Here is a 72089-nt window from a genome sequence, read left to right as displayed (position 1 = left end):
GTCTTTGCAACGTCTCTGTCAGGGCCGAGTCCAGAGGCTCATCATCGGACTCGGATCCAGCAGGAACCTGGCCTCCAGCAGTCTGCTGAGTGCCGGTGACCCTGTCTCCATTTGCTGCGGACCGAAATCTAAGCTGTGTTCACCAGATGGTGATCCCGAGCCTACTCTACAACTTGGTCCCACACTCACAGTTTTGGTGGGTGTCTGATGAGCTGTTAATGGGGCCTCACTGGCTTGGGAGATGCCAATCTCAACTCTCGGCACAGGCACGGTCCTGGTCCTTGCCAGCCAGATCTGCTGCATGCTTCTCAAACTGGGGTCCATGTGGTGTAAGTACAACCACAGTGCCTTTAGGGAGGGAGTTCCAGGATTTTGACCCAGTGACAATGAAGGAACGGCAATATATTTCCAAGTCAGGATGGTGAATGACTTGGAGGGGAACTTGGATGGTGTTCCCATCTATCTGCTGCCCTTGTGCTTCGAGATGGTAACGGTCATGGGTTTGGAAGGTGCTGTTGAAGGAGCCTTGGTGAATTCCTACAGTGCATCTTGTAGATGGTACACACTGTTGCTACTGTGTGTCGGTGGTGGAGGGAGTGAATGTTTGTGCATGTGGTGCCAATCAAGTGGGCTGCATTGTCACTGCACTGGTGGAGGGTGCGGGCGAGTGCTGTGATGGCTTTGCATCAAGTGTGACCTCAGGATCCTCATCCAAGGTGGTCTGGGGGCTGGAGCTGATGGGCTGGCTGCTGGTGGGCTTCTTCCTTTTGCTACTGGTACCTGTCAAAGAGGGAAGAGATAATGTGTGATTGGCTGCATAGTCACCAACATTACAAAGCACTCACAGTTTTGGTGGGTGTCTGATGAGCTGTTAATGGGGCCTCACTGGCTTGGGAGATGCCAATCTCAACTCTCAGCACAGGCACGGTCCTGGTCCTTGCCAGCCAGCTCTGCTGCATGCTTCTCAAACTGGGGTCCATGTGGTGTAAGTACAACCACAGTGCCTTTAGGGAGGGAGTTCCAGGATTTTGACCCAGTGACAATGAAGGAACGGCAATATATTTCCAAGTCAGGATGGTGAATGACTTGGAGGGGAACTTGGATGGTGTTCCCATCTATCTGCTGCCCTTGTGCTTCTAGATGGTAACGGTCATGGGTTTGGAAGGTGCTGTTGAAGGAGCCTTGGTGAATTCCTACAGTGCATCTTGTAGATGGTACACACTGTTGCTACTGTGTGTCGGTGGTGGAGGGAGTGAATGTTTGTGCATGTGGTGCCAATCAAGTGGGCTGCATTGTCCTGGACGGTGTCAAGCTTCTTGAGTGTTGTGGGAGCTGCACTCAGCCAGGCAAGTGTGGAGTATTCCATCACACTCCTGACTTGTGCCTTGTGGATGATGGAGCTCTGGGGAGTCAGGAGGTGAGTTATTCATCGCAGGATTCTTAGCCTCTGACCTGCTCCTGTAGCCACAGTATTTATATGGCCAGTTTCTGGTCAATGGTAACCCCCCAGGATGTTGTCAGTGGGGAATTCAGCAATGGTAATGTCATTGAACATCAAGGGGCGATGGTTAGATTCTCTCTTGTTGGGCACTTGTGGGGCGTGAATGTTACTTGCCACTTGTCAGCCCAAGCTTGGATATTGTCCAAGTCTTGCTGCATTTGGACATGAACTGCTTCAGTATCTGAGGAGTTGCGAATGGTGCTGAACAGTGTGCAATCATCAGTGAACATCCCCACTTCTGACCTTATGATGGAAGGAAGGTCATTGATGAAGTAGCTGAAGATGGTTGGGCCTAGGGCACTACCCTGAGGAACTCCTGCAGTGATGCCCTGGAACTGAGATGATCGACGTCCAACAACCACAACCATCTTCCTTTGTGCAAGGTATGGCTCCAACCAGTGGAGAGTTCCCCCCCTGATTCCCATTGATTCCACTTTTTCTATGGTTCCTTGATGCCACACTCGGTCAAATGCTGCTATGATGTCAAGGGCAGTCACTCTCACCTCACCTCTGGAGTTCAGCTCTTTTGTCCATGTTTGAACCAAGGCTGTGATGAGGTCAGGGGTTGAGTGACCCTGGAGGAACTCAAACTGGGCATCAGTGAGCAGGTTATTGCTAAGCAAGTATCACTTGATAGCACTGTTGATGACCCCTTCCATCATTCTACTGATGATGGAGTGTAGATTGATGAGGCAGTAATTGGCCAGGTTGGACTTGTCCTGCTTTTTGTGCACAGGGCATACCTGGGTAATTTTCCACATTGCCAGTTAGATGCCAGTGTTGTAGCTGTACTGGAACAGCTTGGCTAGGGGCACGGCAAGTTCTGGAGCACAAGTCTTCAGTACTATTGCCAGAATGTTGTCAGGGCCCATAACCTTTGCAGTATCCAGTGCCTTCAGCCGTATCTTGATATGATGTGGAGTGAATCGAATTGGCTGAAGACTGGCATCTGTGATGCTGGGGACCTCTGGAGGAGGCCAAGATGGATCATCCACTTGGCACTTCTGGATGAAGATTGGAGCAAATGCTTCAGCCTTACCTGGGCTCCTCCATCATTGAGGATGGTGATATTTGGGGATACTTGTGGTGCCTCCTCCTCCAGTGGGTTGTTTAATAGTCCACCACCATTCACAACTGGATGTGGCAGGACTGCAGAGCTTAGATCTGATCTGTTGATTCTGGGACCGCTTAGCTCTGTCCATTACTTGCTGCTTGTGTTGGTTAGCATGTAAGTAGTCCTGCGTTGTAGCTTCACCAGTTTGACACCACATGTTACGTATGCCTGGTGCTGCTCCTGGCATGCCCTCCCACACACTTCATTGAACCAGGGTGGATGGTAATGGTAGAGTGGGGGATATGCCAGGCCATGAAGTTACAGATTGTGTTTGAGTACAATTCTGCTGCTGCTAATGGCCCACAGAGCCTCATGGATGCCCAGTCTTGAGTTACTAGATCTGTTCAAAATCTATCCCATTTAGCACGGTGGTAGTGCCACACAACACGATGGAGAGTATCCTCAATGTTGAGACGGGATTTCATCTCCACAAGGACTGTGCAGTGGTCACTCCTACCAATAATATCATGGACAGATGCATCTGCAGTAGGCAGGTTGGTGAGGATGAGGTCAAGTATGTCTTTCTCTCTTGTTGGTTCCACATTGCTGTGAGTCTGGAGTCACATATAGGCCAGCAGATTTCCTTCCCCAGCATTAGTAAACCACATAGATTTTTACAACAATGGTTTCATGGTCACAATTTGACTTTTAATTTCATTTTTATTGAACTCAAATCCCACTATCTGCTGTGGTTGAATTTCCAGTCCAGTGACAATACCACTATGCCACTGCCTCCCTTGTATGAGTTGGCATGTATGGGCATGCAGGTGGGTGGGGATTGAGGAGGGGTGAGCGTTGAGAGTTAAAACAAGACTGAGGCAGGCCTTTAAACAGCCCACCTTGTCCTCAGCAGCCTCCCTGGCCGCCTCTAATCTGCATCTGCGGCATTGGGACCAGCTCCATCCCACACCCAACCCCAGAACAAAGATCCAACCATTGTGATTAGTTCCTCCCAAGCCAAGCAAGATGAGCCATGTGATTTCACCAACTCCTACTACCCAATTTGGGAATGAAAATAAGCCCAAAGAGTTTTTCTTTAGAGGGGTACTGCTGTGGAAATGTAAACTGCAGGCAATTAAATTAACTGTCATTTAAAGTGGCTAGTATTGTAATAATGGAGTCAGTCAGAGACAATGGGAAAACTGTTTTATTGCTGAAGTTATACATGATACAAATTAGACTGTTGTAGTTGTTGGACAGCAGTCATTTTAGTCCTGGGGCAAAGCTGTAGGATTTCCTCATGAGTAATGCCTTAGGTCCAATTATCTTCAAACCTGAGTCAATAATCCAGGCTGACATTTCAGTGAAATACTTTTTGCAGTCTCCTGGATGACACGTTAAACAAAAGCCCCCTCATGTGGGTGTAAAACATCACGTGGCACTATTACCAAGAAGAGCAGGGGAGTTATCTCCAGTGTCCTGGCTAATATTCATAATTCAATCAACATCACAAAAGAAACAGATTACTGGTCATGATCACATTACTGTTTGTGGGAGTTTTCTGTGTGCAAATTGGCTGCCTTGTTTCCTACATTACAGAGGTGACCACACTTCAAAAAGTACTCCATTGGCTGTAAAGCATTTTGGGACATCGTGAGGTTGTGAAAGGAGATATATAAATGCAAGTCTTTTTTTTTCCATCAAAAAGTCATGTTTAGGGCTATTGGTTCCTTCACTGGCGCTGGGTCAAAAACCTAGAACTCCCTCCCTAACAGCACTGTGGGTATACCTACACCACATGGACTGCAGCTGTTCAAAAAGGCAGCTCACCACCATCTTCTCAATTAGAGACAGGAAACAAATAACAACATTGCCAGTGTCCCTTAACAACAAATAAGAGGAAATGATAGGGTTATATATAAGAATGAAGACCAAGTGTCTCTAGGTGGTACCTGCCTGGTTATCCTGCTGATCCTGCTATCTGGATGACTTCGTCAGGACTTGGAAAAATTTATTAATTTTGCTTCCAATCTCCACCCCTCCATCATTTTCACATGGTCCATCTCTGACACTTCCCTTCCCTTCCTTGACCTCTCTGTCTCAATTTCTGGTGATAGACTGTCTACCAATATCCATTACAAGCCTACCGACTCCCACAGCTACCTCGACTACACCTCCTCACAACCCACTTCCTGTAAGGACTCCATCCCATTCTCTCAGTTCCTTCGCCTCCGTCGCATCTGTTCTGATGATGCTATCTTCAAAAACAGTTCCTCCGACATGTCCTCCTTCTTCCTTAACCGAGGTTTTCCACCCACGGTCATTGACAGGGCCCTCAACCGTGTCCGGCCCATTTCCCGCGCATTCGCCCTCACGCCTTCTCCTCCCTCCCAGAAACATGATAGGGTCCCCCTTGTCCTCACTTATCACCCCACCAGCCTCCGCATTCAAAGGATCATCCTCCATCATTTCCGCCAACTCCAGCATGGTGCCACCACCAAACATATCTTCCCTTCACTGTAGGGATCGTTCCCTCTGGGACACCCTGATCCACTCCTCCATCACCCCCTACTCCTCAACCCCCATCTATGGCACCTCCCCATGCCTACGCAAAAGATGCAACACCTGCCCCTTCACTTCCTCTCTCCTCACCGTCTAAGGGCCCAAACACTCCTTTCAAGTGAAGCAGCATTTCACTTGCATATCCCCCAACTTAGTCTACTGCATTCGTTGCTCCCAATGCGATCTCCTCTACATTGGAGAGACCAAACGTAAACTGGGCGACCGCTTTGCAGAACACCTGCGGTCTGTCCGCTAGAATGACCCAAACCTCCCAGTCGCTCGCCATTTTAACACTCCACCCTGCTTTCTTGCCCACATGTCTGTCCTTGGCTTGCTGCATTGTTCCAGTGAAGCCCAACGCAAACTGGAGGAACAGCACCTCGCCTTCCGACTAGGCACTTTACAGCCTTCCGGACTGAATATTGAATTCAACAACTTTAGGTCTTGAACTCCCTCCTCCATCCCCACCTCCTTTCCGTTTCTTCCCCATTCCTTTTGTTTTTTCCAATAAATTAAAAAGATTTTTCTTTTCCCACCTATTTCCATTATTTTTAAATCTTGTATGCCCTGCTATTCTTTCCACCCCAACCCCACTAGAGCTGTACCTTGAGTGCCCTGCCATTCATTCTTAATCAGCACATTCGTTTGTTCCTTTGTCTGTGACATCTTTTGATTATCTGCTCCTATCACTGCTTGCTTGTCCCTACAACCACACCCCCCCAAATTCTCTCCCCCCACCGCGCCCCCCCCCCACCTTAAACCAGCTTATATTTCACCCCTTTCCTAATATTCAATCGGTTCTGTTGAAGGGTCATGAGGACTTGAAACGTCAACTCTTTTCTTCTCCGCCGATGCTGCCAGACCCCGCTGAGTTTTTCCAGGTAATTGTGTTTTTGGTTTGCTCTCCAAATGATTGTCCAGCAGGAGGTGCTGCTGCTCCATTCCCATCTCCAGTGAACAGCCACAGTGGGATTACAGGGAGGGGAAGAGGGAGAGCCAGGAAGAGAGGCGGGATCAGGGGAGGGGGAGGGGTCAGGAAGAGGCGGTGTTGTCAGGGGTGGGGGCCAGCGTTGGGGGGAGCTAATGTTGGGGGTGGGGTTAGTATAGGGGGAGGGGCCAGGGACAGGAGAAGTGAGTTCAGGTATTGAGGAAGGGGCGGGGCCAAGATTTGGGGATGAGCCGGTCTTGCGGATGGGCTGGGGCCAATGTTGGGGTGGGGCCAGTGTTGGGGCGGGGCCAATGTTGGGGGTGGGCCGTTGATGGGGAAGGGGTGTGGTCAGTGTTGGGGTGAGGCCCGTGTTGGGGGTAGGGCCAGTGTTGGGGTGGGGACAATGTTGGGGGAGGGCCGCTGATGGGGAGGATGTGTATGTCCGGACGGAGCCCGGGCCGCGGTCGGTCCTCGCTAATTGTGCCAACTCTAGGGATGGAAAGAGACAGCAAACAGTGGCCTCAGTGCCGCAGCTTTAAGCAGATTCCCGGAATTCGTTCTTTAGACCTCGTGGCGCAACGGTAGCGCGTCTGACTCCAGATCAGAAGGCTGCGTGTTCGAATCACGTCGGGGTCATAACTTTTTGTATAATGAATGCCATCTTTATAAATAATTACCTAACTATTGTGTATGTTGCATACACTATATACAATTATGACGATCTATAATTCATTCATTAATTACTTAATGTATATTTTGAGGTACTATATTTTATTTTGCTCTTATTCAATCTCCTGCGGCTTCATGTTCGCCTCCTGCAGGAATCTTTCCCTCATGACAAGAACTGAAGTCCCTGCACACTGACCCTGGATATTAACCCCGCACACCGACCCTGGACACTGACCCTGGACATTAACCCGGCACACTGACCCTGGATACTAACCTTGGACACTGACCCTGGATATTAACCCTCTACACTGACACTGGGTATTAACCCTGCACACTGACCCTGGATATTAACCCTGGACACTGACCCTGCACACTGACCCTGGATATTCACCCTGCGCACTGAGCTTGGATATTAACCCTGGACACTGACCCTGGATATTAACCCAGCACACTGACCCTGCACACTGACCCTGGATGTTAACCCCACACACTGACCCTGGATATTAACCCTGCACACTGACCTTGGACACTGACCCTGGAAAAAACCATGCACACTGACCCTGCTCCCTAACCCTGGATTTTAACCCTGCACACTGACCCTGGATATTAACCCTGGACACTGACCCTGCACACGGACCCAGGATATTAACCCTGGACACTGACCCTGGATATTAACCCTGCGCATTGAGCTTGGATATTAACCCTGGACACTGACCCTGGATATTAACCCTGCACACTGACCTTGGATATTAACTCTGGACACTGACCCTGGATTTTAACCCTGCACACTGACCCTGGATATTAACCCTGGACACTGACCCTGCACACTGACCCTGGACACTGATCCTGGATATTAACCCTGCACACTGACCCTGGTTATTAACCCTGGACACTGACCCTGCGCACTGACCCTGGACACTGACCCTGCACACTGATCTTGGATATTAACTCTGGACACTGACCCTGGATATTAACCCTGCACACTGACCTTGGATATTAACTCTGGACACTGACCCTGGATTTTAACCCTGCACACTGACTCTGGATATTAACCCTGGACACTGACCCTGCACACTGACCCTGGACACTGATCCTGGATATTAACCCTGCACACTGACCCTGGTTATTAACCCTGGACACTGACCCTGCGCACTGACCCTGGACACTGACCCTGCACACTGACCCTGCACACTAACCCTGCACACTGACCCTGGACATTAACCCTGGACACTGACCCTGAACATTAATCATGGACACTAAACCTGGACACTGACCCTGGATATTAACCCCATACATTGACCTTGGACACTGACCCTACTTATTGCTGGTGCTACGTCGAATGCAAAGCTCACAAGCACAGTGTCTCAGTAGCAATTGCATGAAATTAGCATGGCTGCAGAAGGCAGTACTGAGGACTGAAATGTTACATGGCCCAGCTGACACATTGCCTGGCTTGTTGGTAAGAGGAAGGGGAGAAGCTGCTGAGCATATGGTATCAATTCTATTGACAGAGAAGCGAATGAGTTCCTTGCATGTGTTGGAGGTGGTGGTGGAGGAAACAGGGGAGAGGGGTTTAAAGAGAGGGCTGCAATAATTCAGTTAAAAGTGTTTGTAAAGGCTATAAGACTGACATCCTTATCAGCCGTTAATTTACAATCTGTACACCAGATATGGCGTATTGAACACTGAATTTATAAGTCTTACATTTTATGCCATAGTATATGAAGTTCAGTGATTTTTAATTAAATTGGATTACGCATAATGTTATACCTGGTCTCATCCCAGCTATAGACCCAGGATCATTGAGGGTTCTTCCCCTCTTCAGCCTCAGTAGAAATCCACCTGCCCTCCTGGCTCCACAGTCATCATGATTTGTATCTCTGATGTCTTCTAGTTTGGCATAAACCAAACTCAACAAGAAGCCTTCCATGAATGAAAAACTAGAGTGGGGGATATGCCGGGCCATGAGGCTACAGATTGTGTTCGAGTACAATTCTGTTGCTGCTGATGGCCCACAGCACCTCATGAATGCCCACTCTTGAGTTGCTAGATCTGTTCGAAATCTATCCCCTTTAGCACGATGGTAGTGCCACACAACATGGTGAAGAGTTCCTTAATGTAAAGGCGGGACTTTGTCTCCACAATGACTGTGCAGTGGTCATTCCTACCGATACCATCATGGACAGATGCATCTTCAGCAGGCAGGTTGGTGAGGATGAGGTCAAGTAGATTTTTCCCTCTTATTGGTTTCTGAGCCACTTGCCACAAACCCAGTCTAGCAGCTATGTCCTTTAGGACTGGCCCAGCTCAGTCTGTGGTGGTGTTATCAAGCATCTTGGTGATGGACATTGAAGTCCCCCCACCCAGAGTACATTCTTGCCACCCTCAGTGCTTCTTTCAATTGGTGATCAACATGGAGGAGCACTAATTCATCATCTGAGGGGGGTTGGTAGGTGTTAAGCAGCAGGGGGTCTCCTTGCCCATGTTTGACCTGATACCATGAAACTTCATGGGGTCTGGAGTCAATATTGAGGACTCCCAAGGCAACTCACACCCGACTGTCCCCAAACATTAGGAAGGAGGACTTGGCAGGGCTGGGTTTGCCGTTGTCATTTCTTTTGCCTAGGCTGATGCTGGGTGGTCATTTGGGTTTCATTCCTTTTTTTAGACTTCATAGCAGTTTGATTTGACTGACTTGCTAGGCCATTTCAGGAAGCATTTAAGAGTCAACCACATGAACACCGTGTAATGACTGTGCAATGTGTAACTCTCCCCCACATCCTGCACTCAGTCCAGAAGGAAACAGTGCAAAAATGGTGTTGCAAGTTCCTACCTGCTGGAGGAATCTGAACACAGCAACAACAGTTATTTAATCAAACTGTAATCTCCTGTTTTTTATAAGCCAATTTGACCTGCAAAGTATTCAAACTCAACGTAGAAAAAGGTGAGAACGTTGCTCCATGAGTTGAGGCATTCATTTTCAGAAGCAACTGTCACTGCCCTATAGTTAAGGATTTATACAGGGCTATGGGGAGAGAGTGGGGCAGTGAGATTAGTTTGGGATTGATACAGGTCTATGGGGAGAGAGGAGGATAGTGGGATTAGTTTGTGATTGATGCAGGGCTATGGGGAGAAAGTGGGACAGTGGGATTAGTTTGGGATTGATACAGGCCTCTGGGGAGACAGCGGGGCAGTGGGATTATTTTGGGATTGATACAGGGCTACGGGGAGAGAGCGGGACAGTGGCATTTGTTTGTGATTGATACAGGGTTATGGGGAGAGAGGAAGATAGTGGGATTAGTTTGCCATTGATGCAGGGCTATGGGGAGAAAGTGGGACAGTGGGATTAGTTTGGGATTGATACAGGCCTCTGGGGAGTCAGCGGGGCAGTGGGATTATTTTGGGATTGATATAGGGCTATGGGGAGTGAGTGGGACAATGGGATTAGTTTTACTTGGCTCCAGTAAAGAGTTGGCATGACACAATGGGCTGAATGGTCTTGTTCTGTGCTGGATACTTCTACTGTTCCCTAGCCTCAATGGTAATAATTGCTGACTGAACATTCGTGTTTCCATAACTGTAACCTCCTCTTTGTCCCTACAGTTGTAACATAGAAACTAGGAGCAGGAGTAGGCCCTTTGGCCCTTCGAGCCTGCTCCGCCATTCAATATGATCATGGCTGATCCTCTATCTCAACGCCATGTTCCCACTTTCTCTCCTTACCCCTTGATGCCCCTAATATCCAAAAAATTATCAATTTCTTTCTTGAATATACTCAGTGACCCGGCCTCCACAGTCTTCTGTGGTAAAGAATTCCACAGGTTGACCACCCTTTGAGTGAAGAAATTTTTCCTCATCTCAGTCCTAAATGGCCTGCCTCCCTGCATCTAGCCTGTCTAGCCCTGTTAGAGTTTATATATTTCAATTAGATCCCCTCTCATTCTTCTAAACTCTGGTGAAGACAGACCCAATCAAACCAATTTCTCCTCATAGGACAGCCCTGCAATCCCCAGTATCAGCCTAGTGAACCTTCGCTGCACTCCACCTATGGCAAGTATATCCTTTCTTAGGTAGGGAGACCAAAACTGCACGTAATACTCCAGGTGTGGCCTCACCAAGGCCCTGTATAACTGCAGTAAGACATCCCTTCTTCTGAACTCAAATCCTCTTGCAATGAAGGCCAGCATACTATTTGCCTTCCTAATTGCTTGCTGCATCTGCCTGTTTACTTTCATTGATTGGTGTACAAGGACTCCCTGCCTTTCTGTTTTTCATACTGAAGTGTATAAGTTCACATTTATCCACATTATACTGCATCTGCCATGTGTTTACCCACACACACAACTTGTCTAAATTGCCCTGAAGCCTTGTAGCCCAAGCTTCCTACTTCTGTGCTCTGTTATTAGCAGGAGATTAAGATGTGAATGGTAGACTCTTGGGCGGATTAAATATCTTTCGTCTCAGATCAGCTGTGGCTCCATGTTCTGGCCTGACTATTTACTCTCACACGTGAGGGAGTGGTTGCAGAGCACAGCATTAGTATTGGGCGGTGAGACAGTCTCATTGTGTAAGGCCACAACCTGCCATCCATTAGTACTGAGCAATAGATCTATTTGGTACTGATTGGTGGAAAAGCAGACTGAATGGTTGCAGTCAACTTCTGGTAATCTTGGGAGAGATCAGTCAACTCTCGAGTGCAAAGCTTCTACAGCAGCAATAGTAGTTCCCATGTGGCATTTTGGATTGTTCCCTGATCCTCTGTTCAGGAGTCTCTGCTACAGATTGTGAGAGTGGCCATATTCAAATACACAAGAATCTGGGTTGAGAGCTCAACTATTCACCAAATTTATAAACAACCTGGGTGATGCAATGCAAATTTACAAATCTAAATTTGCCAATGACACAAAGAAAGGTGGTTTTATAAGAATTGTAGATGGAAGCTTAAAATTAATGTGAGAGGTTGGGAAGTTGTGTGGAATACAGTGTCTGTGTCTGTGTGTGTGTGTGTGTTGTGTGTGTGTATGTGAGTGAGAGAGACAAAGGGGAATTAACCATAAGACCATAAGATGTAGGAGCAGAAGTAGGCCATTCAGCTCAATGAGTCTGCTCCACTAGTCAATGAGATCATGGCTGATCTGATAATCCTCAACTCCACTTTCCTGCCTTTTCCCCATAACCCTTGATTCCCTTACTGATTAAAAATCTGTCTATCTCAGCCTTGAATATATTAAACGACTGAGCCTCTACAGCCCCTGTGGTAAAGAATTCCACAGATTCACTACCCTCTGAGAGAAGAAATTCCTCTTCATCTCTGTTTTAAATGGGCAACCCCTTACTCTGAGATTATGCCCTCTGGTCTTAGACTCTCCCACAAGGGGAAACAACCTCTTAGTATCTACCCTGTCAGGCCCCCTAAGAATCTTACATATTTCAATAAGGCCCCCTCTCATTCTTCTACACTCCAATGACTACAGGCCCAACCTACTCAACCTCTCCTCATAAGAAAATCTCTCCATACCCGGGATCAACCAAGTGAACCTTCTCTGGACTGCCTCCAATACCAGTATATCTTTCCTTAGATAAGGGGACCAAAACTGTTCATAGTATTCTAGGTGTGGTCTAACTAGTGCCTTATATAATTTTAGCAAGACTTCCCTATTTTTATACTCCATTCCCTTTGAAATAAAAGCCAACATTCCATTTGCCTTCTCTATTACCTGTTGAACTTGTATGCTAGCTTTTTGGGATTCATGTACAAGGACTCCAAATCTTTCTGTGCTGTAGCTTTCTGCAGCCTTTCTCAATTTAAATAATGCTCAACTCCTCCATTCTTCCTGCCAAAATGCATATTCTCGCATTTTCCCACATTATATTCCATCTGCCAAATTTTTGCCCTCTGTAGACTCTTTGTTCATCCTCACCACTTGCCATCCCACCTATTTTTGGCATTTGCAAACTTGGCGATAGTACATTCACTTCCCTCGTCTAAGTCGTTAATATATATTGTAAATTATTGTGACACCAGCACTGACCCCTGTGGCACTCCACTGTGTTGAACAACACCTCATCTTCCGACTAGGGACTTTACAGCCTTCCGGACTGAATATTGAATTCAACAACTTTAGGTCGTGAGCTTCCTCCCCCATCCCCACCCCCTTTCTGTTTCCCCCTTCCTTTTTTTTCCAATAAATTATACCTTGAGTGCCCTACCATCCATTCTTAATTAGCACATTCGTTTAGATAATATCACCAACTTTAACTTTAACACCTATGTGTTCTATTGTACTATTGTCATTGACATCTTTTGATGATCTGCTTCTATCACTGCTTGTTTGTCCCTACAACCACACCCCCCCCACCACCTCTCTCTCTCTCTCTATCTCTCCGGCCCCCACACACACACCTTAAACCAGCTTATATTTCAACTCTTTCTTGGACTCGAACTCAAGTTCTGTCGAAGGGTCATGAGGACTCGAAACGTCAACTCTTTTCTTCTCCGCTGATGCTGCCAGACCTGCTGAGTTTTTCCAGGTAATTCTGAATTCCTGTGAGCATTTGCCCTGATTAACACTGTAACTGCTGACGCCAACTGGAAAAGCATCAGAGACAGTTGCACATGCACATTTGACCCACACTCAGCCACTGGCACATACCCAGCTGTTCCTGACACCTTCCCAGTTGCAGAAGGAGCTTGGACCAGCATTGATTTGACTGTAGTACACAGTAAAACATGATTTGCCAGCAACAGTTCATCCCAGATCCCAATCTGTTGATGGACCCACAATCTCAATGAGATTTTGTAGGTATCATCTCCTTAATACAGATCCAGTGAGTTAAGATTTGTGCAGAATGTTTCTATACAGCCCGATAGCTCGTCCGGTAGATAATAGGACTTTCGGTCCCAGCGTCATTGCTTTGAAGGAGGTGTTAATATCAAAAAAATCCAAGCTTGTTATGAGGAAAAACTCATAAGATGGCACATTCCATCCACTTTACTGTCTGCTTCAGAAAGCTGGACAATAAATAAAGATCTGTGGAAGAAAATAGAGGCCTTTGAAATGTGGCTGCTAAGATGTATACTAAAAACTCCACATACAGACTGTAAGACAAATAAAGAAGTGTTTGAAATTGTAAGAGCTAAAAGAACACTCAAAAGTGACATCCAGAAAAGAAAATGTCAATATTTTGACCATTTGATCAGAACTGAAAAGCTACAGAGATCTCTACTAGAAAGCAAAGTGGAGGGCAGCAAGACAGTGTTTGACCTAGGTGTAGTTGGATGATGGATGTCACAGAGTGGTTGCAGACGAGCCACGGTGGATGTGTGAGGATGGTGCAAGACAGACAAGCATGACATACCATGATAGCAGATCTCCTGACAGGAGTAGCTACAAGTAGCATCAGCAGCAATGATTTGAGTCCCCATTAGGTGATGATTTGTCTTTAAATATTTTAGTGAAAAATACTTCTTTTTCGTTGATTTTTACTTAAAAGTATCTTTAAAGTAAATATTACAATCAATTCTCCACGTGGAAGTTGAGAATCTCATTCACTGAAATTTCCTGATTATATATCCTTATCATATACTGAATCACCAGAAGCAAGTTTTGAAGAGAGAACAGTTGTTAAGTGAAAGGAGGACTAGATACAAGAACTTGCAATTGGCTAAGGACTGCACAGACCTCAAAATGGGTAACTTGAACTTTATTTTTAGTCTGTGTCAAGCTGACTTGTTTGTTTTAATACATGCAACTGGAACTCTGACACTGACAGAGGCTGCAACAGCATATGTGTATGAAGTGCTCCACCTAGTGTTACAGCACAAATGACACAGCTCCCAACTAATGTACCAAATCTTTGAATTAGAAGGTCATGGGTCCAACGCCCTGTCCAGACCTTCAGCACTCATTTTAGGCTGATACTTCAGAGCAGTATTGAGAATGAGCCTCACTGTCTGTGGTTGGTCTTTATATCGGATCAGGACAAATACTCTAGCTCCCCTCCTTTTTTAATTAACAGTTTTGACATTGCATGAGATAGTGAAATATCTGATGTTTATTAATTCAAGAGAACACACTGTACAGTACATGCAAGCATATTGTTAATGCAAAAGATCCCATGTTCAATCCTGGATTTCGACAATTCTCTCCTATTTTGTTGAATGGCAATGGTAGCATGGTGGATTATATTGATAGACCAATTATCAAGAGTCCCAGCCTCATGCTCCAGTGACATGAGCTCAAATTCCATCACAGCAATTGGGGTTATTTCAATTCAGTTAGTCTCAGCAAGCATTACTGAATGATGATGATGAAACTGTTGTTTCCGGCATGGATTGGTTGGGCTGAATGGCCTATTTCTGTGCTGTACATATCCTTTGTAAAGCCCACTCATATATGAAGGGATTGGGGGGAATGTCCCTTCTCAAGAACGCAAGAATTAGGAGCAGGAGAAGACCATATGTCCCATCATGCCTGCTCTGTCATTCAATACGATCATGGCTGATCTTGGGCTCAAAATTCCATTTTCCTATCCACTGCCCATATCCCTTAATTCCCCGAGAGACCAAAAATCTGTCTATCCCAGCCGTAAATCTACTCAACGATAAAGTATCCACAACCCTCTGGGGCAGTGAATTCCAAAGATTCACAACCCCTTGAGTGAAGTAATTTCTCTTAAACTCAATCCTAAATTATTGGGTCCTTATGCTGAGACTGTGCCCCTGTGTTTTAGATTCCCTGGCCAATGGAAACAATCTCTCAGTATCTACCCTGTCAAGGCCATTCAGAATATGAAAATTTCAATGAGATTGCCTCTCGTTCTTCTGCTCTCCAGAGAACATAGACCCAATTTACTCAGCCTCTCATCATAGGTCAATCGTTTCATCCCAGGGACCAAGTTAATGAACCTTCACAGTACTGGCTCCAAATCATGTATATCCTTCCCTAAATATGGAGACCAAAACTGCACTCAGTATTCTCACCTTCACCTCCTGGATATATGGTAAAGGTATTGAAGACAATTTTCAGTAGTGCATTCAGTTGCTAATGATCCACTTATGCGACATTAAATCGGCGATAGCATGGAGTGGGCAAATTCCCTCTATTCACTTCACCCATTTCCCCTAACATCACCCCCCCCCCCACCCCCGCAACCCACCAACCCCTCTGTGCCTAGTCTGGCCACCTTCTCTTTCTCCTTTTGTTCTCTCCCTCTCTATGGTTCAAAATGTGTTCTCTCCATCCACCCCTCAATTCAAGCAGGGTCATTTAACCTCATGAGTATCTTAAGTTCCAAATGCTGCACCCCACTCGAGAAGTGAAAGATCAGTTTTATGAGGATGTTGATACTGTTATCAGCAGAATCCTTAAGTTACAACATCTTTATCTATTGGGGGATTTCAACACAAGAGTGGGCACAGACTATGAGGCATGGTTCTCCAGCCTCGGACATCATGGCCTGGGAAAGATAAATAAGAACAGAGTTGACCTGAGTCTTTCTGCTGCCTTGCGCTTGGTGTAACGAACACCTTCTTTAAGGACAAAACATATGCCACAAGGTGTTGTGGAGACATCCAAGATCTCCAGCTGGAAAGCACCAGCTGGATCCGATCATCACCAGATGTGACTCTCTGAACAGCATTCTCAACACACACAGATACCACCGCGCTGACTGATATAGATTGCTGCCAGGTACTCCCTGGGATGTAATCCTTGAATTCTCCCTCTCTATTCTCTCTTGCCCACTTTTTATTCTCTGCCTCCTTCTTTATTCTTTCATCGGATTGTGGGCACCGCTGACAAGGCAGCATTTGTTACCCATCCGTAATTACTCTTGAACTGAGTAACTTGCTAGACAACTTGAGTCAACCACATTTTTTAAAAAATTCATTCTCGGGATGTGGGCTTCACTGGCTGGGCCAGCATTTGTTGCCCATCCCTAGTTGCCCTTGAGAAGGCAATAGTGAGCTGTCTTCTTGAACTGCTGCAGCCTATGTGGTGTAGGTACACCCACAGTGCTGTTGAGAAGAGAGTTCCAGGATTTTGACCCAGCGACAGCGAAGGAACGGCGATATATTTCCAAGCCAGAATGGTGAGTGACTTGGAGGGGAACTTCCAGGTGGTGGTGTTCCCATCTATTTGCTGCCCTTATCCTTCCAGACGGTAGTGGTTGTGGGTTTGGAAGGTGCTGTCAAAGTAGTCTTGGTGAATTTCTGCAGTGCTTCTTGTAGATAGTACACACTGGTACTACTGTGTGTCAATGGTTGAGCAAGTGAATGTTTGTGGATGTGGTGCCAATCAAGTGGGCTGCTTTGTCCTGGACGGTGTCAACCTTCTTGAGTTTTGCGGAAGTTGCACTCATCCAGGCAAATGGGGAATATTCCATTACACTCCTGATTTGTGCCTTGTAATGGTGGACAGGCTTTGGGGAGTCAGGAGGTGAGTTACTTGTGGCACGATTCATGACTCTGACCTGCTCTTGTAGCCACAGTATTTATACGGCGAGTCCAGTTCAGTTTCTGGTCAATGGTAACCCCCAGGATGTTAATAGTGGGGGATTCAGTGATGGTAATGCCATTGAACATCAAGGGGTGGTTGGATTCTCTTTTGTTGGAGATGATCATTGCTTGACACTTATGTGGCGTGAATGTTACTCGCCACTTGTCAGCCCAAGCCTGGATATTGTCCAAGCTACATGGACTGAGGAGTCGCGAATGGTGCTGAACATTGTGCAATCATCGGCGAACATCCCCATTCCTGACCTTATGATGGAAGGAAGGTTATTGATGAAGCAGCTGAAGATGGTTGGGCCAAAGATACTACTCTGAGGAACTCCTGCAGTGATGTCCTGGAGTTGAGATGACTGGCTTCCAACAACCTCAACCATTTTCCTTTGTGCTAGGTATGACTCCAACCAGTGTAGAGTTTTCCCCCTGATTCCCATTGACTCCAGTTTTGCTAGGGCTCCTTGATGCTACACTCAGTTAAACGCTGCTTGATGTCAAGGGCAGTCACTCTCACCTATGGGTCTGGAGTCACATGTAGGCAGACCTGGGAAGGACAGCAGATTTCCTTCCCTAAATGACATTAGTGAACCAGATGAGTTTATACAACAATTGACTATAGTTTCACGGTCACTATTACTGGGACTAGTTTTGATTCCAGATTTTATTAACTGAATTTAAATTTCACCAACTGCCATGGTGGGATTTAAACCCATGCCCCCATAACATTAGCCTGGGCCTCTGGATTACTTGTCCAGGGATATTACCACTATGCCACCATCTCAACCCACCTCTCTCCTCCCTCTATTCTCCCTCTTCTCTATTCTCCCTCTCTCTTTCCCTCTCCCTATTCTCTCTCTCTTCTTGGGGCTGGATTCCTTGGAGAAAAGAAGGCTGGGAGGAAACTTGATAGAGGTATTCAAGATCCTGAAGGGTATGGACAAGGTAAATAGTGAGAAACATTTCCCACTCAAGAGAACATCAAGAACTAGAGGGCACCGATTCAAAACAATTGGCAAAAGAATTAAAAATCAGGTGAGGAAAACTTGTTCACCCTGAGGGTGGTTGGAGTCTGGAATGGACTTCCTGAGAGGGTGGTGGAGGCAAGTTCGATTCAGATATTCAAAATGGAATTGGATTGCTATCTAAAAAGAGAGAATGTGCAAGGTTCCGGGGATAAGGCAGGAGTGGAACGAGGCAAAATGCTCTTTCAGAGAGCCAGTGTAGACTCGATGGGCCAAATGGTCTCCTTCTACTCTGTAAGGATTCTATGACTCTCTCTAATCTCCCTCTAGTTTCTCTCTCCTTTCATTTTCTCTCTCCTTTTATTCTCTTTCTCTATTCTCCCTCCATTTATTTTCTATTTCCCTCCTTTTATTCTCCCTCTCTTATTTTCTGTCTGTATTCTATCTATTCTCCCTCTCCTTTTATTCTCCCGCTCCTCTTATTCTTTGTCTGTATTCTCTCTCTCTATTCTCCCTCTACTTTTATTCTCCCGCTCCTCTTATTTTCTGTCTGTATTCTCTCTCTATTCTCCCTCTCTTTTTATTCTCTCTATTCTCCCCCTGTTCTCTCCCTCTCAGAGTCCTTGGTTACGGTCCCGCCCATTTTCCCACGCTGTCCAATGAGGGTATTGTAACTGGGTGGCTGAACCAATGGCGGCGGTTGTTGTTACTGGGTGTGAGAGCGGGAGCCTGCGGCCTCTGGGCCTGTCGGATTTGATGCTTGCTGTTTGAACTCCGGCGCCATGCCCGAGTACCTGGAAGACCCGTCGGTGCTGACCAAGGAGCGGCTGAAGAGTGAGCTGATCGCCCACAGTGTGAAACTGCCGCTGGGGGAGCAGCGCAAAGATGTTTATGTTCAACTTTACCTCAAACACCTGACAGCGCGAAACAGCGGCCGGAGCCCCGACTTCTCCAGTGATGAGGAAGAGAGCGGCCTGGGGGCGGCCCGGGGCCGTGGACGAGGCCGAGCGGGAAAGGTGAGGACCTGGCGCTCCAGCCCTCCTCCCACCTCCCCCGTTTCAGATGGTGAAGTGAAGGGATCAGCAAGTAACCCAGCAGTGGATATTTGGGCAAAGAAATACTGCTTGGGGCCAATACGCCAGGGCTGTGCACCTTAACACCACAGTTGGGCATTTAAAGAATATATGATTTAAATGTTTATATTTATATCAGTTTCTTAGCTTTAATATTGTGTTTGTTATACAGAAAGCCACAAGGAAGACGGATAAAACTAACGTGGGAGAAAAAAATGTAATAGATGTGACTGAGTTGTCAGATGAAGATTTAAAAGGACAGCTTGTACAATACGGGTTTTCTGCAGGTCCTATTGTGGGTAAGTATTAATAACGAATTACACAGTTTTTTTGCAATGTAGGGCTTCCAAGTGTTGAGAGCCTTGACGCAGTTGGCAGGAAATACCCCTAATTCCTTCTACTCTGTAAGGATTCTATGACTCTCTCTAATCTCCTTCTCCCTCTATTTTCTCTCTCCTTTTATTTTCTCTCCTTTTATTCTTTTTCTCTATTCTCCCTGTCCATTTATTTTCTCTCACTATTTTCCCTCCTTTTATTCTCTCTCTATTCTCCCTCTCCTTTTATTCTTCCCCTCCTCTTATTGTCTGTCTGTATTCTCTCTCTCTCTATTCTCCCTCTCCTTTTATTCTCCCTCTCCTCTTATTCTCTGTCTGTATTCTCTCTCTCTCTATTCTCCCTCTCCTTTTATTCCCCCGCTCCTCTTATTCTTTGTCTGTATTCTGTCTCTCTATTCTCCCTCTCCTTTTATTCTCCCGCTCCTCTTATTTTCTGTCAGTATTCTCTCTCTATTCTCCCTCTCCTTTTATTCTCTCTCTTCATTCAAATGATACCTGTGACATTCTTCGTGATTCTTGTAAATGACCTTTAATATGACTTTCCATTGTCACCAGGCACAGCAGTTATAGTCACAGAGGTCTCACAACTAAATCGTCTTGTTTCACCCATTATATAGTTCTTTATTTAGCAGTCTCAATCTCTGTACACCACTCCTGTTACTATATATATATATATGTATACACATACATATGACATGTATTCCTCCTTTCTCAGCCAGGATTTTCCACTGTTCATACTTTGTGTGCCCATGCCACCATTCTGTTCTGGTCCTTTGCAGAGAATGGTTGTCACTGGCAGCAAAGAAATTGTAGGGTTAACTCCTTGTGCACTTAATTCAGTGCTGCTCATGAGTAGGATTCATTCCTTCATATGCCCATTGGGTAACTGCTAGCAGAAACCTGCAAAACATTTGCGGTGAAATTATTGCAACAGTATTTCTTTAAATCCTCATCCAATGCCATTCCATATAATGTCATCCATCTCATGCCATATCCATCCCAAGCCATATCTATCCAATTTTTTTCATCCATCTCGTATCATTCACATCCCATCGATCATCCCAGCCCTTGCTATATCAATAATATAAAAACAAAAAAACTGCGGATGCTGGAAATCCAAAACAAAAACAGAATTACCTGGAAAAACTCAGCAGGTCTGGCAGCATTGGCGAAGAAGAAAAGAGTTGACGTTTCGAGTCCTCATGACCCTTCGACAGAACTAGTTCTGTCGAAGGGTCATGAGGACTCGAAACGTCAACTCTTTTCTTCTTCGCCAATGCTGCCAGACCTGCTGAGTTTTTCCAGGTAATTCTGTTTTTGCCTTGCTATATCAACCCCATCCCATGCATTCCACACTGCCCTCCCCCCACCCCCAGTAAAGATTTCTGTTTTGTGGAAACGCTTCCCTCCTGGTATCTTCAGTAGATTGTTTTGCTGTTCAATTATTGTGTTTGGTATCCATTTCCAAACTTTTGTGGGGAAAATTGCAAAGTGCTGAACACTTTGCATATCACATCTCAAGTGTTATACTTCAGCCTGAGAGAGCAAGTCTTGCCTTTTGGAATGCATGTCACAATGCTGGGATTGTACTGAATTTGAATGCTGAGATTTGATTATGAATCAGGAAAGCTGAAAATGGATTTTTGTTAGGGCACAAGCAAAATGTTTCATATCCCACAAAGCAAGACCCCAGGCCATGTCACTCTTGGCAGCAAGCTTATGGAGACAGTTCGTGCCTTTGTGGGACTGTCACTTTGTGCTGTGTGATTGGAAACTCAGTTTTTCATCGTGCACTGGATGAAAAATCACCTAATGTGGAGATACTGAAGTCGACTACCCTGGACTAAGTAAAGGGGAAAAACAACCAGAGTCACCATTCCTGATTGTGCAGTTACTCTTTCCACTTAACTCGCTGTTACCTAGCTGAAAAAGCGTTACTTATGCTGATCAGTGCTGTCTCTTCCAATAATGTAAGGTGCAGATCACTGTTGTACAAAGCAGTACCCTCTTGTTAAGGGGCTATTTTACTTTTCTCTTATTTTCGCATTTTCTTTTTCTCGCTCTTTGGGGGTATTGAGATTGATAAGTTGCAGGTGAAATGAGTAACATGTCCTAATTCTCTCCTTCATTGTTGTGTAGCCACCACCAGGAAGGTTTATGAGAAGAAGCTGGAGCAGCTGATGGACCAGGGCTCAGTAACTGAGGAAAACCAGCCGAATGGGAGTACAGATTCTGATCAATACAGTGACACAGAAGAAGGTGAATAGACCCTTGTAACTGCCAGTTTATAGGACGAAAATAAGAGGTGCTCTATGGCACTACTATAATACAACTAACACTGAATTTAAAGCCTCAGATTGATGGATTTTCATTCAGAAGGAAAATGTTTATCATGAGCTTTAGTTCTTGTATTATATATTTTGAAATATGAATTCCAGATACTTAACAAAAGTTCTTGAGAATACAAAAATCATTGAGTCCAACTGTTTCTAATTGATATCCACCACAAAAAGAAACAGCTTCCACCCCAATATTCTTCAAATATTTCTCCCTGATTCTCTCTCCTCCTGTTAATCTGAGTTTGTAATTATCTGAGTGAGACCAGAAGGGACTCTGTTCTAGTGTAATGTGATAGTCAGCTGTAGGGTGGCACTCTGGGATGGCTGATTCTATATGAATTGGAAGAGCTTTCCATTACATGAATAAAAATTGCTAGAATATTTCTGAAGCTTAATTTTAACACAGCGTGACTTCTAATGGAGCTCAGCTGAATCTGTGGATTGGCAGTGGAACAGCAGGCTGATGTTTACCTCAGCTGCTGGTTCAAGTGTAAATTAACCATTTATCATACCTCCATAGAATTTCGAGCCCTTGACTAAAAACAGAAAATGCTGGAAATATTCAGCTCACATGACATCTGTGAAGAGAGAAACAGAGTTAACGTTTTAAGTTGATGAAACCAACCGAGTTTTAACTGTATATAGTACAGTACAAGCTTTCCCATTGCCCCAGTTTGCTTTAGCACTACCAAATTTGTGTTCAACGTCAATTAAATGTTTTTGTAAATTCTCCCTGTTAGTCACCCCACGTTCCAATTTGGACTGGTTTAGTGCTGTTTAAAATTCTGCTTGTTTTTTCTCCTCTGTGATAGTGAGATCAGGTGTGTTGAAACCCCAGAAAATTGTAGATTGGATTGTTGGTGATCAGACAGCAATTCCAGAACTTAGTGAATTACCTACCTATCTTTTGATTATTCAGAGATCATAAGTGAAAATAAGGAGCTGTTTACAAGCAAGACCAAGACTCCTGTAATAACCAGGCACAGAAAAACTGAGTACAGTTGGGTAAGTGATTTAGACAGATTATTCCATAACATTTTCAGTCTTGATCCTTCCTCTGTCAAAAATCCAAATATATATTTAAACAATTATATACTATGAGTAAAAATGATTAATAATTTGAATTAAGCAATGCAAATAACAATGGGATTTAGTGCTGAAAAGATTGGTCTTTCAGGTAATTTAAATTGAGAGGAATGCTTTCTGATTTGTATAGTGGTTTTCAAAAATTTTGCACATATCCTATGCTATCAAAGTGAGTGTAAAGTAGCTTGCAGCAATTTGTGAAACACAAAAGTTGCCTACTAAAGTGAAGAAGAATGTTTTATTTCCGGACTTAATATTGAGTTCAACAATTTCAGATCATGATCTCTCTCCTCCATCCTCACCCCCTTTCCGATCCCCCTTTTTCCAATAATTTATAATTTTTTACAAATATATTTTTCTTTTCCCTCTTATTTTTAAATTTATTTCGACCTATTGTTTCATCTCCACCTTTTAGCCCATTTCGATCCCTTCCCCACCCCCACCCCCCCCACCCCACCCCCACTAGGGCCATCTGTCGCTAGCTTGTCTTGCTTGCTACCCTTAATGTCCCCATTAGCACATCCTTTAGATAATATCACCACCGTCAACATCCCTTTGTCCTTTTGTCTACGACATCTTTGGCGGTCTCTTCTTGGCCTCCACCTATCACTGGCCCCCTATCGAGCTCTACCTGTCCTACCCCCCTCTACCAGCTTATATTTCATCTCATTTCTATATGTCTTAGTTCTGATGATTTGAAACATCAACTGTATCCCTCTCTGCAGATGCTGTCAGACCTGCTGTGTTTTTCCAGGTGTTTTTGTTCTAGATTTCCAGCATCTGCAGTATTTTGCTTTTACATAAGAATGTTTTATTGCTGTCGTAATGAGGCACTACATTCTTTATGGCTGTAATTAGACTGTTTGCTGGAGTAACTCACAACTGGTCAATGTTGGTGTTTATGCTCAACATAAGCCTCCTACCACCCTACTTCTCACTCTATTAGTGTGCCCTTCTATTCCTTTCTCCTTCAATGCACTTACCTGACTTGCACCTAACATGCACAGCACATTACACAGTTACTGGTAGATTAATTACACATGGAACATAGTTTGCTGATGGATATGTTAAAGTGTGGAGCGGTGGTGCGCACACATGGGAGAGGGCAGTTCTCTACCAGTAATATGTGTGTGTGTATTTTATATATAGGCTTTCACAACCTGCAGACATCTCAAAGCGCTTTACAGTAAATGAAGTACTTTTTCAATTGTAGTAATTGCTGTAAATGTAGGAAATGTGGCAGGCAATTTGCATGCAGCAAGGTTGCACAAACAGTAGTGGAATATATGACCAGATCAACTAGTTTTTGTTTTAGGGTGTTGCTTATGGATAACTATTGATCAGAACCACTGCTGGGTTTGCAAATTGTTAAAAGGCTACTCGTTCTTTCTGAAATAAAAACAGAAAATGCTAGCAATGCACAAGTCAGTCAGCGTCTGTAAAGCAGCAATGCAGGTCATTGAATACTATTTCAAAGTATAGGCACCATTAACTTATCTTGATAAATACTGACTTACCTGGCCATTTACGGCATTTGCGATTTTTAAAGTTCTCTACTACAGTCAAACCTTAAGAAAATTGATAAAAGGCTAAAGCATTTAAAAGTGTAAAATATCCATGCTCAGATCCCTTTTCTAATGATAGATATCCCTGTTGAATGAATGTGTCAACGCATTGCAAAAGCCTGGATTTATTGATGTAGTGCACTCAAGTGTGTGAGCTCTTTTTAAGCAGTGGGTTGTGAAAATTGCTCACTAACCAGTTCAGTGGTATTTGAATCTTTTTCACCTCATAGGTGCTAGGGCCCAAACAATTGGAACTCAATGTGACAGGCACTTTTACTTAGGTAGGAAAACCATTTCAGCCAATGCTCAAGCTTTGTTATGCTTCAGATTTATCCGTGGTACAGTACAGTGCCATATTTGATATAAAAAAAAATCAAAACAAAGAATAGAAGGTTATAGGAATAAAATTACTTGGCAGAAGCATTTATAAATTGGTTTCCATTGTAATACTTCCAGATTCTTTCTATATTAAAAACAAAAACAGAATTACCTGGAAAAACTCAGCAGGTCTGGCAGCATCGGCGGAGAAGAAAAGAGTTGACTAAAGTTCGGCCGAAGGGTCATGAGGACTCGAAACGTCAACTCTTTTCTTCTCCGCCGATGCTGCCAGACCTGCTGAGTTTTTCCAGGTAATTCTGTTTTTGTTTTGGATTTCCAGCATCCGCAGTTTTTTTGTTTTTTTCTTTCTATATTACCAGTTTTATCTGAAATGTAGTAGTAACCACTTCCAGTCTTAAATAGACTGGTAAAAGAAAACTCTTGGCCTGGCTTCTAGTGATCATTAGAGTTGAAAATCAATTGCCCCCTCATTTTATGGAACTTGCAAAGAAATCAGAATATATTTGTTCTAAAACCATTTGCATTAATTTTGAGAATCTTCCTTTGGACGATAGTGGTTGGGACATGTGAATCCGATGGAGGATGACTTGGATACCATGCTTGAGGGTAACTCTACTGAACTGAACCAGAATTCCCTGGAACTCCCAAGTATAAATTTGATATTTAGTCCTGACTTAAATTGTTACATCTAAGAATCCTACATTTCAGTTTGTATTTTGAAAATTAGATCACAACAGTGCATTGAGTTAAGTCGTCACTTTTTAGATTTGCTTTCTTCTTCTCGCTTCCCTTCTGTCTCCTTGATTTGTCAAGTATAAGATGTTGGTTAACTGTTTGTTTCCACCATTTTTCTCCACCATATTTTATTTGTCAATGATTTGGACACCGCAAAACTTGAGGTTTAGTTTTGTTGTACTTGAATGATAGGCTGTTAAATTTGAGGGGTTCTTGTAAACTTTCTCTCAACTTTAGGGACTTAAATATTTAACTGTGATTGACAGGCATAACAAGTAGGGAAACCTGACAATTATTCCAGTTTCAGGATCACTTAGTAACCTTGAAATCATTTTTGTAAGTATTCCTTTAATCCTTTGCCAGTTCAAATTGAGTGTTGAAAAATTAACTGCATGCAATCATTATATTTTTTATATCTTTCATCATCCTTTCTTTTAACCTTGGATTGGTTTATTTTAATTTCTCTAGCCTTGCTAGTGTGTGTACTTTTTTGTTGTTTACCTTTTGTTTTGAATGCAATTTTTCTATATAAAATTGTTTAGTCTTTTGTTGGGATTGGAGATAATTACACACAGGACACTGGAACTGAGGTGAAAAAGAAACTGAGACCCTTGTGTGTAGAATATTGCATTGGAGTTTAGGGAAGGCAGTCTTTGCCAACAATTTTAGCTTCATATTGAAAATGACTTTGGGCTGAAACCACTGGTTGAGTTTTAAAAGACAGAACATCAGCATTTCTGTGATTTAAAACAGCTAAGATGGTTGAGCATTTGTATAACTACCCTACAAATACCAATTCTATTAAAGCAGAGTCAGGCTGTCTAGAAGAATCTATCAGAGACAATCATCTTAGAGAAATGTGAATGACCCCCATACCTTGACCCATTCACAAAACATCCAGACAGCAACTGTATTCAGTTGGGTGTGGAACAAACCACTAAATGCAATCACTTTGGACAATGGACCCTGGGTGATAAAGGAACTCTTCCAGCTATAATCTCATCATGCCTAAACCATAGACCTGGAACCAACTTGCTATGACCATGCTTGGGTAACTGGTCAGGTTGTGACGAGAGATCATGATGAGTAAACTAACCCCTTTTGTGTTAAGAAACTGTTTTTCTCCAGACCAGGCAGAACAGAAGAAGCGGAGATATGGAAGAATAAGGTCCCTGAGTAAGGGCAAACAAACATGTACCTACAGACATCTCTCCCCCTCTCTGGCTCCTTCCCTCATCTCTCTCTGGTTCCCCCCTTCCCCCCATCTTTCTCTCTCTGGCTCCCCCACCCTCCCCATTTCTCTCTTGCTGGCTCCGCCCCCCCCACCCTCCCACCTGATCCCATCTCTCTTTCCCTGGCGCTCTCCCCCTCCGCTTCCCCATTTCTCTCTCTCTCTGGCTCCCCCTCACTCTATCTCGCACCCCACGGCATCCCCTCGCTAGTTATTTTCACGCAAAAAAATTTCAGTAGGTTTGTCAAATATGGTTTCCCTTTCATAAACCCATGTTAAATTTGTCTAATCCTATTGCTATTTTCTTAACTGTCCTGTTCTCACATTCTTTATAGTAGACTCTACCATTTTCCCTTCTATATTGTTAGGGTAACCAGACTATAATTCGCTTTTTTCTCCCTCCCTTTTTGAAATGGTGCAGTAACATTTGCCACCCTCCAATCTTTGGGGAATGTTCCAGAATCTACAGAATTTTGGAAGATGAAGCATCCACTATTTCCAGGCCACCTCCTTTAGTACCCTGTGATGTAGATTATCAGGCCAAGGGGATTTATCAGCTTTCAGTCCCATTAATTTCTCCAGCACTATTGTTTTAGTCATGCTAATTTCTTTCAATTCCTCCTCCTCACGAGTCCCTTAGTTCCCGAGCATTTCTGGGAAGTTGTTTGTGTCTTCCTCCATCAAGACAGAACTCGAGTAGTTGTTTAATTGCTCTGCCATTTCCTTGTTTTTTTATTATAAATTCTCCCATTTTGATCTGTAAGGGACCTACAGTTGTCTCCGCTAATCTTTTCCTTTTTACATACTTATAGAAGCTTTTACAGTCCACTTTTAGGTTCCTTGCAAGTTTACTCTCATATTCTCTTTTTCCCCTCTTAATCAATCACTTCGACTGCCTTAGCTGAATTCCAAACTGCTCCCAATCCTCAGGCTTGCTACTTTTTCTAGCAACTTTATATGACTCCTTTTTGGACCTAATACTATCCTTAAGTTCTTTTGTTAGCCATGGTTGGGCTGCTTTTCCTGTTGTGTTTTTGTGCCAGAAAGGAATGTATAACTGTTGCAATGCATACATTCATTCCTTAAATATTAGTCATTGTCTATCCACTGTCATGCCATTTAATGAAGTTCCCCAATCTATCTTAGCCAACTCAATCCTCATACCTTCGTAATTTCCTTTGGTTAGATTATACAATTTGTATACTCTGCAGTAACAAGGATCAGGAAAGAAGGGCCCTTGAGTAATTGACTTAAAAGATTTACTTTAAAGGGATAAGTCATGGCAGGAGCGCTCAAAGCTGTGTTGTGCTCCATGTGGGAAGATGGGGACATTTCCAGTGCCCAGGACCAGCATGTGTGCAGGAAGTGTGCCCAGCTGCAGCTCCTGGAAGCTCGGGATTCAGAGCTGGAACAGCGGCTGGGGACACTGTGGAGCATCTGCGAGTCTGAGAGCATCGTGGATAGCACGTTTAGAGAGGTGGTCACACCGCAGATGAAGGGACTTGAGGAAGGAAGGGAATGGGTGACCACCAGGCAGTCGAAGAGAAACAGGCAGGTAGTTCAGGAGTCCCTTGGGGTCCCACTCGCAAATCGGTATTCCATTTTGGAGGCTGATGAGGGCACTGGTTCCTCCAGGGAGTGCGGACAGAGCCAAGCTTCTGGCACCACAAGCAGCCTGTCTGTACAGGAGGGGAAGCAGAGCAAGAGTAATAGGAGATTCTATATTCAGGGGAACAGATAGGGCTACTGTGGCCGTCAGAGTGACTCCAGGATGGTATGTTGCCTCCTTGGTGCCAGGGTCTGGGATGTCACTGAACGGCTGCAGGGCATCCTGAAGGGGGAGGGTGATAAGGCAGAGGTCATGATATATGTTGGTACCAATGACATAGGTAAAAAGAAGGATGAGGTCTTGCATCAAGAATTCAGGGAGTTAGGCAGTAGACTAAAAAGCAAGACCTCTCGGGTTGTAATCTCTGGATTACTCCCAATGCCACGTGCTAGCGAGCTCAGAAATAGGAGAATAACACAGATGAATGAGTGGCTTAAGAGTTGGTGCAGGAGGGAGGGTTTTAGATTCCTGGATCACAGGGACCATTTCTGGGGAAGGTGGGACCTGTACAAGTGGGGCAGTCTACATCTGAACCAGCGTGGGACTAACATCCTTGTGGGTGTGTTTGCTAGTGCTGTTGGGAGGAGTTTAAACTAATTCGGCAGGGGGATGGGACACAGAATGTTAGCAGGATAGGGACATATCATGATACAGTAAAACAATCAAGTCAGAGGGAGTACAGCTGCATTAAGCTTCAAGGGAGTAAGGCAAGGCTGGATGGCCACTACTTTAATGCCAGGAGTATTACAGGTAAAACGAATGAGGTAAGGGTGAGGATTGAGTTGTGGAATTGTGATATAGTAGCCATCACCGAGACATGGTTGAGGGAAGGGTAGGATGGCAGCTCAACATTCTGGGATATAGAATCTTCAAGCGAGACAGGGAAGCGGGTAAAAGAGGAGGAGGTGTTGCATTATTAGTTAAGGAGTCAGTTACTGCAGTAAGGAGAGATGATATCTTGGAGGGGCAATCGAAAGAAGCTTTGTGGGTACAGCTTAGGATTAAAAGGGGGCAATCACATTGTTAGGTGTTTATTTTAGATCCCCAGATAGTCAGCGGGAAATTGAGGAGCAAATATGTGCACAATTTGTGGAGGTGTGTAAAAACAATAACAAAATGGTAATTATATTAGGTGATTTCAGCTTTCCCAACATTAATTGGGATAGACATAATGTTAAAGGCTTGGATGGAGTGGATTTCTTGAAATGTGTACAGGAGAACGTTTTAGGTCAGTATGTAGAGGGTCCAACAAGGGACGGTGCATTGCTGGACCTAATTCTGGGCAATGAAGCCAGACAAGTGGCTGAGGTGATGGTGGGCGAGCATTTTAATGATAGCGACCACAACATGGTACAGTTTAAGTTTGTTATGGACAAAGAAATCAACTAGTTGCAAAAAAATGTTTTGGATTAGGGGAGAGTGGATTTTAGTAAAATAAGACAGGATCTGGCCAAGGTAGACTGGGAACAGTTACTTGTGGGGAAATCTACAGAGGAACAGTAGGGGGGTGTTCAAAAAGGAAATGGGGAGGGTACAGGCTCAACATGTTCCCTCTAGGGTGATAGGAAGGAGTAACAAGTCCAGAGAACCATGGATGACTAGAGATACTCAGGTTACGATGAGAAGGAAAAGAGAGGCTTTTAGCAGGTACAAGGGAAGCAAATCAGCAGAGGCATTAGTGGAGTACAGACAATGCAGGCTGAAGCTTAAGAAAACAATTAGGAGAGCAAAGAGGGGATATGAGAAAGCTCTGGCTGGTAAAAGTAGGGAAAATCCCAAGATATTCTATAAGTATATCAATGGGAAGAGGATAACCAGGGAAAGAGTAGGGCCCATATGGGACCAAGGGGGCAATTTATGGGTGGAGCCAGAGGACATCGCTAGAGTGTTGAATGAATACTTTACGTCCGTCTTCACCCAAGAGAATGAGGATGAAGGTATCGAATTCGGGGAAAGAGACTGTAAGGTTCTTAAACAAATTGATATAGGGAGTGACAAGGTATTGGAGGTGTTGGCAGGCTTAAAAGTGGACAAATCTCCAGGTCCGAATGATTTGTGTCCCAGACTGCTGAGGGAGGCAAGGGAGGAGATCACAGGGGCTCTGACCCAAATTTTTAATTCCTCTCTGGCCACGGGGGAGGTGCCAGAGAACTGGAGAACAGCTAATGTGTTTCTGCTATTTAAGAAGGGTTGTAGAGATAAGCCAGGGAACTACAGGCCAGTGAGTCTCACGTTAGTGATAGGAAAACTATTGGAGAAATTTCTGAAGGAGAGTATCTCTCTCCACTTTGAGAGGCAAGGTTTGGTCAGGGATAGTCAGCATGGCTTTGTCAGAGGGAGGTCATGCCTAACAAATTTGAATTTTTTGAGGAGGTGACCAGGTGTGTAGATGAGGGTAGCGCAGTTGATTTAGTTTATATGGATTTCAGCAACACCTTTGACAAGGTCCCACATGGGAGACTTGTAAAGAAGGCAAAGGCACATGGGATACAGGGTAATTTGAAAAGGTGGATTCAAAATTGGCTTAGTTGTTGGAAGCAGAGGGTGATGACAGAAGGATGCTTTAGTGACTGGAAGCCAGTGTCCAGTGGCGTACCACAGGGTTCTGTGCTGGGTCCCCTGTTATTTGTCATTTATAAAAACGACATAGATGACTATTTGGGGGGTAGAATTAGTAAGTTTTCGGATGACACAAAGATTGGCCGGGTGGTTAACAGTGAGGTTCAGTGTCTTGGGCTACAGGAAGATATAGACGGGATGGACAGATGGGCAGATAAGTGGGAGATGGAATTTAATCCTGAAAAGTGTGAGGTGATACACTTTGTAAGGAGTAATTTGACAAGGCAGTATTCAGTGAACGGCATGGCACTAGGAAGTTCTGAGGAACAAAGGGACGTTGGCATGTGTGTCCATAGATCCATGAAGGTGGAGGGGCATGTTAGTGCGGTCATGAAAAAAGCTTACGGGACACTTGCCTTTATCAATCGAGGCATAGGTTACAAAAGTAGGGAGGTCATGTTGGAGTTGTATAGAACCTTGGCGAGGCCACAGCTGGAGTAATGTGTGCAGTTCTGGTCGCCACATTATAAGAAGGATGTGGATTGCACTGGAGGGGATGCAGAGGAGATTCACCAGGATGTTGCCTGGGATGAAACATTTAAGTTATGAAGAGAGGTTGGATAGACTTGGGTTGTTTTCATTGGAACAGAGAAGACTGAGGGGCGACCTGATTGAGGAGTACAAGATTATGAGGGGCATGGACAGGGTGGATAGGGAGCAGCCTTCGTTGAAGGGTCAGCCACAAGGGGACATAAGTCCATGGTGAGGGGCAGGAGGTTTAGGAGGGATGTGAGGAAAAAATTTTTTACTCAGAGGGTGATGACGTTTTGGAAAGCACTGCCTGGGAGGGTGGTGGAGGCGAGTTGCCTCACATCGTTTAAAAAGTACCTGGATGAGCGCTTGGCACGTCATAACATTGAAGGCTATGGGCCAAGTGCTGGTAAATAGGATTAGGTAGGTAGGTCATGTGTTTCTCACGTGTCGGTGCAAGTTCAGGGGGCCGAAGGGCCTCTCCTGCACTGTGATTCTGTAACCCTAGCTTCAGATCGGATTACTTCACCTTCCGTCCTACTGAAGAATTCTATCATGTTTTGGTCACTGTTCCCTAAAGGATCCCGCACAACAATATTATTAATTACAAAACAAAAACAGAATTACCTGGAAAAACTCAGCAGGTCTGGCAGCATCGGCGGAGAAGAAAAGAGTTGACGTTTCGAGTCCTCATGACCCTTCAACAGAACTAGGTGAATCCAAGAAGGGGTGAAATATAATCTGGCTTAAGGTGGGTGGGTATGTGTGGGTGGGTATGTGTGTGTGGGTGTGTGTGTGGGTGAGTGTGGGTGTGTGTGTGTGTAGAAGTGGAGGGGGGGTGTGGTTGTAGGGACAAGCAAGCGGTGATAGAAGCAGATCATCAAAAGATGTCACAGACAAAAGAGCACATAGGTGTTGAAGTTGGTGATATTATCTAAACAAATGTGCTAATTAAGAATGGATAGTAGGGCACTCAAGGTATAGCTCTAGTGGGGGTGGGGAGAGCATAAAAGATTTAAAAATATTTAAAAATAATGGAAATAGAGGGGAAAAGAAAAATCTATATAATTTATTGGAAAAAAACAAAAGGAAGGGGGAAGAAACAAAGGGAGTGGGGATGGAGGAGGGAGTTCAAGACCTAAAGTTGTTGAATTCAATATTCAGTCCAGAAGGCTGTAAAGTGCCTAGTCGGAAGATGAGGTGTTGTTCCTCCAGCTTGCGTTGGGCTTCACTGGAACAATGCAGCAAGCCAAGGACAGACATGTGGGCAAGAGAGCAGGGTGGAGTGTTAAAATGGCAAGCGACAGGGAGGTTTGGGTCATTCTTGCAGACAAACTGCAGGTGCTCTGCAAAGCAGTCACCCAGTTTACGTTTGGTCTCTCCAGTGTAGAGGAGACCACATTGGGAGCAATGAATACAGTAGACTAAGTTGGGGGAAATGCAATTGAAATGCTGCTTCACTTGAAATGAGTGTTTGGGCCCTTGGATGGTGAGGAGAGAGGAAGTGAAGGGGCAGGTGTTACATCTTTTGCGTGGGCATGGGGTGGTGCCATAGGAGGGGGTTGAGGAGTAGGGGGTGATGGAGGAGTGGACCAGGGTGTCGTGGAGGGAACGATCCCTACGGAATGCCGAGAGGGGGTGAAGGAAAGATGTGTTTGGTGGTGGCATCATGCTGGAGTTGGCGGAAATGGCGGAGGCTGATCCTTTGAATGCTGAGGCTGGTGGGGTGATAAGTGAGGACAAGGGGGACCCTATCATGTTTCTGGGAGGGAGGAGAAGGCGTGAGGGCGGATGCGCGGGAGATGGGCCGGACACGGTTGAGGGCCCTGTCAACGACCATGGGTGGAAAACCTCGGTTAAGGAAGGAGGAGGACATGTCAGAGGAACTCTTTTTGAAGGTAGCATCATCGGAACAGATGCAACGGAGGCGAAGGAACTGAGAGAATGGGATGGAGTCTTTACAGGAAGCGGGGTGTGAGGAGCTGTACTCAAGGTAGCTGTGGGAGTCGGTAGGCTTGTAATGGATATTGGTGGACAGTCTATCACCAGAGATTGAGACAGAGAGGTCAAGGAAGGGAAAGGAAGTGTCAGAGATGGACCACGTGAAAATGATGGAGGGGTGGAGATTGGAAGCAAAATTAATAAATTTTTCCAAGTCCCGACGAGAGCATGAAGCAGCACCGAAGTAATCATCGATGTACCGGAGAAAGAGTTGTGGAAGGGGGCCAGAGTAGGACTGGAACAAGGAATGTTCCACATACCCCATAAAGAGACAGGCATAGCTGGGGCCCATGCGGGTACCCATAGCCACACCTTTTATTTGGAAGAAGTGAGAGGAGTTGAAGGAGAAATTGTTCAGTGTGAGAACAAGTTCAGCCAGATGGAGGAGAGTAGTGGTGGATGGGGTTTATTTGTTAACCCCTTCTCATGGCATGATACCAAATCTAGAATAGTCTGTTCCCTAGTCAGTTCCTCAATGTACTGGTCTAAAAAACCATCTCGTACACACTCCAGGAATTCATCCGCCATTGTATTATTGCTAATTTGGTTTGTCCAGTCTATCTTTAGATGAAAGTCACCCATGATTACTGTAGCACCCTTGTTACATGCATCTCTAATTTCCTGTTTAATACTGTCCCCTACCTTATTACTACTGTTTGGTGGCCTATAGACAACACCCACTAATGTTTTCTGCCCCTTGTTGCTTCTTAGCTCCAACCAGACTGATTCTACATCTAGATTTTCAGAGCTAGTATCCCCTCTCACTATTGCACTGATTTCATCCTTAACTAACGACACCACGCTACCTCTTTGTTTGTCTGTCTGTCCTAAATATCGAAAACTCTGGGAATTCAGTTCCCAGCCTTGGTCACCTTGTAACTATGCTTCCATAATCACAATCACATTGTACCCATTTACATCCATTTGCGCTGTAATTCATCTACCTTATTGCAGATGCTCCATGCATTCAGATACAGTGCCTTTAGACTTGTCTTTTAAAAAGTTTATACATCTTTTTTGTACTATGGCCATATTTGCTGCCAGCCCTTGTTTCCTCTGCCTTCCACTTTAGCTTTTTACATTTCTGTCTTTCATTCTTCTTTGTTTTCCTCTCATGTCTCCCCGCTGGGTTTCCCTGCCAATCTTGTTTAAACACACCCCTACAGTACTAGGAAACCCTGCGAGGACATTGGTCTTGGTCCTACTGGGGTGCAACATGTCCAACTTGTACACGTCCTATCTTCCCCAGAATCACCCCCAATGCCTCAGAAATCTGAATCCCTCCCTCCTACATCATCTCTCCAGTATTCATCTGGTCTATTCTCCTATTCCTCATCTCGCTAGCTCATGGCACTGGGAGTAAGCTTTATAATTTGTTTCCTAGTTCTGCTTTCAAGACCTCATCCCTCTTTTTTACCTATGTTGTTGGTACTGGTATGGCTGTTCACCCTCCCCTTCAGAATGTCCACCAGCTGCTCAGTGACATCCTTGACCCTGGTGTCAAGTCTGTGGCTGCAAAAATATCTATCTGTTCCCCTTATGATAGAATCTCCTATCACTATTGCTCTCCAACTCTTTTTTTTCTCCACCTCTGTGCAGCTAAGCCACTCATGGTGCCACAGACTTGGCTGTTGATGCATTCCTTTAAGAAACCATCTCCCCCAGCAGTATCCAAAATGGAAAATCTGTTAGGGTTTTGGACCCAGGGGACTCCTGCACTACCTGCCTAGTGCTTTTACTCTGGCAGTCACCCATTCTCTTTCTGCCTGTACATTCTTTACCTGCGGTGTGACCACCTCACTGGAGAGGTTCGATGCTATTTCCCTTCAGAAAAGCTGATGACGTATTTGCACAGAGCTTTTAAAATATATCTGCACAGAACTTTTTTAAATGTGTGTGTGTATATTTTGCTCTAGAAAAATGGAAGAGTTCTAATCTCTCTCAACTGCACCTGCCATGATTAATGCTAGACCCATAGATAGGCCTTTTTAGAGGTAAAGTGATTTAATTTAGTTTTCTTCCTTACACCAGAATGCTTGAGTGCTGTGTGGGGTAAATCTAAATAAATATTTTATGCAGAAGAACTGCTGAACTGCCATATGCCAGATGACCAGTCATCCCAGCAAATCAGAAATTGGAGCAAAAATCAGGGAAGTTGCTAATTCCTGTATTGCAGAGTTGACTCTTTTTAATTGTACATCCCTGTGGAGTTTTGGGTCTTTTGTTTCTATTGTTTTAAAGTCACTCACTACAACAAAACTTGTAGTGAAAGCATTATAATCATTTCTAATTTTATAGGTTGAACAAAAAGAAGTACTGAAGGACAACTTGCTGGAAGAAATGTTCCCAAATCAGGCACCAACACCTACAGGGATCAGGTAGGGTAGGGGTTGTTATTCTTTTTATATCTTTCAGTAACACATTGGAAGCTGGTTGCTGTGGTGCCCCCTCAGTCATATCACAAACATTTCAGTCTGGTGTACCTAAAATGGAGCTTAAACCTCTTTACAAAGGTTTAAATTCATGGGACACTGGCACCAGAGAAAACAGTTCCATTTGGAGAGACCCCACCTAAACCGGGCTGGGACTAGTGTCCTGGCGAATCGAATAACTGGGCTGGGAAATAAGGCTTTAATCTAATAAGGAGAGAGGGAGGGTTCAGGTAAGAAATCTTAAAGTCTAAAGAGAAGAATCAAGTCTATCGAACAGAGTAGTAAAATCAAACAAGCTGTGTCAGAAAGAGACAGTTTAATAGCAGTAATAGGACAGTTCCAACTTTTTAAAATTAATTTATGGGATGTGGGCTTCACAGACTAGGCCAGCATTTATTGCCCATCCCTAATTGCCCTTGAGAAGATGGTGGTGAGCTGCCTTCTCGAACCGCTGCAGTCCATGTGGTGCAGGTACATCCACAATGCTGCTAGCAAGGGAGTTCCAGGATTTTGACCCAGCGACAGTGAAGGAACAGTGATATATTTCCAAGTCAGGATGGTGTGTAGCTTGGGGGGAACTTCCAGGTGGTGGTGTTCCAATATGTCTTCTAACTGAGGCTGAACCAGGGGAAAATATAATAAATAGCTAAAACTAAAGGTGTTATATATGAACGGGCAAATCATTTGTAACAAGATAGATGAATTAATAGCGCAAGTAGAAATAAATAGACTCATAGACATTTACAGCACAGAAAGAGGCCCCGTTTTCCAGCGCTTGGCCTATAGCCCTAGAGGCTATGGCAATGCAAGTGAATACCTAAATACTACATAAATGTTACAAGAGTTTCTGACTCAACCACCCTTTCAGGCAGCGAATTCCGGACTCCCACCACCCTCTGGGTAAAAAAATTTCTCCTCAACTCCCCTCTTCACCTTCTACCTCGTAACCTAAATCTGTGACCCTGGTTATTGGCCCTTCTGCTAATGGAAAAAGTGCTTTCCACTCCACCCTATCTATACCCCTCCATCTTACACACCTCTATCAGGTCCCCTCTCAACCTTCACTACTCCAAGGAAAACAATGCCAGCCTATCAAATCTTTCCTCATAGCTCAGACCCTGCAGCCCAGGCAGCATCCTGGTGAATCTCCTCTGCATCCTCTCCAGTGCAATCGCATTCTTCCTATAATGTAGTGACCAGAACTGCACGCAGTACTCCAGTTGTGACCTAACCAGCATTTTATATAATTCCAGTGTAACCTCCCTACTCTTGCCTTTATTAGCCGAGGTATAGAATACAAGTATCCCATATATCTTAAGCACCTTATCTACCTGCCCTGCTACCTTAAAGGATCTGTGGATATGCACACCAAGGCCCCCTCTGATCTTCAGTAATTTCCAGGATCCTACTATTCATTACATCACACTTTTCCAGGTTGAATTCCATTTGCCACTGCTCTGCCTACCTGACCAGTCCATTGATATCCTCTTGCAGTTTACAGCTATCCTCCTCACTATTTACCACCCAACCAACTGTAGTGTACCTTTCAGCCCTCTTAAGCCAATATCCCATTAGCCTTTTAAATTGATTTTTTAACCAGTCCAGTTTTTAATAATTTCTCCGACCCCCTAAATCTCTGCTGCTTCATAGGTCCTAGCTTCTCATGGTTTATAAAACATTGATCTAAATTTCTTGGGTTCAAAGCAGATGCCCTCATATTTTCCCAAATGAACTCCATCTGCCAGAGTTTGGCTCACTCGCTTAATCTATCAAAATCCCTTTACAGCTTTCTACTCCCACCTATGTTATTTACTGTGCCATTATTAAAGTTCTTTATTCCTTCATCTAAGTTATTTATAAACATAGTAGACAAACTGAAGATCTGTGGTGAATACTACTAGTCACATTCTGCCTGGACTACGTACCCATTATCCCTATTCTTTGTCTCTAAACAATTCCCCATCCAAATACTCACTCAGATGCAATTCAATGGACAAATGTTGCTCGGCCCAGTGTGTTACTTTCAGGAACTTTTTCAGTGATGTGTACCTTGCATTGAACTTGGTAATTTTTGTCATACAGTCACTACACTAAATTAATGCAAGCTTATTGTATCAAACAGATGGCCACCAGCAAAAAACATTGTGTGACTGGTACCACCTCCAGTTATGTACATTGAAGAACATGCTGTGCAAATGAATTTTTGTTTTTGTTTTCTCACCTCACCAACATTATTGTGGAACCATCAGCTGGCTTCACCATTATTATAATCTCAGAATTGCACTAAGCTGCATCTTTGTATGAGATCTTGCCAGTATCTGGTAGAGGTGTGTATTCATACTGAGGGTCTGTGATTAACTGAAATTTTACTTGGAGCTTTCAACATTCAAAATAAACATCTAAACTTTTTTTTACAAAAAACATAATTATTGGGTGACCGTTTGTAACTAAGCCCTACAATTTAATGTAATATTTTAAATAACTTTGTATCCATACTGTACAACAGATTAAGTCTATCAAGTAGTTCACTCAAGGCCAGGAATAGAATCTTAATATTCCAGATTACCAAGTATTCTGGAATGGTGAAGAAGGAAAACAAAGTGGAGTCTAGCAGTATTGATTAAGAATGATGTTACAGTTATAAATGGGATTTACTATGGTTCTAGGACTGAATCTATTTGGCAGTCTATTTATTGTAGGAGCCATCCTAGCTAAGCCTAATTTTGTCCTTGGTCAAAATCCACACATGCAAACACACAGACACATTCCCAGCAGAAGTCATTAAATGGGGATCGAGCTCATCTCTCTAATCCACGGTGTGCTGACAAGGGATTGAACCTGGAGCCTTCTAGGGCATACTTACTGGGAACATTAGGCCGTCAAAGAGCAAGCAAATATAAAGTTTTTTTTCAATGGGCCTATTGCTCTTAAAAACCCGTCTATTGCTCTTAAAAACCCAAAATGCAATTCAAAGTTTTAAGGTCTGTAGTAAGACTAAAGTATCCTAATGTTTTTATCTGCTCCATTCTGCCTGACTCTTTGTAGTGCCACTTGCCGGAGACCAATTAGAGGGGCTGCTGGGAGACCAATTGAGTTCATGTTCAAGGATGCACTTCCAAGAAGGCCTTTACCCAAAATCCAGCCAGTGACGCAGGTCAAACCAGAGAAGAGTAAAAATCACCGCTCTGTCTCCATCTGGATGCAGATTGTGGTGCTCCTCATCGTGGCATTCTTCCTGTTCTTGGTGTATCAAGCCATGGAAACAAACAAAGGGAATCCATTCCCCGTCATCCCCGAGGGTTCCTCTAAGTCAGCGGCTGGCAGTCACCAATGAGTAGGACAGCTAATCGTGGCTACATCCTCGAGTTCAAATGTGAATGAACAGTTTTGTTTTTTATATTTGAGCAGAGACTGGGGTAGGGGGATTATTGGGAGGAAAGTGATCACGTGCAAATGTTTAATAACGGCAGAAAAGGAAAATGGACATCTGATTTCTGCTTTGGAGATGGACCATTATGTATCAGGTCTCTGTGCCATATAAGGAAAAAAACTCGTAAAAATTACAGTCTCAGACTTTTTTGTAAACTATTTTTCTAAATTTAGAATTTCTTCACTTTTTTAAAAAAAACAATTGATCTGGGTACAATTGGCACAGTGAGGGTAAGATATAATGTGATGCTACAATGTGTGTTTGTAGCCATTTTAAGTAGTGACCAATAAGGATTATATATGATGTCAGTAGTAATGTTGAATCTTTTATACCTTTTGAGGTGTGGTTAGACTGGGCATGAGCTCAAAGATCTATGTTCTAAAAATAATACTGTGATCCATGTAATGTTAGTTGAATTGTGTTGATCTGGTAAAATGAGGATTAAACTACAATAAAAGTTTTCTGCATTGCTGCTTATAGCAAGAAGTACATCTACTTCTGGCAGAATATGTTTGAAAAACATTGCATCTGTCAGTGAAGAATGTAATTGGATAGAAGTACAAATTGCACAATGAACCTTGGCACATGCCAATCTGTGGCATCAGATATTCTTCACTGTGAGGTTTTCATTGTTAGATCATTGTCTTTTACTAGAGTGTGCTTACAGGCATAACATAGACTTGTGTATTTTAATTGTCTAGAACCATGTCTTTTTAGAAGTCATATTTATTAGCAATACTAAATGTTCTTATTAAAATAAAATGACTAAAATAATGATGACAATGGAGCTCGTATGCATCTTACTAACAGCATTTTTCTTGCCAACTAGTGACCAGCAGGGCATTACCTGCCACAGCATCCCAACACGCTCCTTGGCGATTTTCTCATAGGTCACTATACCTTTGCTGGAATTCAGTTTGTGTGGATACCCTGGTGTTTCTGCCGAGGTTACAGTGGCCAATCAGGAGAACCCACAAGAGAATTTCTGTCAACTGTTGTCTTTGTGATCTGGCAGAGCAAAGCATTCAGCTCAAAACAGTCTTCGTTTTAACCTATTTGTAATGTGTTTGGGAACATTTAATGGTGGTATGTATTGTGACATTGGAACTTACTTTTGCACTAAATTTGTCCAGTTTTCATACAAGTACAATTGTCACAATATCTATAAGCATTATATTATGATATGGTAGTCAATGTAAATTCTCATCTTTATTCCTAAATGACTTAATCTGGAATATGTAAGTGGTGCAATGGCTTGAAAGGAGCACATCTAAAACTGAATGACAACATAACTGAAAACCCTGATATAACTGGGAAAATTTCATAAGTCTCAGAACAGCTTTATCTGTAAATTTAGCCACGTGGCTAGCTGTGTAAAGGAAACACAGTAGAATGACTGCAATGGAGAATCTTCCAAAGGAGATGGGGTGGGATGAAGTTATTTTGAGACACTTCCTGGTGCAAGGCAGAACAAGATGATAATGGGACAAGTAAAGAAAGAAAAGATCTGTCGAGAGGAGATGGGTGTCACAGGATCTTTACCAACAGCTGCTGCCCAACTAAATGGGAGCATTGGTTGTGATCTGAAATTATTGAACTCAATGTTGAGTCCAGAAAGCAATCAAATAATGAGATGCTGTTCCTGCAGCTTCTGTTGAACTTCATTATCAGTGTAGGAGACCAATCATAGCTTTCAAAAGGGTATTTATCAATATTTATCTTAAGTGGAAAAATAATTGCAGGACAAAAGGAGGGGAGTGGAGCTAGCAGAGTTGCTCTTGCAGAGAGCTGGCACAGACATGATGGGCCAAATGGTTACAGCACAGAAGGAAGCCATTCCATAAATTTTTCTGCACCTTCTCTAATGCCTTTCCATCCTTCCTCTGGGTACGGTACCCAGAATTGGACATTCTATTCAAATTGGTATTCAAAGAACAAATTCAGCCAGGCAGAGGAGGATGGTGGTGAATGTGGACTCAAAGGAGAGAACCCTCAAGGCCGCCTGATGAGGGATAGGATATCCATAATGAAAGGGAGCGTGTTAGGGACAGTTACCCGTTAAAGTGGTGGAGGGTATTGGATAAGCCATGTGGGTGAGGACAGGAGAGAATGAATAATTAAAATAGCAAGAAAGCAGTTCTATGGGGCAAGAACAGGTTGAAATGATGGATCTATCAGTCAGTCTTGTGACTTGATGCAATTATTAGAAACTGCTCAGTTCAGGTGATGTCTACAGTTCAAATGCTAAAAATAAGTGTCCTTTAACCCCAATTTGCTATAGCAGCAATAGTGTATTGATCTGTAATGTGCTTTAAAACTGGCAGCAGGAATTTAGTTAGATGGAGGATATGTAAAATATGGCATGTGTTAACCACATTGCATTTCAATTCTGCTCGACACTGATCCTGTATAAAATTGAAATCTATTGAATTTACCCAATTCATTTTGTTGCTTATAGATTTTTTAAAAAATAGACTTACTCCTTTTAAAAGCTTCAAAAAAAAAAAGCAATTGATCAATTTGGTATTTTACTGGTTATGTTATTGAACTAGTAATCCATACTCTGGACTAATGATCCAGAGGCAGGAGTTCAAATTCCACAAAGGCAGCTGAAGAATTTAGATTGTTAATTAAATAAATCTGGAATAAAAAGCAAGAATCGGTAATGGTGAGTGTGTAACTACCAGGTTGTCATAACCCACCTGATTTAGTAGGAAAAAAAAGCAGCTATCCTTATCCAGTCTGGCCTGTATGCAAATTCTGACTCTGAACAATGCTGTTGACTCTTAACTGCCCTTTGAAATGGTCTAGGATGCCATTCAGAAAAGGGCAATTAGAGGAGAATAAATGCTGGCTTTGCTAGCAGTACCTACATTCTGCCACTGTTTAAAACATTCACAAACATATTACAATTTAATAAATACAGTAAATGCTTTGGTTTTATTTAAATCTGTCAATTCCAAAACAGTATATAATGTAGAGTGAGACTACATTTAGTCCAATAAACAATGTTTGTAAGTAGGGAATGTTTAATCCTTGAGTTTGCAAAACTTTGCAAGGCGGGTTCTTGTAAAGATACAGCTTTCAGCTACTTAATGGAAATACTGTGAAAGAGTGGAGCAATTTCAGAAAATACCTCAATAATTGGAAATAATGCATTGGAATATATTTGGAGACTAGACAGACTGTTAATGGATTAAATTGGACCAATCTAAGCAAAACAATACAATGTGAGACTATCAGCTACTACAAAGCTGATGTTTGTCCAAGGGATATAAAATTGAAATACACTATGTGAAACTGGTGGTTTAAAAAAAAACAACTGCAACATGAGGGAGACGAAGCAGGATTACAGCTTATGCAAAAGGAGAAAGATGAGCAGTGGAGCTGGAAGTCAACAGACAGGAGGAGGGTGAAAGAAAGTCAGAATAGTCTCAATGATGAAGGAGTGCAGTAGGTCCACCCACAACTTAGTTTTATTACATCTAGCTTCATTCTATTTGTTTACATAGGAGCAACAGATTTGAAACTAGTCTTGTCATAATAGAAACTGAGGAATGGGTAGAGAAATCACCAAGGAAGCACTTATTTTCTATAGAAACCCTTGTTATGTACAAATTATAATACAATTCTTACATATTTCAATTTCACTCCAGAAAGCACATTGTTATAATTCAAAGTGACAGAAACACAAGCTTGTGGTTTAAAGACACAGTTCAACAGCAGAAAGTAGGAACAGGGAGAGGCCATTCACTTCCATCATACCTGCTCTATATCTTAACTCCATATAGATGTCTTGGTTCCATAACCCTTCATACTAGCTTAACAAAACCTATCAGTCCCAGTTTTGAAATTTTCAATTGACCTCCAGCATTGACAATGTTCAAGATTTCCACCAATATTTGGTGTGAGAAGTGGTTCCTGATATCGCCCTGAACAACCTAGCTCTAATTTTAACAAAATGTTGTGAACTCCTCTGCCAAAAGAAAGAGTTTCTGTCTAGCCTATTCTTGAATTATCTTACCCTTTAATCTTCTATACTTGAGAGAATACAAGTCTAGTGTATGAAACTTGTCCTTTGTAGCCCTAGTTTCATTCTAATGAATTTGTATGATGTCCACTCCTGGACAGTGTTCTAGAAGCAGTCTAACCAGAACTTTATACTTCTTGTATTCCAACCTCCTTGAATGAAGGTTTGAAGATGATTTATTCACCCATTCAGTATTGATTTAAAAAAAAACACAATTTGGCCACCGGACATAGTTTTAATACTCCACTTAAATGTTACTACCAGTTACACAAAATACAACCTCCACACAGCACACAGAATGACACTGCCACTGAAAATCAGACTCAGTTCTGTTTCACTGGGCTGTAGCTTTTCTTATATTTTGTTTTTCTTCATGTCCTGCACAATCTCCTAGTTCCCCTTTACAGTACTAGTAGTATGCAGATGGTTATTCTGATGTGTAATTCTGCGTACTGAGTCTACAAGTAGGAATATCTCACCCACTGTGATAATGAATCCTTACAACCACAAGTCTTGTCCCATAAGTTACAGGGCACAAACCTTGAGCTGATAAAATACCAGACCTTCCTTTTCCATCGAGAAAACTGCTGGACTGGTCCCATACACCCGCAAGAGCCTTTGCTGTCCAGTTTGAACTATTTTTCTGAAACACAATAAAATTACTGGATTCCTGCTTTACAGATGGCTAACATTGTATTAGCCTTCTAAATTATTTTTGCACCTGTCCACTCCCTTTTAGTTATCTCTCACGTTGTCCCTGAATCTCTCTGCTGCTCTCAACATTTAAAAACACTGAACAAATCTTTCTTGGGTCCAAAGTGATGGGTTCTCGCATTGGATTCCACCTGCTCCTGTTTTCCCCACTCACTCAATCTATCCATGTCCCTTCGCAACTTTTTGTTGCTACCTACAAAGTGCCACTTAATATTGAGGTGACAGCAAACCTAGATATTCAGCTCTCTATTCTTTCATTTAAGTCATTGATAAGTTTAGTCAAAAGCTGCTGCCCTGGTACAGATCCCAGAGACACCATGGACCAGATCTACTAGTCAGCAGCAGTGCTGGGCAGTCACCTCTGACTGCGAAGGTTGCTGCACCCCATCCCTTTTGCGTCCTCCTAGCTGGGTCTTTCTGGCCTGGGTGCAGCAGCGATGCTTCAGGACAGCCATCGCTGGACAGCACTGGCAAAAATAAGCAGCGAGGAGAACACACCCTGCCCCCACCCCGTCCCTTTTCACGACATTAGCTGCTGTATTCAGTTGTGTTGAACAATCTCAAAAATTTTCGAGTGGGTGGATGGATGAATGTTTGGGAGATGGGCTCAGTTACGCTGTTAATTACTGACTTACACCAAAGATTAAACTGTAATAATCCTAGGGTAGGTATCCAGATCAGTGTAAGAGACATTTGTGGAGGGTCCAGGGGAGCACAAATCAGCCCATTGGAAGTTTAATCTTCCCAGACAATTATAGTACTTGTGTCTCTGTCAGGGCTTCTGATGAGTGATACTGGCCCATCCCAATCCAAAGGGACAATTACTGTTTTGAGAGTGTTGTGCAACATCAGGACTAAAGTAACTATAATTTCCTTACCTTGTAGTATCCTGGAATGGAATCTATCAGGTCCTGAAAATTCATTTGTCGTCAGTTGCATTATTTTCTCATTTACCATAATTTTTACTTGTTTTGGATCTAGTTAGTTCCTCCTCTTGATTTTTTAATTTAGTTTGCCTCATATCTCTGGTACATTATCCTTTTCCTCTACTGTGATGATTTGTATAAATTAACTATTTAGCAAGATAAAGAATTTATTTATAATATTGCCTGCTTCTGCCTTTAAGGGGTCTATATTACCCTCAGTATCCCCTTTTCTCTCAAAATACTTTGAAAACTTGTGATGATGTCAACTATCCGTCACAGACTATTTCTCTTAGTCCCTTTTTGCAGTTCTTTGCTGTTTGTTTTTATTTCTGGGTCAGTCCTAATGGACAATTTTTGCCTCAAGCCTTCAAAATCAATCTTACCTAAATGTAAAACTTTGGTTTGCCCTTCTCCCTACACTGAATTCTATATTACTATCACTGTTAGCTAGGTGTTCCTTAACATTAGATCATCAGATTGTGGCTCATTAATTCTGGCTCATTACACATTACTGAATCTAACATGGCCTGTTCTTTTATTGGGTCAAGAACATTGTTCCAGAAAACTGTCCCAAATATGCTCAAGAAATTCACTTCCTTTGAGATGCAAGCTGTTCTGTTTCTGCCATCTTTGTGAAAATTAAAGTCTTCTTTTACCACCACTCTGCTTTTGCAACAAGCTTCTCTGATTTCTGCATCCTACTAATTTATCACTGTTATAAGGAACTTTGTACACCACTCCCACCCAAGTTTTACATCGTTTTTTTAAATTCCTCATTTTTAGCAGAGTTCTGTTCAGCCTTATTGACACATAGTCATAAACAATGAGACCAAAAACAGTAAATAAATGCAGAAAAAAAAGAATCGGAGGATGGGGACAAGAAAATCACAACCCAAAAAGGTGACATCAAAGTAAGAACAGTGGAACCCAGGGACTTGCAATTTTTTTTGATTTTATTATACAATTGCTTATTTTCCTTCTGACCTCTTGCTTGCCAAGACTGCCCACTTCCACCTTCGTAACATCACCCAACTCTGCTGCTGCCAAAACCCTCATTCATGCCTTTCTTACATCAAGACTATTCCAATGTTCTCCTGGCCAATCCTCCACCTGCATAAACTTGAGCAAATCCAAAACTCTGTGGCTCATATCTAATCTTGAATTATGTCCTGTTCATCCATCACTCTGACCCACATTGGCTCCTGGTTAAGCCACGCCACTTGGTTTTAAAATACTCATCCCTCAATTTTGGCCTTGCTGTTCCTCATCTTTATAACTTCCTTCAGCTCTACAACCCTCTGAAGTATCCGTGCTTCTCCACTTTTGGCCTCGTGCACATTGTGAATTTTTATCACTCCAACATTGGCTGTGCCTTTAGTTGCCAATGCCCTAAACTCTGGAATTCCCACCTCTCCATCTATTTCTTTCAGACACTCCTGAAAACCAAACTTTTGGTCATCTGTCCTAATGCCATCTATGTGACTCAGTGTCAAGTTTAGTTGGATAACACTCTCTGAGGTGTCTTGGGGACATTTTGCTATGTTAATGCCATGTTAATTATCACAGGTCGCCATACTTCCTAAGATTGGTGTGAGGAAGTAATGTATATTTTTACTGGGGGAAATATAACACTGTATATTTTTATACAATATATTTGGATATGCTCATTGCTATTTCTAAAATTTTAAAACTGAGCAAAGACTTTTAAAATGGCTGAATCTTATGTCCATCTCTGACCTCTGAACAAAAGAAGCTTTTGGCAGTTTCAGGAAAACTCGCACCCCGCTATCTCTGAGGAGCCACTGACAACCCCCTGTGGACTGTACAACTTAACTTCAAAGAGAGCTATAACAAAGGCCGGCCAAGAAGAGATGGATTGTCTGCTAAGACAAAGGCGCCACAACCTTCCTTTCAATTCCTAATGGCTGATGGATTTAACAGTCCTTGGAATCCAGATGATCGATACACATCCTTTGTTAAAGGCCTGGTGGGAGCGGTGGGAGTCACGTTACATGGGCCTCTGGCTTGTAGAACAAGTAATATTGTTATGCTGAACTGCATAGCTCAGTCTGCTGTTTCCCATATAACTAGCAGCCTCACAGACAAGGAGCTCTGCCCAGGTGGAATACCTGACCCCACGTACACTATTAGTGCTAGAAATTCTGTACCATCGCCTACAAGACTGATTCATCTCGGCATACCTATCTCATCAGGTGAAGTCAACACCACCGGAAAAGTGAATTATCCAGCATCAGTTTTCAACTCACCATCCTCCGTGTAGGAATATCTTACTGAACTTTGATTCCGGACTCCACATGAAACCATATTTCTTATCTCTGTGGGCTCTGTACTGTAAATCCTTATTTTCTCTCTCACTCTTTTACTATCTGAAAGTGAGAGGAATGTTGCAAATCATCAAAGCATTTTGAGTGTGTGCAAAAAAACTAACCCTTTGAGTTTGTCCTATCTCGAGTTTGCTGTGGGGTTATTAATGGAAAATTGGATCGCACCAAAAACAAGGGGTTTGGAAATACGCTACCACTTATAAAGAGGGAAATGAATCAAAAGACCTTTGTTTATGAACAGGTGGTGAGAGGAGAAATTATTGCTGTTTTAATTACCCCCCTTACTCATCCTGCCCCCCAACTCCTGCCTGTAACAATAGCAAAAAAAAAATATGAAAATCCAATGGCAGTTAACATAAAAGGGAACCAAGAATCTTTTGCCAGCAGGGAGCAATCCAGTCTGAGAATAATTGGTGGAAAGCCAACTTCTATGAGGTAAGAATGGATCTGGCCAGATAAACTGGAATCAAAGATTAGCAGGCAAATCTGTAACTGAACAATGGGCTGCCTTGAAAGATGAAAGAGTTCAAGAACAGTCAAGGTATATCCCCAGAAGTGGGAAAGCTGGGGCAAACAAATCCTGGATGATGAAAGGTAAAAATTAAGATGAAGCAGAAAAAGTGTGCTTATGACAGAAGGCAGGTGGATAATACAACCGAGAACCAGGCTCAGAGGGGAACTGAAAAAGCAAATGAGGGAAGCAAAGAGAGCATGAGAAGAGACTGGCAGTGAACATAAAAGGGAATCCAGAAGTCTCCTATTGGCATAAATGTAGTAAAAGGGTGGTAAGAGGAGGACTGAAGCTGATTAGAGACCAAAAAAGAGATTTATGTATGGAGGTAGGGAGCATGGCTGAGGTATTAAATAAACACTTTGCATTTGTCCTTACCAAGGAAGATGATGATGATGAATTAAAATTGATAAAGAGGAGGTATTGGATAGGCTGTCTATACTTAAAAGTTGAGAATGCACTTGGGCCAGATGAGATGCATCCAAGGATACTCGAGGACAGTGAGGATTGAAATTGTGGAGGTATTGACACCAGAATTATCCAATGTTCCTTAGACCCAGGGGTGGTGTCAGAGGACTGGAGAATTGCAAATGTTACCCCCTTGTTCAAGAAAGGTTGTAACGATAAGCCCAACAACTACAGACCAGACAGTTTAACCTAAGTTGTAGGGAAGATTTTCAAAATGATAATTTGGGACAAAATTAATAGCCACTTGGGCAAATGCAGGTTAATTAAGGGTAAATTGTGTGTAACTAACTTGCATGAGTTTTTTGATGAGGTAACAGAAAGGGTTGATGAGGACATTGCTGTTGGTGTGGTAAATATGGACTTCCAAAAGGCATTTGATACAGTGCCACACACCAAACTTGAGCAAAGTTAGAGCCCTTGGAATAAAAGGGAAAGCAGCAACCTCAATCTGAAATTGGATGAGTGACAAAATGGTAGTGGTTAAAGGATGTCTATCAGACTGGAGGGAAGTTTATGGCGGAGTTCTCCAGGTATTAGATAGCTAACATTTGCTTCCCTCATTTGCTTTTTCAGCAAAGTGATTCATTTTGGTAGGAAGAATGCAGAGACACAAAAAAAATAAAGGGTACAACTCTGAAGGAGGTGCCAGGAGCAGAGAGACCTGAAGGTATATGTACATAAATCATTGAAGGTGAAAGAACTGGTTTAGAGAGTGGCTAATAGAGCATAAAATATCTGGGCTTCATCAATAAGGGCAAAGAGTACAAGAGCAAAGGAGCTTATCATAAACCTATATAAAACACTGGTTCAGCCTCAGCTGGAATATTGTGTCTGGTTCTGGGCACCACAGTTTAGGAAGGATGTGAAGGCATTAGAGAGAGAGCAGCAAAGATTTACAAGAATGGTTACAGGGATGAGGGACTTCAGTTATGCAGAAAGTTTGGAGACGCTGGGACTGTTTTTCCTTGGAGAAGAGAAGGCTGAGAGGAGATTTGAAAGAGGTGTTCAAAATCATGAGGGGTTTGTACTGAGTAGTTAGGGAGAAACTGTTTCCATTGGTGGAAGGATCCAGAACCAGAGGGCACAGATTAAAAAATAAAATGGCTAAAAAGCAATGCCAATATGAGGAAAAATGTTTTCACGCAGTGAGTGGTTAGAAACAATAATCCAAAAATAAAACTCATGGTTGACAAATCTAATTGAATTTTTTGATGAAATAGCAGAGAAGGTTGATAAAGAGAATACGGTGGTTGTTGTCTGTATAGATTTAAAGTGTTTGACAAAGTGCCACATAAAAGGCGGATAACAAAATTGAGGCTCACAGAATAGGAAGGTCAGCTGGATAAAAAAAATTGGCTAAAGGACAGAAAACAGTGTGTCATTGTAAATGATTGTGTTTGAGACTGGAGGATGGTAGGCAGTGATGTTCCCCAAGGGTCAGCGCTACGACCACTGCTTTTTTGATATATAGAAATGACTTGGATATTAGAATAGAGTAAAATTTAAAAATTTGCCAATATCAAACTTGGAGGTGTGGCAGTGAGGACGATACCGACTGACCGCAACAGGATATGGGTTAGAAGAACGGGCAGACAAGTGGCAGATGGAATTTAAGACAGAGAAGTGTGAGGTGATAGCATTTTGGTCAAAGCAATAGGGAGAGGCAATATAGACTTAAGGCACAGTTCTGAAGAATGTACAGGAACAGAGGGATGTGGGAGTCATGTGCACAGATCCATGTTGAGAGAGTAGTTAGCAAAACATATGGGCTTCATGAATAGAGACATGAAGTACAAAAGCAGGCAAATTATACTGAAGCTTTATAAAGCTCTGATTCAACCCCAACTAGAATATTGTGGACAGTTATGATCACCACATTTTAGGAAGGAAGTTAGGGTCCTTGAGAGTGTCATGATAATAGCTGATTGTGGTTGTGGACTCTAGTATTAGATACTATATGGTACTCTCTATTATATATGGGGTCACCTGACCTGGGGGTTGAAGGTCGGATAGCACATGTTGGAGTCTGTCTTCATAGAGTTCAGACACTGCAGATATGTGTTCATGTTAGGAAAATATGTTATCAATAAAGTTAGCTCAGCTACAATGCCGGTGGCCTGTGTGCATCATTAAAAAAAAACAAGAAACAAGATGTGGTGTCAGAAGTAAACAATGGAGGTTCTGAAACCACCAACAGAGCTCAGTTTGGAGGGCAATCTCGCCAAAAACTGGAGGTGGGTCTGGCAGCGATTCAAGCTGTACCTCACAGCAACGGACAGTGATAAAAAAAGACTGTTGGGTATAGTCTTCCATCTTTCTTCATGAAGCAGAGGAAAAAGCCCTAGAAGTCTATAACACATTCACATTTGAAAGTGATAAGAAACAAAATGACTTGGAAGAAATAATGGAAAAATATGAAGCCTCCTGCAGCTCTAAGAAAAACATCATGTATGAAAGATAGCGATTTTTTTTATGCAAGGTACTGACAACGTTAATCAGTACGAACTGAACTGAGAAAATGAGCTAAATCGCATGAATTTGGAGAACTTGAAGAATCACTCATCCGAGATAGAATAATTTGCAGGATTGCAAATGACTCAGAGAACGGCTTTTGAAAGAACTTGATCTCACGCTGGAGAAAGTAAAAAATATCTGCAGAGTGGCAGCTACAACGAAATGCCAGATTAAACAGATGACAGAAGATGATAAGCCGCACACAATCGAGCATTTATATGCAGTAAAGCAAAAACAGCCCCTGGAAAAGAAATGACGGTAAAAAGAACAAAGGTAAAAACAAAAAACTGCGGATGCTGGAAATCCAAAACAAAAACAGAATTACCTGGAAAAACTCAGCAGGTCTGGCAGCATCAGCGGAGAAGAAAAGAGTTGACGTTTTGAGTCCTCATGACCCTTCAACAGAACTGATTTTTCTTTACAATGAGACGGGTGAAATATAAGCTGGTTTAAGGTTGGGGGGGCGGGGAGAGAAGTGGAAGGGGGGTGGTGTTGTTGTAAGGACAAGCAAGCATCTGTGTCTGTGACATCTTTTGATGATCTGCTCCTATCACGGCTTGCTTGTCCCTACAACAACACCCCCCCCTTCCACTTCTCTCCCCCACCTCCCCCCCCACCTTAAACCAGCTTATCTTTCACCCCTCTCATTGTAAAGAAAAATCAGTTCTGTTGAAGGGTCATGAGGACTCGAAACGTCAACTCTTTTCTTCTCCGTCGATGCTGCCAGACCTGCTGAGTTTTTCCAGGTAATTCTGTTTTTGTTTTGGTAAAAAGAACAAAACTGCTATTAAAACATTTAAATGCAGCCAATGTGGAACAGAGCATTTACCATGTAGTTTTCCAGCCAGTGAGAAGCAGTATAAGAACTGTGATGAACAAAATCACTTCACTGAATGGCCCTCCTCCTCTTCCTGTGTAACAGGTCGAGAGGCTCTAAGATGTGTAAATTGAAGAAAGTGCACACAACTGACTCAGACACTGAAACAGAACTTTTCATTGGTGCAATAACAACAAATTCCAAAGAAGATGAATGGAATGTTGATTTAAGAATTGGCAACATGACGGTAAATTTCAAGCTTGACACAGGTGCACAAGCAAATGTCATTCCCATAAGCCTGTATCATAAGATAAGCAAAGAAAAACAGCTAACTGAAACAAAAGTGAAACTGTCTACTTATACAGGTGAAAAAATTGCACTAGAGGGCAAGTGCACACTTAAAATTAACTACAAAAAACAGTCTCAAGCACTTCTATTCATAGTGGTGAAAACTGATGCAAAACCCATTCTTGGAATCAAAACTTGTGAAAATCTGAAGCTAATCAAAAGATGACATTGATGACATCCTGAGCGAGTATAAAGGTGTGTTCCAGAGAATTGGCTGCCTAAAAAGAGAACACATCATCAAGATTGACGAAACTGTGACACCCAGGAAAATACCAGTGATGCCGAGAGAGCGACTGAAAGCAGAGTTGGACAGAATGGAGACACTTCACATCATCAAGAAAATTGAAGAACCGACAAAGTGGGTTAATCCAATTGTAATTGTAGAAAAATCAGATGGAAATCTGCAAGTCTGTCTGGATCCCAGAGATCTATACTAGGCAGTACAAAGAAAGCACTACCAGCTGTCCACAGAAGGGATCGTGTGTAAGATAGCTGATGCTAAATACTATTCAGTCTTGGATGCGAGTTCAGGTTTCTGTCAGGTCAAGCTGGATAAATGCAGCTCCTATCTCTGTACCTTCAACACACCATAAAGGTGATACAGGGTTTTACCCTTTGTGTACTTGAGTTATATAAAAGTTTTTCTTTTAAAAAGGGAAAATGTCATAATAGTTGGTAGTGGTTGTGGACTCCAGTATTAGATACTATGCGATACTCTGTGCTCAATACAGGGTCACCTGACCCAGGGTTTGAAGGTCAGATAGCACATGTTGGAGACTGTCTTGATAGAGTTCAAACACTGCAGATATGTGCTCATGTTAGGAAAGTGAGTTATCAATAAAGTTAGCTCAAATACAATGTCAATGGCCTGTGCGCATCATTTAAAAAAGAAACAAGAAACAAGACAGAGGCTGTGGAGGAGATTGACCAGAACGGTTCCAGGGATGAGGTATTTCAGCTACCAGGTTAGGTTGGAGAAGCTAGGGTTGTTCTCCTTGGAGCAAAGGAGATTGAGGGGAGATTTGATAGAGATGGACAAGATGATGACAGGTTTGGAAAAGGTAGACCAGGAAAAACTGTTCCCATTAGCTGATGGGACAAGGACTAAGGGACACAGATTTAAAATTTTGGGCAAGAGATGTGGGCAGGGCGGGTAAGTGTGAGGAAGAACTTTTTTATACAGTGTGTGGTAATGACCTGGAACTTGCTGCCCACAAGGGTGGTGGAAGTGGTAATAAATATTGGTTAGACACTTCAGGGAAATAAACTTGCAGGGTTACCACATTTGAACAAAGTAATCGGACTGATTGCATCAATTAACAAAGAACTGGCATGGACTTGATTGGATGAATAGCCTCATTCTTTGCTGTAATGACTCTGTGACTAAAATATTTATATTACCCTTAATAATATTGATGATCAGGCCTTGCTTTTATCCCTTTTCAGGCAATGTTTGGTTTCATTATTCTGCTTGAGCCCTCTCCTCTCTTCATTAGTTTCAAGTCCTTTCTACTGCTCTATTTATTCTTTCAGCTATGAACCTTGGTCCCAGCCACATTTAGATGCAGCCAGTCCCAGTGGGAAACAAATAACACAAAAGCAAAACACTGCAGATACTGGTACTTCTGTTTCAGGTGCATCAAAGTTAAAGATAAAAAGAGAATTACCTGGAAAAACTCAGCAGGTCTGGCAGCATCGGCGGAGAAGAAAAGAGTTGACGTTTCGAGTCCTCATGACCCTTCAACAGAACTAAGTGAATCCAAAGAGAGGGGTGAAATATAAGCAGGTTTAAGGTGTTGGGTGGAGGGGGGGCGGGGGTTATTGGGTTGGGGGAGAGAAGTGGAGGGGGTGGTGTGGTTGTAGGGACAAGCAAGCAGTGATAGGAGCAGATCATCAAAAGATGTCACAGACAAAAGAACAAAAGAACACAGAGGTGTTGAAGTTGGTGATATTATCTAAACAAATGTGCTAATTAAGAATGGATGGTAGGGCACTCAAGGTATAGCTCTAGTGACGGTGGGGGGAGCATAAAAGATTTAAAAATATTTAAAAATAATGGAAATAGGTGGGAAAAGAAAAATCGATATAAATTATTGGAAAAAACAAAAGGAATGGGGAAGAAACAGAAAGGGGGTGGGGATGGAGGAGGGAGTTCAAGACCTAAAGTTGTTGAATTCAATATTCAGTCCAGAAGGCTGTAAAGTGCCTAGTCGGAAGATGAGGTGTTGTTCCTCCAGTTTGCGTTGGGCTTCACAGGAGCAATGCAGCAAGCCAAGGACAGACATGTGGGCAAGAGAGCAGGGTGGTGTGTTAAAATGGCAAGCGACAGGGAGGTTTGGGTTATTCTTGCGGACAGACCGCAGATGTTCTGCAAAGCGGTCGCCCAGTTTACATTTGGTCTCTCCAATGTAGAGGAGACCACATTGGGAGCAACAAATGCAGTAGACTAAGTTGGGGGGAAATGCAAGTGAAATGCTGCTTCACTTGAAAGGAATGTTTGGGCCCTTGGACGGTGAGAAGAAAGGAACTGAAGGGGCAGGTGTTACATCTTTTGTGTGGGCATGGAGAGGTGCCATAGGTGGGGGTTGAGGAGTAGAGGCTGATGGAGGAGTGGACCAGGGTGTCGCGGAGGGAACGATCCCTACGGAATGCTGACAGGGTGGGGGGGTGAAGGGAAGATGTGTTTGGTAGTGGCATCATGCTGGAGTTGGCGGAAATGGCAGAGGATGATCCTTTGAATGCGGAGGCTGGTGGGGTGATAAGTGAGGACAAGGGGGACCCTATCATGTTTCTGGGAGGGAGGAGAAGGCGTGAGGGTGGATGCACAGGAGATGGGCCAGACAAGGTTGAGGGCCCTGTCAACGACCGGGTGGGTGGAAAACCTCAGTTAAAGAAGAAGGAGGACATGTCAGAGGAACTCTTTTTGAAGGTAGCATCATCGGAACAGATGCGACGGAGGCGAAGGAACTGAGTGAATGGGATGGAGTCCTTACAGGAAGCGGGGCGTGAGGAGCTGTAGTTGAGGTAGCTGTGGGAGTCGGTAGGCTTGTAATGGATTTTGGTGGACAGTCTATCACCAGAGATTGAGACAGAGAGGTCAAGGAAGGGGAGGGAAGTGTCAGAGATGGACCATGTGAAAATGATGGAGGGGTGGAGATTGGAAGCAAAATTAATAAATTTTTCCAAGTCCCGACGAGAGCATGAAGCAGTACCGAAGTAATCATCGATGTACCGGAGAAAGAGTTGTGGAAGGGTGCCGGAGTAGGACTGGAACAAGGAATGTTCCACATACCCCATAAAGAGACAGGCATAGCTGGGGCCTATGCAGGTACCCATAGCCACACCTTTTATTTGGAGGTCGTGAGAGGAGTTGAAGGAGAAATTGTTCAGTGTGAGAACAAGTTCAGTCAGACGGAGGAGAGTAGTGGTGGATAGAGATTGTTCGGACCTCTGTTTGAGGAAGAAGCTAAGGGCCCTCAGACCATCCTGGTGGGGGATGGAGGTGTAGAGGGATTGGACGTCCATGGTGAAGAGGAAGCGGTTGGGGCCAGGGAACTAGAAATTGTTGATGTGATGTAAGGTGTCAGAGGAATCACAGATGTAGGTGGGAAAGGGAGAGAGAAGGGAGCCAAGATAACAAGAAATGAGTTCTCTGGGGCTGGAGCAAGCTGACACGATTGGTCTACCGGGACCGTTCTGTTTGTGGATTTTGGGTAGGAGGTAGAAGCAGGCCGTCCGAGGTTGGGTGACTATCAGGTTGGAAGCTGTGGGAGGAAGATCCCCAGAGGAGATGAGGTCAGTGACAGTCATGGAAACAATGGCTTGATGTTCAGTGGTGGGGTCATGGTCCAGGGAGAGGTTGGAGGAAGTGTCTGCGAGTTGACGCTCAGCCTCCGTGAGGTAGAGGTCAGTGCACCAGACAACAACAGCACCACCCTTGTCAGCAGGTTTGATGACAATATCAGTGTTGGACCTGACAGAATGGAGTGCAGTAAGTTCAGAGAGAGAGAGATTAGAATGGGTGAGAGGAGCAGAGAAATTGAGACGACTAATGTCGCGCCGACAGTTCTCAATGAAAAGATCAAGAGAAGGTAAGATTTCAGATGGAGGGGTCCAGGTGGAGGGAAAATATTGGAGCTGGGTAAAAGGATCCGTTGAACGGGGAGAGGATTCCTGCCCAAAGAAGTGAACCTGGAGACGAAGACGGCGGAAGAAGAGTTCAGCATCGTGCCCAGCCCGAAATTCATTAAGGTGAGGGAGTAAGGGTATGAAACTAAGTCCTTTGCTATGCACTGAATGTTCAGCGTCGGACAGCGGAATGTCAGGGGGTATAGTGAATACACGGCTGGGGCTAGGATTGGAAGATGGGGTGGGGACGGAGGGACAGGCAGGGGTGGAGGGTCCTAGATGGGTGTTGGTGTCGATGAGTTGTTGGAGCTTGCGTTCCTTAGCACTTGAGAGAAAGAGAAAAAGTTTCTTGTTGAGGCGTCGGATGAGATGAAGAATAAAATGAAACTGGGGGCATGCGCAGCTTTGAAAAAGGATCCGGTGGTTCTGCTGGAGGGAGAGGTCGAGTGTGTTCATATGGCGGTGCATGCCACTGAGTGTGGATCTCAGAATGTGACGGGAACAGCAGTCCGAGAAACGTTTTATGTCCCGGAGATACCTGTAATCCTGGGTGGGTTCAAAACATGAGGGGTGGAATTTCAGTTGAAATCCACGTGGGCTAAGTCGGAGATGGAGACAGTCACTGAGAAAGGAGATATGGCTGTGAAAGTGGGTTTCAGTAAACGCCTTGTCAAACACCAGGAGAGAAATGGAAAGCAATGAAGTGAACAAGGCAAAAGAGGGATACGGAAATCTTGTCACAGGGACGAACAGCAATTCTTCAAGGTAAGAACAGAATTACCTGGAAAAACTCAGCAGGTCTGGCAGCATCGGCGGAGAAGAAAAGAGTTGACGTTTCGAGTCCTCATGACCCTTCAACAGAACTTGAGTTCGAGTCCAAGAAAGAGTTGAAATATAAGCTGGTTTAAGGTGTGTGTGTGGGGGGCGGAGAGAGAGAGAGAGAGGTGGAGTGGGAGTGTGGTTGTAGGGACAAACAAGCAGAGATAGAAGCAGATCATCAAAAGATGTCAACAACGATAGTACAAAAGAACACATAGGTGTTAAAGTTAAAGTTGGTGATATTATCTAAACGAATGTGCTAATTAAGAATGGATGGTAGGGCACTCAAGGTATAGGTCTAGTGGGGGTTTTTTTTAAATAATGGAAATAGGTGGGAAAAGGAAAATCTTTATAATTTATTGGAAAAAAAAGGAAGGGGGAAACAGAAAGGGGGTGGGGATGGGGGAGGGAGCTCACGACCTAAAGTTGTTGAATTCAATATTCAGTCCGGAAGGCTGTAAAGTGCCTAGTTGGAAGATGAGGTGTTGTTCCTCCAGTTTGCGTTGGGCTTCACTGGAACAATGCAGCAAGCCAAGGACAGACATGTGGGCAAGAGAGCAAGGTGGAGTGTTAAAATGAGAAGCGACAGGGAGGTTTGGGTCATTCTTGCGGACAGACCGCAGGTGTTCTGCAAAGCGGTCGCCCAGTTTACGTTTGGTCTCTCCAATGTAGAGGAGACCACATTGGGAGCAACGAATGCAGTAGACTAAGTTGGGGGAAATGCAAGTGAAATGCTGCTTCACTTGAAAGGAGTGTTTGGGTCCTTGGACAGTGAGGAGAGAGCAAGTGAAGGGGCAGATGTTGCATCTTTTGCGTGGGCATGGGGTGGTGCCATAGGAGGGGGTTGAGGAGTAGGGGGTGATGGAGGAGTGGACCAGGGTGTCCCGGAGGGAGCGATCCCTATGGAATGCCGATAAGGGGGGGTGAAGGGAAGATGTGTTTGGTGGTGGCATCATGCTGGAGTTGGTGGAAATGGCGGAGGCTGATCCTTTGAATGCTGAGGCTGGTGGGGTGATAAGTGAGGACAAGGGGGACCCTATCATGTTTCTGGGAGGGAGGAGAAGGCGTGAGGGCGGATGCGCGGGAGATGGGCCGGATACGGTTGAGGGCCCTGTCAACGACCGTGGGTGGAAAACCTCGGTTAAGGAAGAAGGAGGACAAGTCAGAGGAACTGTTTTTGAAGGTAGCATCATCGGAACAGATGCGACGGAACTGAGAGAATGGGATGGAGTCCTTACAGGAAGCGGGGTGTGAGGAGCTGTAGTCGAGATAGCTGTGGGAGTCGGTGGGTTTGTAATGGATATTGGTGGACAGTCTATCTCCAGAGATTGAGACAGAGAGGTCAAGGAAGGGAAGGGAAGTGTCAGAGATGGACCACGTGAAAATGATGGAGGGGTGGAGATTGGAAGCAAAATTAATAAATTTTTCCAAGTTCCGGCGAGAGCATGAAGCGGCACCGAAGTAATCATCGATGTACCGGATTGTGGAAGGGGGCCGGAGTTGGACTGCAACAAGGAATGTTCCACATACCCCATAAAGAGACAGGTTTGGCTGGGGCCCATGCAGGTACCCATAGCCACACCTTTTATTTGGAGGAAGTGAGAGGAGTTGAAGGAGAAATTGTTCAGTGTGAGAACAAGTTCAGCCAGACAGAGGAGAGTAGTGGTGGATGGGGATTGTTCGGGCCTCTGTTCGAGGAAGAAGCTAAGGGCCCTCAGACCATCCTGGTGGGGGATGGAGGTGTAGAGGGATTGGACGTCCATGGTGAAGAGGAAGCGGTTGGGGCCAGGGAACTAGAAATTGTTGATGTGACGTAAGGTGTCAGAGGAATCACAGATGTAGGTGGGAAGGGACTGGACAAGGGGAGAGAGAAGGGAGTCAAGATAACGAAAAATGAGTTCTGTGGGGCAGGAGCAAGCTCCTCAGGGCCCTCAACCGTGTCCGCCCCATCTCCCGCGCATCCGCCCTCACGCCTTCTCCTCCCTCCCAGAAACATGATAGGGTCCCCCTTGTCCTCACTTATCACCCCACCAGCCTCCGCATTCAAAGGATCATCCTCTGCCATTTCCGCCAACTCCAGCATGATGCCACCACCAAACACATCTTCCCTTCACCCCTCTTATCGGCATTCCGTAGGGATCGCTCCCTCCGGGACACCCTGGTCCACTCCTCCATCACCCCCTAATCCTCAACCCCCTCCTATGGCACCACCCGATGCCCACGCAAAAGATGCAACACCTGCACCTTCACTTCCTCTCTCCTCACTGTCCAAGGACCCAAACACTCCTTTCAAGTGAAGCAGCATTTCACTTGCATTTCCCCCAAGTTAGTCTACTGCATTCGTTGCTCCCAATGTGGTCTCCTCTACATTGGAGAGACCAAACGTAAACTGGGCGACCGCTTTGCAGAACACCTGCGGTCTGTCCGCAAGAATGACCCAAACCTCCCTGTCGCTTGCCATTTTAACACTCCACCTTGCTCTCTTGCCCACATGTCTGTCCTTGGCTTGCTGCATTGTTCCAGTGAAGCCCAACGCAAACTGGAGGAACAATACCTCATCTTCCGACTAGGCACTTTACAGCCTTCCGGACTGAATATTGAATTCAACAACTTTAGGTCGTGAGCTCCCTCCCCCATCCCCAACCCCTTTCTGTTTCCCCCTTCCTTTTTTTTCCAATAAATTATAAAGATTTTCCTTTTCCCACCTATTTCCATTATTATAAAAAAACCCCACTAGAGCTATACCTTGAGTGCCCTACCATCCATTCTTAATTAGCACATTCGTTTAGATAATATCACCAACTTTAACTTTAACACCTATGTGTTCTTTTGTACTATTGTCGTTGACATCTTTTGATGATCTGCTTCTATCACTGCTTGTTTGTCCTACAACCACACCCCCCCCTCCACCTCTCTCTCTCCCTCTATATCTCCGCCCCCCAAACAACCACCTTAAACCAGCTTATATTTCAACTCTTTCTTGGACTCGAACTCAAGTTCTGTTGAAGGGTCATGAGGACTCGAAACGTCAACTCTTTTCTTCTCCGCCGATGCTGCCAGACCTGCTGAGTTTTTCCAGGTAATTCTGTTTTTGTTTTGGATTTCCAGCATCCGCAGTTTTTTTGTTTTTATTTTTTTTACTTCTTCAAGGTAGCCATTTCTTGAGGAGCAGTGGCAGTCAATTAAACACAGAGATAAAAACAAAAAACTGCGGATGCTGGAAATCCAAAGCAAAAACAGGATTACCTGGAAAAACTCAGCAGTTCTGGCAGCATCGGCGGAGAAGAAAAGAGTTGACGTTTCGAGTCCTCATGACCCTTCAACAGAACTAGATGAATCCAAGGAGAGTCCCATTTTAACACTCCACCCTGCTCTCTTGCCCACATGTTTGTCCTTGGCTTGCTACATTGTTCCTGTGAAGCCCAACGCAAACTGGAGGAACAGCACCTCATCTTCCGACTAGGCACTTTATAGCCTTCCGGACTAAATATTGAATTCAACAACTTTAGGTCTTGAACTCCCTCCTCCATCCCCACCCCCTTTTTGTTTCTTCCCCCTTTCTTTTGTATTTTCCAATAATTTATATCGATTTTTCTTTTCCCACCTATTTCCATTATTTTTAAATATTTTTAAATCTTTTATGCTCCCCCCACCCCCACTAGAGCTATACCTTGAGTGCCCTACCATCCATTCTTAATTAGCACATTTGTTTAGATAATATCACCAACTTCAACACCTCTGTGTTCTTTTGTTCTTTTGTCTGTGACATCTTTTGATGATCTGCTCCTATCACTGCTTGCTTGTCATTACAACCACACCACCCCCTCCACTTCTCTCCCCCCCTCCCAACACTCCCCCACCCCCCACCCACACCTTAAACCGGCTTATATTTCACCCTCTCCTTGGATTCACCTAGTTCTGTTGAAGGGTTATGAGGACTCGAAACGTCAACTCTTTTCTTCTCCGCCGATGCTGCCAGACCTGCTGAGTTTCCCAGGTAATGCTGTTTTTGTTTTGGATTTCCAGCATCCGCAGTTTTTTGTTTTTATCCAAGTTAAAGATGTTCTGCTCTTTCCTCCAATGGGAGTTAAGTTTGTCTCTGTTACCTTGTTCACCTTTATTGCTTTTTATTTACCTTCTCATGCTTTTGTTTTCTTTATTCTTTCATGGAGTATGGGTGTGCGGACTAAGTCCATCCCAAATTGCCCTTGAACTGAATATTTCAGAGGGCAGTTAAAAAGTCAACCACATTGCTGTGGGTCTGGAGTCACACATAGGCCAGACCAGGTAAGGGCAGCAGAGTTCCTTCCCTAGAGGACAGAGTGAACCAGATGGGTTGTTATGACAATTAAATTATAGTTCCATGGTCACCATTACTGAGACCAGCTTTATATTCTAGCTTCCTGTCCCACTTTGCTTGTGTTTACTCACATCACTACACTGTTCTGTTGCCTCAACTTTTCTTTTTTGGAATTTTACATCTCCCTTTACCTGACCCTCCCTCCTCACCACCACACCCCCCTCCCCCAACCACCTCCCCGCTACCGCCACCCCACCCCCCCCCCCCGCCCCCCGCCGCCTCCCAATTGGTTTAAAGCCCTATCCACAACCCTAGTTATACTATTGGCCAGGACCCTGGTCTCTGCCCAGTTCAAGTGGAGCCCATCCCAACAGAATACCTCACACCTCCCTGAGTCCTGATGCCAGTGCCCCATGAGTCAAAACCCCTTCTCTCCACACCACTCTCCAGGGAGCACAGGTTTAATGTGATTGGTAGAAGGATTAGAGGGGACATGAGGAAAAATCTTTTTACCCAGAGGGTGATGGGCGTCTGGAATTCACTACCTAAATTGGTGGTTGAATGTGCAACACTCAACTCATTTAAAAGGTACCTGGATCTCTACCTGAAGTGCTGTAACCTGCAAGGCTACGGACCAGGGGCTGGAAAGTGGGATCAAAATGAGTGGCTAGTTTCTTTTTTCTCTTTTTGGCCGGTGTAGACACGATGGGCACTCTGCCTGTACCCGCACTCTCTGACTCTGGGCTCTCTGCCTCCACATGCAGTCTCTCGCTCTTGGATCTCTCTATGCCCGTGTCCACACTCTCTGACTCTGTGTACTCTGCCTGTACCCACATACTCTGACTCTGGGCACTCTGCCTGTAACCGCACGCTCTGACAATGGAACACTCTCTGCCTGTTTCCATACTCTGACTCTGGGAATGCTCTATGCCTGTACCCATACTCTCTGACTCTGGACACTCTCTCTGCCTGTACCTGCACTCTTTGACTCTGGGCACTCTACCTGTAACTGCACTCTCTCAATCTGGGCACTCTCTGTGCCTGTACCTGCACTCTCTGACTCTGTGAACTGTATCTGCCTGTACCCACATTCTCTGATTCTGGCTCTCTCTCTGCCTGTGGCCGCAATCTCTGACACTGGGCACTCTCTCTGCCTGTACCTGCACTCTATGACTCTGGGCACACTACCTGTACCCGGACTCTCTCAATCTGGGGACTCACTGTGCCTGTACCTGCACTCTCTGACTCTGTGAACTTTGTCTGCCATACCCACACACTCTGATTCTGGGCTCTATATCTGCCTGTGGCCGCACTGACTCTGGGCACTCTCTCTACCTGTACCTGCGCTCACTGACTCTGTGATCTCTCTCTGCCCGCGTCCACACTCTCTGACTCTTTGTACTCTGACTGTACCCACACACTCTGATTCTGGGCTCTCTCTCTGCCTGTACCCACACTCTCTGACTCTGCACTCTGCCTGTAACCACATGCTCTGAGAATGGACAGCACTCTGCCTGTACCTGCACCCTGACTCTGGGCCCTCTCTATGTCTGTACCCGTGCTCTCTGACTCTGGGCACTCTCTTTGTCACTACCCACACTGTCTGTCTCTGGGCTCACTCTGTGCCTCTAACGCACGCTCTGACTCTGAGCACTCTCTCTGCCTGTGTCCACACACTGTGACATTTGGCACTCTCTCTACTTGTATCAGCATTCTCTGAGTCTGGGGATTGTGCCTATGCCCACACTATCCCTCTCATCCGGTCTCTGTCTTTGGACTCACCCTTTGCCCGTGTCCACAATCTCTGACCCTGGGCACTCTCTCTGCCTGTATCCATACTCTCTGACTCGGGGCACTCTGCCTGTACTCCCACGGTCTGTTAATGGGCACTCTCTCTGCCTGTACCCGCACACTCTGACACTGGGCACTCTGCCTCTACAGGGAGTCTCTCACTCTGGGATCTCTCTCTGCCCATGTCCATACTCTCTGACTTTGTGTACTCTGCCTGCACCCACATACTCTGACTCTGGGCACTCTGCTTGTAACCGCACGCTCAGACAATGGAACTCTCTCTGCTGGAACCATACTCTGACTCTGGGCATGCTCTATGTCTGTACCCGTACTCTCTGACTCTGGGCACTCTCTCTGTCTCCACCCGCACTCTCTGACTCTGGGTTCTCTGTCTGCCTCTACCCGCACTCTCTGACTCGGGGCACTCTTCCTGTAACCACACACTCAGACAATGGAACTCTCCCTGCCTGTAACTGTACTGTGAATCTGAGCACGCTCTATACCTGTACCCGTATTCTCTGACTCTGGGCACTCTCTCTGTCTCTACCTGCACTCTCTGACTCTGGGCTCTCTCTCTGCCTCTACCCGCACTATCTGTCTCTGAGTGCACTCTCTGAACCTGGGCTCTCTCTCTGCCTGTAACCGTGCCCTCTGACTCTGGGCACTCTCTCTGTCTCTACCTGCACTCTCTGACTCTGGGCTCTCTCACTGCCTCTTCCAGCACTCTCTGATACTGAGCACTCTCTCTCACTGTAACCACACACTCCGCCTCTGGTGTTTCTCTCCGTGTGTACCCGCACTGTCTGACTGTGAGCACTTTCTCTGCCTGTACCCGCATTCTCTGACTCTGGGCTCCCTCTCTGCCTATACCTGCACTCTCTGACTCTGGGCTCTCCTTCTGCATGTGTCCGCAATCTCTGACTCTGTGCTCACTGCCTGTACCCACACTCTCGGACTCTGGGCACTCTGCATGAACCCACAGTCTCTGACTCTGGGGTCTCACTCTACCTGTCCCTGCATTCTCTGACTCTGGTCTCTCTACCTGTCACTGCTTTCTCTGATTCTGTTCTCTCACTCTCTGCCTGTACCAGCACTCTGACTCTAGGCACTCTCTCTGCCTGTAACCACATTCTCTGACTCTAGGCACTCTCTCTGCCTGTAACCACATTCTCTGACTCTAGGCACTCTCTCTGTCTGTACCCACACTCTCTGATTCTGGGCACTCTCCCTGCCTGTACCCATGCTCTCTAACTCTGGACTCTCTATCTGCCTGTACCCACATGCTCGACTCTGGGCGCTCTCTCTGCCTGTACCTACACACACTGATTCTGAGTACTCTCTCTGCTTGTACCTGCATTCTCTGCCTCTGGCTCTCTCTCTCTGCCTGTATCCACACTCTGACTCTGGGCACTCTGCCTGTGTCTGCACTCTATAACACTGGGCTCTCTCCCTACCTGTACCCACATGCTCTGACTTTGGGCTCCTCTTCTGTGCCCCCCTTCTGTGCCAGTTTCCACACTTTCTGACTGTGGGCACTCTGGCTGTACCAACACTCTCTGGCTATGGACACTCTCTCTGCCTGTGCCTGCATGATCTAAAACCGGGTACTTACTGTGCCTGTACCCGCACTCTGACTCTGGGCACCCTCTCTGCTGTACCTGCACTCTCTGACTCTGGGGTCCCTTTCTGTGCCTGTTTCCACACTTTCTGACTGTGGGCAATCTGCCTGTACCAACAGTCTTTGGCTCTGGGCACTCTCTCTGCGTGTACCTGCACGCTGTAAAACAGGGCACTTACTCTGCCTGAACCCGCACTCTGACTCTGGGCACCCTCTCTGCCTGTACCTACACTCTCTGACTCTGGGCACTCTCTGTGCCTATACATGCACCCTCTGACTCTGGGCTCTCCCTCTGCATGCATCTGCAATCCATGACTCTGTGCTCGCTGCCTGTACCCACACACTCTGACTCTGGGATCTCTCTCTGCCTCTTTCCACACTCTTGGACTCTGGGCACTCTGCCTGAACCCACACCCTCTGACGTTGTTTTCTCTCTCTGCCTGTCGCCACATTCTCTGACTCTCTGCCTGTGCCCGCATTGTGTGAGTCTTTGCACTCTCACTGGCTGTAACCACATTCTATGACTCTAGGCACTCTCTCTGCCTGTACCCACACTCTCTGATTTTGGGCTCTCTATCTGCCTGCACTCACACTATCTTACTCTGGGCTCTCTATCAGCCTGTAACTTCACTGTCTAACTCTGGCTTCTATCTCTGCCTGTGCCCACAATGTCTGACTCTAGGCAGTCTCTCTGCCTGTACCCACACTCCCTGAATCTTGGCACTCTCTCTGCCTGTACCCACACTCTCTGACTCTTGGCTTTATCTCTGTCTGTATCCCACTCTCTGACTCTGGCCTCTCTCTCTGCCTGTACCTGCACTCTCTTACTCTGGGCACTCTCTCTGCCTGTACCTGCGCTCTATGACTCTGGGCACTCTACCTGTACCGGCAATCTGGCTCTGGGCAACCTCTCTGCCTGTACCTATACTCTGACTCTAGGCTCTCTATCTGTCTGTACCCAAATGCACATCCTCTGCCTGTACCCTCACATACTGATTCTGAGTACTCTCTCTGCTTGTACCCGAACTCTCTGCCTCTGGGCTCTCTCTCTGCCTGTACCTGCATCTCTGACTCTGGGCTTTCTCACTACCTGTACCTGCACTCACTTACTCTGGGCTCCCCTTCTGTGCCCCCTTCTGTGCCTGTTTCTGCACTTTCTGACTGTGAGCACTCTGCCTCTACCAACACTTTCTGCCTCTGGGCACTCTGTCTGTTTGTACAAGCACTCACTGACTCTGGGCAGTCTCTCTGCCTGTACCTGCACTATTTGTCTCTGGGCTCTGTCTATGCCTGTACCTACATTTTCTGACTCTGGGCTCTCTCTCTCTCCGCCTGTCCCACACTCTCTGAATCTGGGCGCTCCCTCAGCCTGTACTTGCACTCTCTGACTCTGGGCTCTCTCTCTGTCCCACACTCTCTGAATCTGGGCGCTCCCTCAGCCTGTACCCACACTCTCTGACTCTGGGCTACCTATCTCCCTCTATGCACATGCACTGAATCTGGGCACGGTGTCTGACTGCAACCGCACTCTCTGACGCTGGGCTCTCTCTTTGTTGTACCGGCACTATCTTACTCTGGGCTCTCTATCAGCCTGTACCTGCACTGTCTAACTCTGGCTTCTATCTCTGCCTGTGCCCACAATGTCTTACACTGGGCACTCTCTCTGCCTGTACCCACACTCTGACTCTTGGCTGTATCTCTGCCTGTATCCCACTCTCTGACTCTGGCCTCTCTCTCTGCCTGTACCTGCACTCTCTGACTCTGCGCACTTTCTCTGCCTGAACCTGCACTCTCTGACTCTGTGATCTCTCTCTGCCCGTGTCCACACTCTCTGACTCTTTCTACTCTGACTGTACCCACACACTCTGATTCTGGGCACTCTCTCTGCCTGTACCCACACTTTCAAACTCTGGGTACTCTGCCTCTAACCACAGTCTCTGACTCTGGGCTCTCTCTCTCTCTGCGTGTACCCACACACTCTGACTTTGTGCTCTCTCTCTGCCTGTATCAGCATTCTCTGAGTCTGGGCACTGTGCCTATGCCCACACTGTCTAACTCTGTGCACTCTGCCTGTAATCGCATGCTCTGACAATGGAACTCCCTCTGCCTGTACCCGCACCCTGATTCCGGGCACTCTCTATGCTTGTACCCGCAATCTCTGACTCTGGGCACTCTCTCTGTCACTAACCAAACTCTCTGACTCTGGGCTCTCTGCCTGTAATCCCACACTCTGTCAATGGACACTCCCTCCACCTGTACCCGCACTCTCTGATTCTGGGAACTCTGTCTGCCTGTACCCACACACTCTGATTCTGGGCTCTCTCTCTGCCTGTGCTCGCACTGTCTGACTCTGCGCATTCTCTCTGCCTGTATCCAGACTCTCTGACTATGGGCACTCTGCCTCTACATGCAGTCTCTCGCTCTGAGATCTCTCTCTGCCCGTGTCCACACTCTCTGACTCTTTGTACTTTGACTGTACCCACACAATCTGATTCTGGGCTCCCTCTCTGCCTGTACCTGCACTCTCTGACTCTGGGCTCTCTCTCTCTGGCTGTACCCACACTGTCTGACTCTGTGCACTCTGCCTGTAACCACATGCTCTGATAATGGAACTCTCTCTGCCTGTACCTCCACCCTGACTCTGAGCACTTCCTCTGTCACTACCCGCACTCTCTGACTCTGGGCACTGTCTCTGCCTCTACTGCACTCACTGACTCTAGGCACTCTTCCTCCACATGCAGTCTCTTGCTCTTGGATCTCTCTCTGCCCGTGTCCACATTCTCTGACTCTGTGTACTCTGCCTGTACCCACATACTCTGACTCTGGGCTCTCTCTCTGCCTGCACACAAACTCTATGACTCTGGGCACTCTGCCTGTAACTGCATGCTCTGACAATGGAACTCTCTCTGCCTGTTTCCATACTCTGACTCTGGGAATGGTCTATGCCTGTACCTGTACTCTCTGAATCTGGGCACTCTCTCCACCTGTACCTGCACTCTATGACTCTGGGCACTCTACCTGTACCCGCACTCTGGCTCTGGGCACCCTCTCTGCCTGTACCTGCACTCTCTGACTCTGGGCTTTTTCTCTGCCTGTACCTGCACTCTATGACTGTGGGCACTCCCCCTGCCTGTACCCGTGCTCCCTGACTCTGGGCTCTCTATCTGCCTCTAGGCACACGCTGTGACTCTGGGCACTCTCTCTCACTGTAGCTGCAATCTCTGATGCTGGGCACTCTCTGTGCCTGTACTCACACTATCTTACTCTGGGCTCTCTATCTGCCTGTACCCAAATACACTTCCTCTGCCTGTACCCTCACACACTGATTCTGAGTACTCTCTCTGCTTGTACCCGAACTCTCTGCCTCTGGCTCTCTCTCTGCCTGTACCTGCATCTCTGACTCTGGTCTCTCTCACTACCTGTACCCGCACTCACTTACTATGGGCTCCCCTTCTGTGCCTCTTTCTGCACTTTCTGACTGTGAGCACTCTGCCTCTACCAACACTTTCTGCCTATGGGCACTCTGTCTGCTTGTACATGCACTCACTGACTCTTGGCAGTCTCTCTGCCTGTACCTGCACTATCTGTCTCTGGGCTCTGTCTATGCCTGTACCTACATTCTCTGACTCCGGTCTCTCTCTCTCTCTGCCTGTCCCTGCACTCTCTGAATCTGGGCGCTCCCTCAGCCTGTACCCGCACTCTCTGACTCTGGGCTTTCTATCTGCCTCTACGCACACGCTCTGACTCTGGGCACTCTGACTGCAGCCACACTCTCTGACGCTGCATGTACCCACACTATCTTACTCTGGGCTCTCTATCAGCCTGTACCTTCACTGTCTAACTCTGGCTTCTATTTCTGCCTGTGCCCACAATGTCTTACACTTGGCACTCTCTGCCTGTACCTGCACTCTCTAACTCTTGGCTGTATCTCTGCCTGTATCCCACTCTCTGACTCTGGCCTCTCTCTCCCTCTGCCTGTTCCTGCACCCTCTGACTCTGGGCAATCTCTCTGACTGTATATGCACTCTCCCTGCCTCTACTCACACTCTCTGACACTGGGCACTCTCTCTGACTGTACCTGCACTATATGACTCTGGCCACTCTACCTGTACCCACACACTCTGATTCTGGGCTCTCTCTCTCTGCCCGTGTCCACACTCTCTGACTCTTTGTACTTTGACTGTATCCACGAATTCTGATTCTGGGCTCTCTCTCTGCCTGTACACGCACTCTCTGCAGACAGGCACTCTCTCTGCCTGTACCCACACTTTCAACCTTTGGGCACTCTGCCTCTAACCACAGTCTCTGACTCTGGGCTCTCTCTCCGCCTGTACCCACACTCTCTGACTTTGTACTCTTTCTCTACCTGTATCAGCATTCTCTGAGTCTGGGCACTGTGCCTATGCCCACACTGTCTGACTCTGTGCACTCTGGCTGTAACCGCATGCTCTGACAATGGAACTCCCTCTGCCTGTACCTGCACCCTGACTCTGGGCACTCTCTATGCCTGTACCTGCATTCTCTGACTCTGGGCTCTGTCTATGCCTGTACCTAAATTCTCTGTCTCTGGGCGCTCCCTCTGCCTGTACCCGCAATCTCTGAAACTGGGCTATCTATCTGCCTCTATGCACACGCTCTGACTCTGGGCACTCTCTCTGACTGTAGCTGCACTCTCTGACACTGGGCTCTCTCTCTGCCTGTACCCGCACTATCTTACTCTGGGCTGTCTATCAGCCTGTACCTGCACTGTCTAACTCTGGCTTCTATCTCTGCCTGTGCCAACAATGTCTGACACTGGGCACTCTCTCTGCCTGTACCCGAACTCTCTGACACTTGGCTGTATCTCTGCCTGTATCCCACTCTCTGACTCTGGCCTCTCTCTCTCTCTCTGCCTGTACCTGTACTCTCTGACTCTGGGCAAAATCTCTGACAGTATACGCACACTCCCTGACTCTACTCGCACTCTCTTACACTGGGCACTCTCTCTGCCTGTACCTGCACTATATGACTCTGACCACTCTAACTGTACCCACACACTTTGATTCAGGGCTCTCTCTCTGCCTGTGCCCTCACTCTCTGACTCTGGGCACTCTCTCTGCCTGTACCTGCACTCTCTCACTCTGTGATCACTCTCTGCCAGTGTCCACAATCTCTGACTCTTTGTGCTCTGACTGTACCCATACACTCTGATTCTGGGCTCTCTCTCAGCCTGTACCCGCACTCTCTGACTATAGGCACTCCCTCTGCCTGTACCCACACTTTCAAAATCTGGGCACTCTGCCTCTAACCACAGTCTCTGACTCTGGGCTCTCTCTCTGCCTGTACCCACACTCTCCGACTCTGTGCACTCTGCCTGTAACCGCATGCTCTGAGAGTGGAACTCTCTCTGCCTGTACCCGCACCCTGACTCTGGGCACTCTCTCTGTCACTACCAGCACTCTCTGACTCGGGGATCTCTGCCTGTACCCCCACGCTTTGTCAATGGGCACACTGTCTGCCTGTACCTGCACTCTCTGATTCTGGGAACTCTGTCTGCCTGTACCCACAAACTCTGATTCTGGGCTCTCTCTCTGCCTGTGCCTGCAATGTCTGACTCTGGGCACTCTCTCTGCCTGTACTCACACTCTGACTCTGGGCACTCTGCCTCTACATGCAGTCTCTCAATCTGGGATCTCTCTCTGCCCACGTCCACACTTTCTGACACTTTGTACTTTGACTGTACCTGCACACTCTGATTCTGGGCTCTCTCTCTGCCTGTACCCGCACTCTCTGACCCTGTATACCCTGCCTGTAACTGCATGCTCTGACAATGGAACTCTCTCTGTCTGTACCCGCACCCTGACTCTGGGCACTCTCTCTGTCACTACCCGCACTCTCTGACTCTGGGCTTTCTCTCTGCCTCTACTGCACTCTCTGACTCTGAGGTCTCTCTCTGCCTGTGTCCACACACCCTGAGCTTGGGCACTCTCTCTGCCTGTATCAGCATTCTTTCAGTCTGAGCATTGTGCCTATGCCCACACTGTCTTACTCTAGGCTCCCTCTCATCCGGTCCCTGTACTCTCGGAGTCTGGACTCACCCTTTGCCCGTGTCCACAATCTCTGACCCTGGCCACTCTCTCTGCCTGTATCCGCACTCTCTGACTCACGGCAATCTGCCTGTACCCCCACACTCTGTCAATGGGCACACTCTCTGCCTGTACCCACACTCTCTGACTCTGAGATCACTCTCTGTCTGTAAACTCAGTCTCTGATTCTGGCCTCTCTCTCTGCCCATGCATGCACTGTCTGACTCTGGGCACTATTTCTGCCTGTACCCGCACTCTCTGACTCTGGGCACTCTGCCTCCACATGCAGTCTCTCGCTCTGGGATCTCTCTATGCCCGTGTCCACACTCTCTGACTCTGTGTACTCTGGCTGTACCCACATACTCTGACTCTGGGCTCTCTCTCTGCCTGTACACACACTCTCTGACTCTGGGCACTCTGCCATTAACCACACGCTCTGACAATGGAACACTCTCTGCCTGTTTCCATACTCTGACTCTGGGAATGCTCTATGCCTGTACCCGTACCCTCTGACTCTGGGCACTCTCTCTGCCTGTACCTGCACTCTATGACTCTGGGCACTCTACCTGTAACTGCACTCTCTCAATCTGGGCACTCTCTGTGCCTGTACCTGCACTCTCTGACACTGTGAACTGTGTCTGCCTGCACCCACATTCTCTGATTCTGGGCTCTCTCTCTGCCTGTGGCCGCACTTTCTGACTCTGGGCACTCTACCTGTACGCGCACTCTCTCAATCTGGGCACTCACTGTGCCTGTAACTGCACTCTCTGACACTGTGGACTGTGTCTGCCCGTACCCACATTCTCTGATTCTGGGCTCTCTCTCTGCCTGTGGCCACAATCTCTGACTCGGGGCACTCTACCTGTACCTGCATTCTCTCAATCTGGGCACTCACTGTGCCTGTAACAGCACTCTCTGACTCTGTGAACTCTGTCTGCCATACCCACACACTCTGATTCTGGGCTCTATCTCTGCCTGTGGCCGCACTCTCTGACTCTGGGCACTTTCTCTACCTGTACCTGCGCTCACTGACTCTGTGATCTCTCTCTGCCCACGTCCACACTCTCTGACTCTTTGTACTCTGACTGTACTCACACAATCTGATTCTGGGCTCCCTCTCTGCCTGTACCCACACTCTCTGACTCTGCACTCTGCCTGTAACCACATGCTCTGAGAATGGAAACCTCTCTGCTTGTACCCGCACCCTGACTCTGGGCCCTCTCTATGCCTGTAACCACGCTCTCTGA

At 45.2% G+C, this 72089-nt stretch overlaps 1 protein-coding gene and 1 non-coding gene across 2 annotated transcripts; both read left to right on the top strand.

Annotated features, from left to right (window-relative positions):
* Positions 1-6609: 6609 nt before the first annotated feature.
* Positions 6610-6681, top strand: trnaw-cca. Its single transcript has one exon. It is a non-coding gene; the product is annotated as a tRNA-Trp (tRNA).
* Positions 6682-18873: 12192 nt separating this feature from the next.
* Positions 18874-40219, top strand: LOC121286446 (lamina-associated polypeptide 2-like). The gene is made up of 6 exons (XM_041203565.1): positions 18874-19199; positions 19429-19555; positions 21731-21850; positions 22850-22935; positions 35885-35964; positions 39064-40219. Exons 1-6 carry the CDS (start codon positions 18966-18968, stop codon positions 39350-39352), a joined length of 936 nt encoding a protein of 311 aa, XP_041059499.1. The 5' UTR covers positions 18874-18965; the 3' UTR covers positions 39353-40219.
* Positions 40220-72089: the final 31870 nt, after the last annotated feature.

This window comes from Carcharodon carcharias, chromosome 13 (assembly GCF_017639515.1).
Source record: "Carcharodon carcharias isolate sCarCar2 chromosome 13, sCarCar2.pri, whole genome shotgun sequence".
NCBI classification, from domain to species: Eukaryota; Metazoa; Chordata; class Chondrichthyes; order Lamniformes; family Lamnidae; genus Carcharodon; species Carcharodon carcharias.
The sequence above is the reverse complement of the archived record's forward strand: the minus strand, read 5'-3'. Positions and strand labels throughout refer to the sequence as shown.

What these genes read in the sequence shown, in the direction of transcription:
- LOC121286446 (XM_041203565.1), top strand. Translation starts at nt 18,966, where the DNA reads ATGCCCGAGTACCTGGAAGACCCGTCGGTGCTGACCAAGGAGCGGCTG. An exon ending in TTCTGCAGGTCCTATTGTGG is followed by an intron (nt 19,556 to 21,730) that starts GTAAGTATTAAT and finishes ATTGTTGTGTAG; the next exon opens with CCACCACCAGGAAGGTTTAT. An exon ending in ATACAGTGACACAGAAGAAG is followed by an intron (nt 21,851 to 22,849) that starts GTGAATAGACCC and finishes TTGATTATTCAG; the next exon opens with AGATCATAAGTGAAAATAAG.